Source organism: Crocuta crocuta, unplaced genomic scaffold, assembly GCF_008692635.1.
Source record: "Crocuta crocuta isolate KB4526 unplaced genomic scaffold, BGI_CrCroc_1.0 scaffold87, whole genome shotgun sequence".
Lineage (NCBI taxonomy): Eukaryota > Metazoa > Chordata > Mammalia > Carnivora > Hyaenidae > Crocuta > Crocuta crocuta.
In genome coordinates this window covers 6,582,561-6,642,597 of record NW_027532166.1, presented here as the reverse complement: position 1 = coordinate 6,642,597, position 60,037 = coordinate 6,582,561, and the positions used below count along the sequence as shown (strand labels likewise).

General features: G+C 38.3%; 1 long non-coding RNA gene across 2 annotated transcripts; it reads left to right on the top strand.

Annotated features, from left to right (window-relative positions):
- Positions 1-9,337: 9,337 nt before the first annotated feature.
- Positions 9,338-30,164, top strand: LOC144242009 (uncharacterized). 2 transcript variants are annotated; one of them, XR_013338264.1, is made up of 5 exons: positions 9,338-9,723; positions 11,185-11,233; positions 25,622-25,673; positions 28,839-28,893; positions 29,738-30,164. It is a non-coding gene; the product is annotated as an uncharacterized LOC144242009 (long non-coding RNA). The 2 variants fall into 2 exon arrangements; XR_013338265.1 differs by having other exon boundaries at positions 11,185-11,241.
- Positions 30,165-60,037: the final 29,873 nt, after the last annotated feature.

Here is a 60,037-nt window from a genome sequence, read left to right as displayed (position 1 = left end):
GGAGGGGGGGATGGGCATGGAGGAGGACACTTGTGGGGATGAGCACTGAGTGTTATGTGGAAACTAATTTGACAATAAACTATTTGTTAAAAAAAAAAAAAAAAGAAGTACTGCCTTTATCCTTTGACCCAATAATTTCAAGTTAAGGAATGTAGTCTGCAGAAATTTTCAAAAGATTTTTAAAAATTAATGTAGAAGTATTTGTCTTATTGCTAGATATAATAGAAATTTTAAAGTAACATAAATGCCAACTATATAATAAGTTTAAATACCTTCTAGTATATCTATATGGCATAATAATCTATAGAACTCTATACACAGTATGATTTCATTTGTGTTATGTGTTTGTGTGTGAGTAGACAACGAATGATTGAGGTGGAAATAATTAGAAATCCTAATAATTATTTCTGGTAGGAGTATTGTGATATTTCTGTTTTTCTTCTTTATATTTGTCTATACTTTCTTAATGTTCTGTAGAATGGATAGGGGTAATCATAAAAAATAATGACACCATAAGTCACCCGTTCATTTTCTTAAAATATCAATCAGAATACCCTAATCTCTGAATTACTCCAGAGAGTTTGATGCTAGGTTAACTTCTTTATTTTTCTCTTCTTTTCTTTTCTTTTTTCTTTTCTTTATTTCTCTTTTCTTTTTTTGAGAGAGAGAAGAAGGGAGAGAGGGAGAGAAAACATGAGCTGGGGAGAGACAGAGAGGGAGAAGGAGAGAAAGAATCTTAAGCAGGCTCCACACTGGGCATGGAGCTTGATTTCACGACTGTAAAATCACAACTTGAACCGAAATCAGGAGTCACACACTTAACCGACTGAGCACCCAGGTGCCGTTATTTCCTTTTTTCTTTGGTGTGTCCCACTAAGACGTGGCTTCAGTTTGGTTCTTCCTTCACCACTCCTGCCAACTGCTGTGCTGCCTGCCTCTGAAGACTGTGTCCCTCTGTGTGCCAAGTAGGGCAAAGGGTAGAGCTTTCTCTCTTCCACTGATACTGCTACTGTCTACTTTCTGTTTTTGTTAGGCATTTATAAGCCCGGGCTCTCTCTCTTTTTCTTTTCCTTTGTCAGGTCTTGCCCTAGCAAAACACTGGCTCTAACAACGTTGTTTTAATCACTACCATACAACTGCTAAGAGCCATTTTTCTTCCTGGATCCACATGCAAGTAGAAGTTGAAGGACAACATGGTTATTTAATTAAGAAAGAATTCTGTCAGAATTCTAAAGCTTGATCCTGATTATACTTTCTGTGTTTACCTTCTCTGCCTCCTTTATGCAAAGATTCTCAACAAAATACTAGTCCTATGAGGTTTTTGGCCCCTTCAATTCATATATATCAAGAGGTCAACAATATTTATACCCTTTGACTCAATATTCCATTTCTGGAAGTAGAGCTCCCCAAAAAGATCTAAAACTTGGGGTAGATGGAGGGAGTATGTTATAAGATATCTACTGAGCATAATTTATAATAGCAAAAATTAAAGTAACAAAAGGGACCTGCCATTGGGAAATACTTAAATAAGGCACATCCATGAAATAATTTTTTAATTACAGATGTTAAAATTAATGACTAAGTCTAGGTAGCAATAGGCAAATATTTAAATATAATTTTAACAACAAAAAAACAGTGCTTAAGTAACTTCTAAGCTAAGTAAAAGGGCACAAGAAAAATCTGGAAGAACGAGCAGAGGTTATAAAGAAAAGCATCATTTTTCCCCTCCAGTTAGTTACTTTCATTAGTTTGGAATATATGCAAGCTCTAGTAAAAAGGTGCTTAAAGTTCCAGTGTTGAAGGATCTTACGACCCACTTGTGCACTGAGGGGAAGTGTCCTTCCTTCTCCCTTAACCCACCCCAGCAGAATGGTGCCAGCCTTCTAGAAAAGACAAAGACTGTTCCATGACACAAACATGTCCAAGACCCTCTTTTTCCTCCCGCCCAAATAGCTCTACTTTGAACAAAGCAAACTCAAAACCAGAATTTACCACTGTCCCAACAATCTGTGACCCAGAGTCCCTCCCTGGATCTGCCTGCACTTTGGGTGGGCACTATCCTTTCCTACCCCCGTTGTCTGTACAATGTAGTTAGCAAGTCTTTAAGGGCCTGTATGTTCCAATCCAGCAGTCATGCAGGAAGGGATTTTCCACTGCCTCTTGGAATGGCAGGCAATGCCAGGGGCCACCTAGGAGAGGTCTGAGTAAGGCTATGCTTGCTCTGACCGTCGGTGGAGGGATCCCTTTTAGGCCTACTGCCAGACCTACTGCCTCCTCTGTTCACCACTCCTTAGCTTTGCTGTTCTATTGTGTTCCACCAGAAAGTTCTTAAAACCTCTCATTAAGGTGACTAAGCCTTTTTCTATTTCTCAAGGTACTTACAGGAAAAACAGTATGTCTAGTCCCTGTTGAGGCTTCCCCCTGGTGGATGGCTGAAGAAAGGCAGTTCGTTCGTCCTGATGGAACTCAGAACCTGCTGAGGCTCCTGCAATGCTGAGCTCCCTCTCATTCCCATGCTGCCAGTGTGTCCAGGAAATACAAAGACCCCCATGTAGGAGGTGTGCCCCTGAATATGCAAATCGTTATGCATCGTTACTGGGTTAATTTTCAATGCTGCACAAATTTCCCAGCCTTCCAGCAAGAGGAAAATTCCTCACTAACAAGACTGTCTTAAGCTCCTAGGGAGCCACAGAGAAACTTTGTTGAAGAGATTCACTCATGATTTTGCTTGCCTTTTTCCCAGGTAGCCTTCCTAGGGTCAAAAACTAAGATTTAGCTAAAATCCTGAGCTGTTGTGGGGTCTCAGGTCCTTTATATGCACATTTCATTTTGAACTTTAGAAAATCACATGTACATTTTTAAAAAATGAGTTGGAAGAAATATATGCAAAAGATCATTATCATTGTTAAAGTAGACTCTACTAGAGTAGAATCGTTGTTAGATGACTTATTTTCTGATTCCTTATTTTCTGAATTTTTATATTTACTTTTTCAACCTAAAGCATAGAGAGCAAGTAACACAAGAATGTCTCAAGATTCTCACCATTGTTCAAAATTCCCTACAAAACCAAAATATTTCTTCTATTTGATCTTTGGTTTGTTTTTTCCTAACTTCTATATTTCTCCATTCTGTTGAGGATACCTACTTGGGATCTTACCCATTGATCTATCCATCCCTTCCCTTTCCATTACTGCCTTGAAGCAACCAAGTAGGGAACCCAAGTGCTGCCTGAAAAAAAACGGACGGAAGATAAAAAAAGAAAGAAGCACTCAGTGGCAGCCACAGGCACTAATGGGAGAAGCTAGAGAAGGTGTCATTTTTTCACTCAAAATGACATTTAAGCTGTTTCATAAATATGAAATCAAACTTGAGGGTCCAGATGGGCTGCCACCCCCTCTGCCTTTTGCTGGAATGACATGTTATTTACCAGCCTCAGAAAGGGGGACTGAGGAATGAAACTTTCCGATGATGAGTCACTGAGGGAAATGATTGATGAGTGATGAATGAACCGGTGATTTTGTCATACAGAATCAGAAAAGAGCCTCAGTATGGTGGACAGGGATCCCCATGCATGCCACAGTCAGTTGGATGGAATGTAACAAGCAGCAAGGTGGTCACATTTCCCAGGTCTTGCACAGAGAACAAGTCACAGCTTATCACTAGGTACATAGAGGCATTTCCAAGAGAAGAGGGTCTCTCTCTTATTGTGGGTGCTCCTGATCCCACACAGCTGTTGTTTCGTGTCCTACATGCAACATAAGAAGAGCATCATGTGAAGCCAAATATAAAATCTGAGTATTGAAGACACAGGCATCCTCTAGGATCTTCAATTCATGAAGAGGAGTATTTATGACAGCACTCCCCACCAAAGGCACCCTGGAGCCCTATTCTGGAGGTGAGCATTACAGAGCCCTGTCTGCACTGCCAGAGCCCTGCACATTAGGAAGAAGTGAGAAAGCAGGAGGTTTAAGGAAGCCCCACCACCACTCCAGCAGCACCACACCCTGGAAATGACTCTACTGTTATGTGGCAAAGGTACAATATCCTCCCAAGTTTGGGGCAGGGAATGTGGTTCTCCATCCTTCTGGAGGACTCTCAAGAGTCCTGGCATCCATCTCTAATTCCTCCTTACCACACTGAGGAGTCTTAGTTGACTGAAAAACAAACAAAGAGACAGCCCTGGTGTACTTCATAGCTGTTGATAAGAAGAATCATGGAAATCTTTTCAAATCATAATTGAAAAATGAAAGTAGATTTTAATGATGGCAATAAGCTTGAGTTCTCTTCACCATTTGAAAGGCAAGAACTTGAGGTCATGCAGGGCATTTTCTTCAAGGAAAACGTGGTGGTGATTTGCAGGTAGTAGCTGTGACCTTGAGCCACATATTGCCCCGAGTGAGCAGAACAGACCTTTCACAACAGGAGGAATTCCAGCTTGTCTAGTCAAATTCCTTGGAGACATCAGCTATGTATATACCTAAGCATCCAGAGGAGAAGAGACTTGTTTTATTTCAGTAGACCAACAACATCAGAAAGCTGTTCTACCTACTTCTTTTAAGCATTCTTCTGCAAAAGAGAGTTCTCCAGAAAGACCTTCAGGTGAGCAAAATATCAGGGTAGGAAAAATTCCTCCTTCTCCCCAGATCAATACCACCACAATCCTTACCTGAACAGCATCTGTGTCTCCACCTAGCTCCAACTCTGGCTTGCCCCATCCCATATGCCACCCTTAAGGGATATGATTAAAGACAATATGCAAGCTTCACCCTTACCTGTGAGCTAATGTCTCTTTGTAAACAAGGAGGAGAGTACCTGCTGGATCATCTGAAGAAGGATTAAGAAAAACTGCAGTGGGAATCTATTCTACTAGAATAAAGAAATTGGTAGGAGAGAGAATAAGGTAAAGAAGGAGGAACAGGAATATCTGGACAGCCGTGACAGGTTCACTTTCCACCATTAAGATCTTCAGTAATCAGTGGTTTATTTACAGATACATGACTCTCTCTTGATCAAGTCTAATGAAGAAATAAATTTTCATGCTATATATATATATCATATATATATGAAGTATATATATATGATATATATATATGTGTGTGTGTATATATATATACTGACCTGCAAGTTTTGGTGTGTGTGTGAATGTGTGTATGTATGTGTGTGTATAAAGTTGACTCAAAAGATCTTTATTGTTTAGCTGGATCTGATTTTGGTTTATACAGCTTCCAATTTGTTCTAAATGAAAATCTCCCCTGAATGAGCCATTAGATTTTCAGTCTGCCAGGATTACTAATTCCAGACATGTTGTCTTATTTTACATTTTACCTTACATGCAGCTATTTATGATAGGGCCCCCATTAGGGCTATTTGAGAGAATCACTCAGGCATGTGTAGACTGAAGTATCAGTAGCTTCCATTACAAAGATGCACACCAATTCAGGGTGTATAGAACCCAAATGTAAAGCTGGTATAAAGAAAACATACCACTTAAAGAGAACTAGTCTCTTCTCTGCTATCTAGGATCCAAATCGTTTCATTGAGATCCTGAGCCATATGCTGGTACCTTCCACATTGGAAGAAATTCAAAGTCTTAGTAAAAGCTCTATCTCACTGGTAAATATTAAAACCTACATTCAATTTAATTCAAAAACAATACCTTAGTTAAATACTATATCCTTAACCCTGTGCTAGATATTGAATAGAGTTTTTAAAACATGGTGTTTTTTCTACATCTAGTGGTATATATCTTTGTGATAAAAAAAAAAAACAATAGCATAAGGCAGTAAATAACTGAGTTCTCAACTAGATCATATGATTGAAAAGTTTTGTTTTATTTTGTTTCATAATGATTGCATGACCCCCTCCATTGAGAAGGAGGGTAAGTGGACAGGTGTCAGGGCCAAAGCTGCTATCATAATATAAAAGAAGATTAGACACACTCCATAATGTAAGGATTAGCTTCAGTGGAAAAGACCTAAAATTAGGTATTAAGTACTTCCCCAGGTGAGTACCAAGCATCCACGGAAGATGCACTAACAGACAACAGGTAGGAGCTGAGACAAGAAAATGGCCTCAAAGAATCCCATGATTACTGATATATATGGGACCGTGGAACAAAATGCTGGAAGTTCTAGGATAAAGCAAAATGCAGAAGAAGAACCAATAGGGAGAGTTAGGAAATCTGAAAACTGAAGGCAGAATCTTAGCCAACGGCTGGTTTACAAGGTCTCTGGGGAAGATAGGAAAAGCTAAAGTTTCAACCATTAAAAAAAAAACTGGGCACGACAGATCTTCAAAACAGGGCATAAGATTTGAGAGAACAAGTGACCTAGTCACTAACATAGGGATCCAAAGACAGGAGGTGGTCTCAGGAACAAAAGAGCATAGGGTTAGAGCCAGGCATGCAGGAATAGTAACTGATATTTATATACTGCACTGTACAGATTCAAAGTATTTTCACTTATGGGATTATATTGTGTGGGTTCCCGGGTCATTCACTGAATAAATTCACTTAGCATGTGCCAGGACCCAAGGCATGGATGAAGCACGTAGAGCTAAAGACCTTAGAGATGAGGAAGACATGGCTCCAACACTTAGGGGAATACAGTCACGTGTGAAGTACTGATGGGTAAACAGGACAAAATGCAATAGTTCCTGAATCTCACAGAGTTCGACAGGCAAAGGGAAGCCATCCTATCCTCTATTCTTTTCCTTATTCTTTGAAACTAAATGTAAAGTTCACAAGTGACAGTACTTAGATCTAATGATAATGACTTAGCAACATTTCACATACCAAACAACGAGAATTTAAATTTCCATACAAGTGAACATGTAATTTCTGTCCCATGGGGCTGTACTTGGAGCAAAGGATCATTTTAAAATTCCATAGAATAGGCCCTGCCATGCAGAGCACACCACAACTTGGAAATGGATGGGCTCTAATGAGCTGCCATGTGATTTTGGTAATGTAGAACTCTGAGAAAAAACCTTGTACAAATGTTGGGTAATGAACTAAAGAAAAAAAAAAAAACATGAAACCTTAGTTCCAGTCAATGTGGTAAGATTAAGACAATGAATACATGGGGTTCAGGCCTGAGGGTACCCTAGGATCTAGGGAACTTTGAATAATTTGAACCCAGTTTCCCCTCCTCCCCTAGTCCTCCACCCAAATGTTCTGTTGCTAAGACAACAGGATGCTAGCAGGCATGTGCGGGTGTCAGCTCCCTGTATGCTGTTGCCTAGCAACGGGACTCAGCAGAGCCTGGGCTCTCGCTCTTTACACCTACCCTGCTCCATCCATTGCCTTGACTTGCTAGTTGCTTCCCCAACCCCCAAGGCAAAGAAACAAGAAGCAGGAGAGTACTAATGGCTCAGGATCTGATCTTTTCGTCAATACCAGGAGAATATCCAAGGCTGGCTTCACTCAGCTTAACCCCTACACCATGAAGTTATAAAGTGTAAACTGACAATTACAGCTGAATAAAACCAAAGGATAATTTGACATTCTTAGTATCTGAAATCCAGTTATGGAGTCCTAGTCTAATACCAAAGGGAAGTTGTGATAAAGGAAACACTGAACCACTGGGGCAAAATTAAAAAAAAAAAGGATCTTATACCTGGAATGAGACACCAAAAGTAAAAAATAAAAAAGGAAGAGAAGAAAGGAGAGAGAAATTTTAAAAAGGAAGAAATAAAGGGTGAAAAGAAAGAACAAGAAAGGGAGGAAAGGCTTTTAACTCACAATAAGTAATATCTCTTTGGAATATCACAGTGTATAAACTGGGGGTGGGGGCGTCTGTAAAATCATGTGGAGTGGGATCTGGTGCATAAAAGAATAACAATAGAGCTCACTAAGCTTCTTTTTAATACCAGGCATTACATTAAATGCATCACATAGATCCACTGCATCTTCACAATAACACTGCAGGATGGATATCAGGAAAATGACTTCACAGCAAGGACTACGAACAGTTCGGTGACTTGATCAAGGCCACACAGCTAGTAAAGGTGGCAAGCCTAGTAAAACTGCAGAGTATTTAAACCAAAATTAGTCTGACTCAAAATTCCACATGACTTTTCGACATATACTATAATAAATATCTGGGAAAATGTGTGTGAAGCTTGTGAAATTACACAAATTTGTTAAAGTGGGGACCTTTTAAAGGAGCTATAAATATGCTTTATCTAACTTTAAAGGGAATGACTTTTTCTTCAAAGCTTTAATGCAGTAATTTATGAAAAGAAAATAATCTTGGCAAGTGGGGAAAAAAAACCTGATTCCTTAACAAAGTGCTCAGGAGTAAGAGTTTAGAGTCCTTTTGAAGAAGCTGGAGAAAGGCAAAGTCCAGGGTTTACTCTCATTGCAAAGGACGTGCAAATTCTGAAAATGCTTATGGTTATGGAATTTTGGTAAACTTTGTGTACAGCAACCAGTATAGGCAGGAAGCCACTGCTCCCAGGAAAGTCAGGTACAAGCAAAAAAATAAATAAATAAAAGGTTCCAGTGAAACCTTAGTAACCTCTAACATGGGTCTCCTTCCTAGGAGCAACACAATGCCCTTGACTGGTGCACAAGGAACCCGTACTGACTGCAGGGATGGACACACACGTATTTAGTACTCTTTTCTGAGACCCTGAAACCTCCATGCAAACACAAGACATTTGTCATTCTGGTCCCATCAGTCTGATAGATGTGTCGAAGCTTGCCTGACCTAGGCTTAAGCCAGTAACCGTGCCAAATACATTTATTTCTTACTCTGAAGGGTGAGTTCAGGCATGTTCAGCAAATCCTTTTGTCATATTCATTAATTCTCATGGTAAAGGACCCCCTCTAAATATTAATAGGGAATATGCAGACCCTACCTGACTATTAATGTCAAGATCCTGGTTTCCTGAGTGCACAAAATTAGGTTACAGGTTAATAGCTCCATCCCTCCCCAAATGTAAAACATTATTACTATCATTTTATTGTATACAACAGCCATTCTCCAGAAATAGCTTGGCTTTTCTTAAGGATCAGGACCAAACATGAAATAAGCTTTCCTGCTTTCCTGCTTTTCTACACATATGGCTATATGAAGTAGCCATGTTGTAGAGCCCTGAAGTAATAGAATACACAGTATGTAATAAAGTAATGTCTATAATGTGTAACAACGCACTGTGCAAAGACTCTTAATTGTCCCACAGTATCCATTCTGCTTTTCCTTCACAGCCATGAAATTTTAACTCAGCACATGGCCACTCAGACTAAAGTCTGGCCAATAAGATAGAAGTACAATTGTCATGTGGCAGCTTATGAAACTGTAAGAAACAGCTATTACACAAAGTCTGCCCTTCTTCTCTTTTGTCCCTTTTTCTTCCTCACCTTCTAGAATGTGGAGGATGTCATCTGGTAGCATGAGAGACAGAGCCACAGTAGGGATGGCCAAGTAGGAGCTAAAAGGAGTGTAGGTCCCTGAGGACACGGCAAAACAAAAGCCACTATACCAACTCAGGACTCCATCCCACCACGTTTCATATAGGAGAGAAGTATACTTCTATCTTTTTAAAGCCCCTATTTGCTGGGTTTTATTGTTACTTACAGCCAAATTCAATCTTAAGTAATACACAGAGATTATAGCATAGCTCTTGTAGCCTAATTGCCTATCTAGGCAGGTAATAATTTGAATAACCTATAGCAGAGAAGAAATCCTGAATAGTAATGAGGATCTGAATTGTCCTGAGGTAAGAGCCTTTCATTCTTCATTGTTGATCTAAGGAACTCTTGTCATTTTCATTAAAGATATAATCTATCTTGTAATATGCAAAATAAGATGTTCTCTCTTCCCCACAAAATAAGATATTTTTCCACAGGCAAAATCCTGTCCTTTAAAGTTTCAATGCTGCTTCCTGAAGGAGAACCACCATCAAATCCTCCTGAGCACACACCCAAAATGCACACCCAAGAGTTCCTATGTCTCAAAACATTTCCAGGAAGTGATATCCAACAGGCCTGTCACCAGAGCCCTGTACCGATTACAAAGCACACTTCAGGGGTAATGAGGAAACTCATCCAACAAAATGGATAAATGTAAAATATGACTTAATATCTTATCAATGATTAAAGAAAACATGTACACTAAAAAGATGAATGATCCATATCAGCATATCAGTACTACTGTCCAATAGAATTTTAATTCCAACCACACATGTAATTTTATTTTATTTTATTTTTTTCTCATTAACGATTTTTTAATTGATTAAATATTGAAATGATAATATTTCACACATATTGGGTTAAATAAAAACATTATAAAATTAATTTCATCTATTTTTTACTTTCTATTTATTATTTTTAAAAANTTCTAGTAGGCTTCTGGTGGAGTCTGTCGGGTTTTCTATGTAGAGTATCATGTCGTCGGCGAAAAGTGATAGTTTGACTTCCTCTTTGCCAATTCTGATGCCTTTTATTTCCTTTTGTTGTCTGATGGCTGATGCTACGACTTCCAGTACTATGTTAAACAACAGTGGTGAGAGTGGACATCCCTGTTGCCACAGATGTAATTTTAAATTTTCTAGTAACTCCCCTGGAAAAAAGCAAAAGAAACAATTGAAAATAATTTTAACAATATCTTTTATTTAACTGAATGTCAGAAATATTATAAACATTACACAGTATAATCTAACTAAAAAAACAACATATTTTACTTTTTTAATGTTTATTTATTTTTGAGAGGGGGGGTAGGGACACAGAGAGAGGGAGACACAGAATCCAAAGCAGGTTCCAGGCTCTGAGCTGTCAGCACAGAGCCCAAAATAGGGCTCAAACTCACAGACCGCAAGACCATGACCTGAGCTGAAGTCGAATGCTTAACCCGCTGAGCCACCCAGATACCCCTATATTTTACTTTTTTTAAAAAAGAAAGCCTTCAAAACCCAGTGTATTTAACACTTGTAGCACAGTTCAACAAGTGTGCTAACACTTGCAGCACAGTTTGGGCTAGCCACATTTCAAATGCTCAGCAACCACTGTGGCTAGTGGCTACTCTATTGACAATACAGATCTAGAATAGAAATGGTTATGCTATTAGTACCATGTACAATAATTCCTTCACTTACCTACCACCAAGTTTTCCATTTGTGTTAACCTTTCCAAAGTGTTAGCTGCTGAATTTAACCCCATTCTTCTCATTCTGTCTTCCACAGAGGAGAGACACAATGACCCAAACCTTCCACATAATGACTCTCCACATCGGTAAGCAGGTAACTCCAAGGACATTTTCAATTTACCAAAGTACAAAGGTCCAATTCCTTTGGCCCTAGAAGGGGCAAATCCAAATCGCAGTCTCAGGGTTTCCTCTGCCAGCTCACTCACAATGACCTTCATTTGCCAGTAGAGTTCTAAAGCCAAGGTGACTAGGCAAGCTTTCCTTTAACTACAAAGCAGTACTGAGTAAAAATTCTGACTCACGTCTACTTGGATCTGTAAGAAGAATAATTTGAAGAAAAAGAAGAATAGCAGAAGGAAGAAGAGGGGGAGATAGAAGAAGAAAAGGGCAAAGAAAAAGAAGAAGTGGGAATAGGAAGGCAAAGAAATGTGCTGGCCCTCAAATGATTTGAGGGTTGACACTGGAACATAAATCCAAGAAAAATATCTGTTTCACCCACTTGCCTGGTTGGGAATTCAAGCATTGGTAATTTATTTCTTAGAGCTAAACCAAGAGTCCTTGCATACCCAGTTAAAATGCAAATAACCCTGGGAAGTAAAATACCAAACCTTCAGGTCTTACTACAATTTAATTCATCAAATATAAGCAATTTGGTCAACCAAGCAGGCCCTAGGGAGGCAGACACAAGTCGGTGAGTTGTGACATGCACGGTAGGAAAGATTCAGGAAATGGGAGCCAAGCCTTTTGGGCATTAGTGTTACAACCGGGGGGCACCTGACATAAAAGGCACTTTGAGCAGCAGAGGATGCTGACAGGACAGTGACTGCAACCCCTGACGGTTCCACAGTCCAGAGCCAGCCCTGCACACAACCTCCATTATGTCATCAATCCATAAAAATGCAATGGTTTCTCTTCTCCACTCTCTTGTCCTAACTCCTTTTGGAACTTCCTTCACTTTACCATGAATTTGCTACTTTAGGTTATCTGTGTTTACTTGTTGAAGATAGATACAAAGAATGCAGCATGTCGCTGTCAGTTCAACACTCATGTTTTATTAAGATCAGCTTCTCCTCTTTGGACCCAGTAAGCTTCTGGCCTTCCAGTTTACTGGACCCAACAATTAAATCATTGGGCTTTTTAAGATTCAACTTAACAGTAAGGCAGCTGAAAACCAGTGCTTGACAACACAGCCCAGAAATTTATGAATACCAGGAAAGATCCAACAGTTGAAAACAACAAAACAAAACAAAACAAAACAAAGAAGCACTTCATAGTTCAAGAGAGGTTATTCATTCAGGCATTCAACAACTGTAACTGAGTAGCTGCTATGTGCCTGGTACTGTGCTCAGAGAATAGCAGAAAGTGACACACAGAGTCACACATACCTGTGTTAGGTGCCATCACAGAGACGTCCTCAAGTGGAATGGGGAAACAGAGGAGGATGCTGGTTCATAAAAGTGCTTGTCCAAGGGCTTGGGCCCTTCCTTCTCACAGGTCCATCTCTCTCTCTCTCTCTCTCTCCCCGACACACACACCCTCTCTCCCTTTCTCTCTCCCCAAGCTGGCTTCTCAGCTAGAGGAACAACATTCACCAGCCATGAATACACAAACAATTGTGTGTCCCTGTTAGAAAGCAAAGAATGAAGGTGAGGGAAGTAGATGAAGAATAATAAGGAACAACTAGAATCAAAGTTCATTCTAAGTCCACTTTGCTAGTTATTATCTAAACAGTGAACATCCTGTAGGTAAAACCAGATCAATTCAGCTTTTTTGTGGGAGTCTTTGCCAAGAAAGTACTCTTTCTCTTCCTTAAGGCAAGTAAGATGGAATAAATGGGACTCCTCTTAAGTAAAGGCACCCCCACTCAGTGTCAGTACAAACTAAGTATCATCCTCAAGTGTCCCTGGAGCCTAAGGTTCTGGAAATGACCTCTGGACTAACAGGAAGGTAATAGGATGGACTTAAAAGTACCTATTGGAGGAACAGATCTTCTGTATGCTAGTCCTGTATCTAATCATTTTTAAAGTGAATTCTACCTTCATTTCCAATACATGTTCTTGACAGAAATAAGGAAAGGGGAGAAAAAGGTCCAATGCATTACAAAAATCACATTTGAGAATCCTAATATCCACTTCAAGGTGTATTCCTCTTTGGTAAACATGCAGTCTGTTTGCATTTAATTCTTCTACACAAGCCCTGCAAGAAAGTTAGCCAAATTGATAATCGATTCACATGATCTTTGCTCACTCACTTATTAAAACACACCAAACAGTTAATTCCCTTTTCTGTTGGGAGCTCTCACTGGTACCACACAGCCTGAATGTTAAACAGATGCTCAGGGCTCCAGGAATATAGCAAGCCATTAGGTGGTAACTATTTCAAGCCATTCAAAGCAAGTCTCTGAAATGAAAGGCCCACTGCACCTTCAATGAAACCTTCAGTGAATCTTTATTGATTTGATGACCCAGGGATGATAAAGAATATCTAAAGATCTCAGAAAGACCTGATTTAGTTGACCAATCCACATTCTCCCTCCTATTCCCTCTACTAGAATAAGGGGAGAGAGAAGAGTTTTTGAATATCCTTCACTCCTCCACCTGCAGCAGGATGCCACTAGACACACCGGTCAATACCCCTTACTAACAATCTTCCCAGTGCCTCGAGAACATTCCTCTATCAATATCTTACCCCTCCCCCCTCTCTCACATCATTTCACTTCCCTCCCCTTGACCCCACACTATCTTTTTCACTGAACAAGTTACCCTCCTCTTTATCCTGGTCCAGATGCCAATATCAAGGACTCTAAATAAATCATGGTGCTAGAAGAAAGCCAACAGATTATACAGGCAAATACTTTCTTTTTACAAACAAAAACTATTGGGCCTCAGCAGTTATTCTTTGACCAAGCTGTGACTATGAGCCAAGTTTCCCAACTCCTATGGTGATGCCCTCCTCCCTCTAGCCCTCTGACCTAGATGTAGTAATGAACATGTAACCCAAAGCTTTTCTGAAAATCTCGGTTGAGTCTTCCCACCTCAGAGTGTGGTACAAATGTTACTGTTAAATTTGTTCCTGACACTCCACTCATTCATACACTGGATAACCACTTACAGTGATCCTATCAGGTACAATGCACTGTGATAAATCTTTGAGAATACAAAAAATGACTTAAAACCTTCCAAGTATGGTGGAGAATATAGATAGATAATGAGATAGTGACATTACAATTAATAGGTAAAGTGGAGATATTTACAGGAAAATAAAAATGCATAGATAGAATAACTAAACAAAGAAACACCAAAGCACATAGTAAGTGCTCCATGGGTACAAGTTCATATCCTCTACACAGCAGTTAACAAATGCTAGCCTGTGAACCAAGTGCCTTTTCTGGGGAGTTTTCTTAATATACTGGAATGTAGTTCTAGAATCTATATTTTTAATTATTCCCTAGGATGTTCTAATAAGAACAGTAAGTTTTAGGACTCCACGCCTATTTTAATAAAGGAGAAGAAACAACTCTTAAGGAGTTTCACAGAGGAGATGATGTTCAAATTAAGTTTTTAAAGATAAGCAGGAGCCTCAGACAATTATTTCCAGGGATATAATTTAGAAAGGAATTATATTTTTTGTAGCTTCTCACATGGTAGAATTAGGACCAATGTATTAGAGTTAATATTTAATAAGAAATTTTTAGGGAGCTGTTTTAAAATGAATGGCCCATTCTGGGAGGCAAAGAGCAGCCCACCCCTGAAAGCATTCAAGCCCAGCTGGTTGACTAGAGCCCTTGGTTCTTATCCACTCAGGCAGATCTCCATCAAGTAGTGGGCCTGTTGTGTTAAATGCTCAATTCATATTGTTAATGAGTAAATCATATAATTAAGTACATGAACAAATTAACAAGTATCATTGCTTTTTTGGGGGGAGTAAAACCGGGGTCAGACTTTTTATATCTACTCTTATTATTTCTTATTAAGAAACTGACTTCAAAGACTGCAACATCATTCTCCACTGGTTTTTCACACGGGATATATTCAAAAATTGTTTACAAAACATTGGCTAAATCCCTATTAAATCCCATCTTGTTAGTTTTACCCTTTGCTTCTGGATTTTGAGACTTTTTTTTAGCTCCATTCTGACAGATCACAGATTGCAAATTTAGAGAACTAGAGCTCCAAGATGAACTAGAGCTCTGAAATCAGTGATGCTATAAGTGGGCAGAATTTCTACACATTTGTTAAAATCAAATTAGATCTACTGAATACACTAAAGGCTGTTTCCTTATCCTCTGGAGGAAAGCTTCAGGGAATGAAAAAGAAGCCCTTCATAGTACTTCCCTCAGTTTAATAACCAAGAACTGAGCATCTCCTCTGTGCCAAGAACTCAGATTCACAGAGAAAAGCAAGGCATGACTTGCCTCAAGGAAGCATCTTTCGCCATCTAGTAACTATTATCTATACCCTTAGCCAACAAAACACAAATCTTATCTTTTGAAGCTAAAGGAAGGGTACTTTCACTTTTAACTCCTCAGAGTTACTGTATGCCCCAAAAATGCACAGAATAAATTAAATAAAAACTAAGTATTGAATATTTTCCACACAAGAAAAGAGTATTTTTTCAGTGTTTGGTAGATTCCTCAGTCAGTGCAAAACTTATAAACCCAAATCAGAAAGAGGTAGATAAAATAGACACAACTGAGTGGCCCTTTCTACATGAGTCTTAATGGCAGTTGTGCAAGAGAGGATTGGGGATGAGGAGGAAGAGCATTAAGGGACTCAGGCCCTATATTCCTGACACAGATGCAGGTAGATGCAAGCACACCTGCCCTCCACTCAACCTCCCAACCCAAGGACAGCTACCTCATGGGCCACCAAACACCTGTGCCAACCAGTGGCTTGACATGCCTGGTATTTTTTTTGCAGGTGAAGAATCAAAAGACTCTGGTCGTTTTTTGTTTGCAGGTGTCTACCCTCTCCCTGAGCCCCAAAAATGTATAACCTATAATGAAACAATCTGTTTTTACACAAAATAGGGAAGACCAAGAAAAAGTTAAAAAGAGCTGCATTTTCTATTCAATGGGAAAGAGGAGAATAATTTCTTTATGAAACAAAATTAAATATTTTCCAAGCTTTTATTCTTTTCTCTTTAACCCCCTTAAGGTTCAAATCTAATTTTTTTTTAAAGAACCACCAAATTGATTCTCAGGGAATAATTGCCAAGGCGTGAAACTACTACCTGTATCCTGGAAACAGGCTGTACCATGGGTTGTTTCTTAATTTTCACCCTATTAGGGTAATTTCCTGCCACTGTGGGTTTTTATCCTGCAGCAGCCCCTGCACACTGGCATCCTGGCTCCTTCACAGCTGCATTGTCAAAGCAGAAGGTAAAGAGACCATTAGCATCTTTCTAGAAATAATCAGATGCACCAAATGCCACTGTCCTATTAGCCTGTCACAGGAGGGAAGGGAAGGAAAGAATATTGTAACCTGGGAAGGCTTGTCACCTCCAAGAACTTGGCTGGTGCAGTTATCTGACCTACAATGGAACAATTTATAAATCCACAGTCCTAAAAGAAAACAGACAATTCACAAACTAGAAAGCACAGTATGCAAAAATTGCTCACCCTTTCCAAGTAACAAAATGCAACTTTAAAAAATATATACAATGCCATTGTTTTTGCCTCTTAGCATTCCGTTAAATGATAAAATTAGATGTTGATGAGGGTCCAGTGAAACTGATATTTTTCTATAATGCCAGTGGCGTTGTAAATTTGAACAGCCTTTCTGGAAAACCAATTTAGCACTAAGAACCATAAAAATATTTATGCTCTTTGATTCAATAATTCCACTTACTGAAATCTATCCTTAAAAGTGTAGAAAAAGCTGTATACTCAAATATATTCATTGCACACCTATTTATAATAGCAGGGAAATTGGGAGGAAAATGTACATCTATAGATAAATAATTGAGTAAATCATAGTCCATTGACTGAAGAGACTAGTAAAAATAGTTCAAAGTAACGCCTAGCTGGTAGTAGGCACTCAATGCTAACTGTGTAGAAATGTATAAAAATCCTTACAAAATAAAATTAGATGAAAAATGTCTCACACAAATATGTATGTATGCTTATTACAACTGGACAATATGTCTATGGAAAAAGAAAGTCAATTTTCTAAATTTTCAGTAATGGGAATTTTTTGATACTTTCACACTATACTAAAAAATGCAAAAATAAAAGAATCAACATGTCTCCCTGGATGTCAGTAAGCTGGATATCCCATTAGACCATAGGTAAGAATGCGCTCCCACACCTCTCATTCACACTGGCTTCCGACAGTAAAAGGAGGAGGAGACCGGAGAACACACAACAAGAGGAAGAAAGAGCAAACAGGGCTTATGGACACATATAGAAGATGATCAGTGCAAAGGTGGACATGATGCAGAAGCAGTGAGTGGGTCTTCTCTGGGACCAACCAGAACCTTGTCCCAGACTTTCCCACTGCTTCAGTTCCAGTTTGGCAGCAGAGACCCCAGTGCAGATGCATAAACAGCTACATGTGATGTCCTGAGAGCCACAGAGTGAGTGCCCATAGGGCCCTTCTTTCAGCAGCATAGATATCGTTCTAGAAATAAAAGACCCAAGTTTGATGCCAAATGAAACAAGGAAAAGCTACTAGATTAGAAGTCTAAGAACCTGATTTGGATCCAGTTCTGCACAGCTTTAACTGTGAGGTTAAAGTAACTTCTGTCTGAATCTTAGTTTACTTATTGGTAAAATGAGCAGACCAATCTCTGCCCCCAGCTCCCTCACGAGGCTCTTATGAGGATCAGATAACTAGTGCAGTGGTATATGAGTGTTGTATGAACCATGGTCAGGGATGCCACTCATCAACAAAAGAGATCTTGGAGTTTGCCACTTTATGGCTCATTCTGGGGCTGAGCATGGTGGCAAATTCTTATACGATCAGAAATCAAAGAAACCTCCATGAATTCCCAACCTATGGATGAAAACCACATGCCTCCTCCAGGGCTCCTTTATTGGCCTATGATTGCTACACAGAAGAAAATTATATGAAACTGTAAGACTCACACACACACACAGAAACCCTGTATATAAATAGTTGCACGTACTGGCAATAGGTTGAAAAGTGCAAGGTCCCATTTTTTTCCTGCCCTCAAGTCCGGAAAACCATCAGTGTCACTACAAAAGCTATTCCTTCTAGCAATGGATCGGAGCCCAGGTGAAATAGCTCACTGTTAGTGGGCATGAGCAAGTTAAATAGTGAAACCCCAGAGGAACTACAAGGAAGAGAGTTATCTGTTATGTCTGAGACACAAGAGGTAACAAAGTGAGTGACTTCCATATAAAATGACCACTTTTCAAGTATCCCTTCCTACAAGAAGTGTGTTCTTCCTACCAAAGATCAAGGTGATTTATAGAACTCATCCTACCACCAGCTCCCAGTGTAGCGAGGGACACACAACATACACAGCAGCAGCAGCATTCCTCAGTAACAAGAGACACGCCTCTTGCAGAAAGTGCAGAGGGAGAGGAAATCTGTGTTTTCTCAAGTATTTATTTGTCCCCTAAGTACTGGAGACAAAACAGAGAAGCACTTGGACAAGGTCTCTGCACCATATACCTTATTATTCTAGCTCCCTCAGGTCTGACATTGTACAATCTGCATAGTAGCAAATTAAGAATATAGAAACATAGTTTATGAAGTTTTGCAGTTAGGGTATTATTTTGAGTAGTTATGACAGACTGAAAATTCTCCACAGTTAGAGTAAAATTACCCATACAAAGAACTATCCATTTAGAGACAGGATACAAATAACATGGAAAAAAAACACTTTTTTATCAACATAGGACACATTCTTATCAGCATCTACTACCCTCAAGTGCTAACAAGTGAGAATCCCCTTCATTTAAGGATCCACCCTCCCCTGTCCCAATCTGTGTATTTTTAGTGAAGCATCTCCAATCCCAGATATCAGAGTAGAGCACATGAACCAGGTTAAGCCAATCAGCACACCCCGCTCCTCTGGCCACAATTATTACTTCAGGGATGGACACTGGACCTACACCAAGCCAAGAAGGCCAAAAAGATTCAATTTTAGTTTTAAGGCGTTCTTTTTTCCTTTTTTCTTTTTAAATGTTTTATTTATTTCTGAGAGAGAGACAGTGTGAACAGGGGAAGGTCAGAGAGAAAGGGAGGCACAGAATCTGAAGCAGGCTCCCCGCTCTGAGCTGTCAGCACAGAGCCCGATGTGGGGCTCGAACCCACGAATCGTGAGATCATGACCTGAGCCGAAGTTGGACGCTTAACCAACTGAGCCACCCAGGTGCCCCAAGGTATTCTTTTAGAAACATTAGAGGAATATTCCTGTGCTTGCTTGCTCTCTCTTGCTCTCTCTCGCTCTCTCAGGAAATAAACGAGAGAGCTGCTATAGTGAATCTGAGAACAGGTGGAGGCTTATTACAAAGAAAGTGAGGCCAAAACAGAAAAAGAGAATATGAATCCTGGTGACATCATGTGGATGAAGCCACAACTTAAACCTTTCCCTGTAGCTGCTTACTTACATGACACAGATGAATTTAAATTAGGTATTCTGTCATTTGCAACGGACAGCATCCTAACTGAAATAATGGCCAAGTCTGAACCAAAGCACAAGAAGGAGATGATCTAGACAGAGTGTGGGCAGAAATATTTCACTTAAAACATGGTCAAGTATTTCTTCAGTTCCTTAAAGAAGATAAACTTGACTTAATACTAGAACCACCATGCATATCACTGGAATTATGCTTTGACCACTTGTCTGAAATGTATGAGGATTTGGGTGGGTTGCACAGAGGATAAAAACAAACAAACAAGAGTAGCTTAAAAAGCAATCAAGGAAGTCCCAAGGCCCCTTTCTGTACCAAATATCAATCCTGCTGACTGTGGGAAGGTTCCGGATATCCTAGAGTTAGAACACTGGAAGCCAGACTCGTAGATAAAAGAAGCAGTTATATGCTAAGGGGCTGAGACCAATGACTATTTGTCAATAAGTACAAAAGCATTTCATTATTTTTACAACTTGCATGGCCATTCTAGTGTATAATAGTGGGGAGAAACATCAGTCCAGTATGTCCCCACCTATTCCTGCCACACAGTTCTCCTTGATCCTCACTGGTGGCTGGATAAACGCAACACCACAGGTACAAAAGAAAAAAAGCACCAGCTGGATTATAGGGACCCTTATTTATACACCACTGCATGGCCATCTGTCTCACACCTGGCAAGGAAAAGGTGGGGAATAAGAGGAAGAGAAAGGGAAAGAGAAATTAGAAAAACTAGAGTCATTGATCGTCTTATTTTATCTTTTACACCAAGTCAGCCAGAATGTACCTCCTCCAGTTCCTAGCAGGCTGCAATGCCACGTAAGAATACACTTAGTGAGATGGCGATAATGTCACTGGAGGAGTTGTTTAAGCAGAAAAGGTTACGTTACCGGGAAGTTAGAGACAAGATGTGCTGTGAGTAAATTTCCATGTGGATAATCAGCACTCCCCAAATTAGCAGATGATTAAATTATGTTTACAGCATTTCAAAGATAATGTATTAATAATAAATTCAGATATTACAAAGGGTAAAATAAATTCAAGCCCTCAGTCTAAACCGTTGTTCTTTCTAAAATCTTGGAAAATTTAGACTGGCTTTTGTGCAATTATTTTTAATCTTAACAACACTTCCCAGGACAAGTGAAAGCATTAGCCAGTAAAATCCTTATGAGATTTTAAGTCCAATATGCGGGCTAAGAAGTTTTTCCAATTGCATTGATCATTTGAACTCTAGAGCTCCTGATCCTGAGGGCACGTTGTTTTGCTCCTCATTAACCATAAAAAAGTAAGGATGGTATTGCACTTATTTTAAAAGCTATTTTCTAAAGATTGACTTTGAAAAACATGGTCATTTTCCTCAATTTGAGTATGATTTCTTCTATTTGCATGTAATTTCATGAAATGATTATATTTAGACTGGTTCTGTTTTAGTCATAACCTTGTAAGGGGGTAAAGCAAGGTGGGAGGGAATCTGAAAATAGTAAACTTTCATGTTGAACTGGTCCCACCTGAATTTTGGAAGTGACATCATAAGCTCTTTGATGACCAATAAGGATCCATGCAGATTGGTATCAATCTGTATCGAACACCAAAACAGTTTTGTTTATAGAACATTTCTTAGTCTTTTTTTCTCTTACTGAAGGGCTTTTTTTTTTTTGACAGTTTGGAGAAATGTATTCTTGTCTATAAGAACAACTCTTCCCTTTCAGCTCCTATTTCCTATTAAATACAACTAACTATAAGGCAAGATAACAGATATTTTGAAATGAGTAAAACCCAGCTTCTTCCCTCAAATGGCTTACAACGTAGCCTTTCTTCCTCTTCATTTTTCACCCTCTCCCTCCCAAGCAAATTTACTAAAGTTGAGAATCCTCTCCTCCCTGTTCCTGTCTTCTCTTCTTAGAGAAACCTCCCGGTCCACAGCCTGATATATAAGATGCTCTGTTTTTACCCATCCATGCCAATTAGACAAATGACTCATGTGGGACTGAGAGGTGTTTCTCTCCTAGAAAATGGGAAATGGAGTTAGAAAAGACTAAGGCTGCTTGTCCTTGTTTGGAATGAGAATCCAGGTGAATCGGGGTGTTTAGGTATATCACACCGAAGCAGAAAAGGCAGCTCCACAGACATGGATGTACACAGAGATGTAATGACACAAAAGCATGAAGTTCACGAGTAATGAAGTAAAGGTACAGGACTGCCCTTCCAGTCCATGCTCCACTCCATTAGGAAGCTATGCTTCCTGTGGTAGGACCCTGTGGGGCAGATGCCCCAGGGCCCCTGGATCTTTCCAATACATTTCCCCTGATCAGCTTACACTTATTGAATGGGTTCCTGTTCCTTCAACCAAATGTTCCTTCTCTAACACATAACTAGTGAACTTAAGATCACAACAGAAAATAAATTCCAGCAAGGGATGGCAAAAAGGGCACTAACTCAAGAGTGTGTAGACATGTGATTTTTAGTTTAGATTTTTCTAGCAATGCTACAGTGATCAGATAACCCAGATTTTCTAGGCAAGTCATGATGTTTAAAAATCTCATTACATTGTTAAAAGAACATTATAAACACATGGAGGCAGGAGTGTGTTGATAAATGTTTAACATGTCTCAGCTCTCTGGCAAATAAAAATCATGACCTGATATGTAGCTTTTGCCAATTTCCATGGTATAAATACTTCTATCATGGTTGATTTCAAGCCACTGAACGATGAGAGTTAGAAAGAGATACCAACAATCAGCCCTTACGAATGAGTATAAGATGGCTGCCATACACCACTATGTAGGACACACATTTTGTTATTGGAGAGACTTGGGTTTCCGACATAGATTTGCCCTTTCATTATCTATGAAGTGGATTTACATTTAAGCCTCCATTATCTATAAAATTGTAATAAAAAATAATAACCTACCACACAGTAAGCTGTTGGAGGAGGATCAAATAAGATATACTGCAGGGATATAATGGACAACTTGGCAACTACTATTAATAATACTGTATTGCATATTTGAAAGTTGCTAAGAAAGTAGATCTTAAAATTTCTCATCACATGAAAGAAACATTGTAACCATGTGTAGTGATAGGTGTTAACTAGACATTGTGGTGAGCACTTCCCAATATATATAAATATCAAATCATTACATTGTACACCTGAAACTAATATAATGTTATATGTCAGCCATAATTCAATTTAAATTTTTTTAAATAAATAATAATAATGAATAATTTTTTATTTTATTTTTTTAATGTTTATTCATTTTTGAGAGAGAGTGTGAGCGGGGGGAGAAGCACAGAGAGATGGGGACACAGAATCTGAAGCAGGCTCCAGGCTCTGAGCTGTCAGCACAGAGCCCAATGTGGGGCTCAAACTCACAAACTATGAAATCATGACATGGGCCGAAGCCAGACACTTAACTGACTGAGCCACCCAGGCACCCAAATGAATAATTTTTTTAAAGCATATGTCTTATGCAAGACTGGAAATATAGGTAATCAATTAACAGTGATAATTACTGTTCTTGTTTTTGTCTTTGTTGTTATTATGACCATTACTGTCAGATTATGAGTATTAGTTGTAGATTGGATAATATAGTCCTTCTAATTATTACCAATTTCCTGAATGATCTTAAATAAATCTTTATGTAAGTCAATATCCTTATCTGTAAAATGAAGTTCTAAGTTAACTCTATTCTTGCCTTCAAATTCTAAAATTCTATAATAACATACAGTGAAACTAAGTATATGTGAAAAAAAGAGAGAGATTTGAGTTGAGGGTAAAGGGAATGGAAAGTGATGGGATTTGGTGCCCAATCCTTTTGGACTTGGTGCCCAAAAGGAGATGGCGTGATCAACCTCATGCTACCTTATTTCCTTACTTCCCATATTCCCAACACACACATACATGCACATGCGCACATGCACACATGACACACACACGCTTCTTAGGATATGTATATGCACACACAGAGGGAACAGACTGGTCAAACAGCAGATTTATCTGCTTGTTGGGGAGGGTTTGGGCACAGAAGTTGATTTTTAGTGAAGCCTTCAAAACAACCAGTTTACTTCAGATTACAATAGTAAAAGCATCTCTGCTCCTGATTAAGAGAAAGGGCTAAACTAAATCAAGGAGGAAGAATGGGAAATGGAGCCCCAAGAGAAGAAGGACTAACTTAAAAGGGATAGGAAAAGAATATAGAAAAAATTATTTTCTAAAAAGGAAAATCAGGTGCGCCTTGGTGTATCAGTCAGTTAAGTGTCTGACTCTTGATTTCAGTTCTGGTCATGATCTCACAGTTTGTAGGTTCGAGCCCCACACAGGGCTCTGCACTGACAGGATGAAGCCTGGAACCTACTTCAGATTCATTCATTCATTCATTCTTTCTTTCTTTCTTTCTCTCTCTTTTCTCAAAACTAAATAAATAAACTTAAAATTTTTAAAAAAAGGAAAACCAAAGAAGAGGTCAATTGGAAAAAAAAATGAGAAGAGGAACAAGATTGCAAGAGGAGAGACATACAGTCAACACAATGGACAAGAGAAAGAATTAGCCATGAGTGAATTTTTTACTGACTTTTTTTCTCACAGCATCAGGTATTTTCTAATCCCCAGAAGGGTAGTAGTAAGTTTATGGATGGACATGCAGCAACTCTGAGTATAGTTCTCTCTGTCTTCAGTATGGACTGAGAAGGTGCAAGGAGACACCCTTTTGTCATATAATTTACATTCAAAGAAACTTAAAAGGCAGGAAAGGCAAGCTGTTTGCTGCATCCCATTTACAATCCTGTAACACTGGAGCCAAGTACCCAGAATATTCTGGACAGATTAATCTTTGCCAAAGTCTATATAAAGATGAAAAAATGCAAAATTAAATTGATTCTGTCACTTAAAATAAAGAGTAATTACTTATGGAAGGAAGGAAACCAAATAAAGTAGCAAGGAAATTCTCTGATTTAGTGAAATTCATAGAAATGAAAAGATTTTCTATAAGATCTGTTATATGAGCTGTAATTTTCCAAGAGTGCAGACATGGTATTTGATTGGAACCTTCGATCAACTCTTGTTAAGGTTGTTGCTCCCTCTTATCATTGCTAGCACAGTATAAAATTTCCACATCCTGACATAGTCATATTGCACCATAAAGAAAACACAGTCAACCTGTTTGAAATTGGGCTCCAGATTTAGCACCAGATGATTTGAGCTTTGCCTAAACTTATCTTTGGGTCTGGAAAGTAATATTTGTTTACTGCTTAAAACACACCATTTGCGAATGAAATGATCATTCCTGAATCACAACGCTATAAAAATGTTCTCTCTGGGTAAAATCAAATGAAGAATTAAATTCTTTTGCAGTGAACCTGGGACTATCCTTACAGTCAATTTAACTACTTTGATGGAGTGAGAAGACACGCACTTAAATATAGTTAAAATTAAAGATACTTTTTTGCTAGAGTTATCCCTAAACACTGAAACTAGGTTTAGCTTTTACTTCCTACCTTAGACTATAGGGATCTGTAGGGTCTTCTGGCCTAAGCACACACCAGAACATGGATAAGTTATAGTCAATTGACAAAATTAGAATTAAATAAAAGTCAGAAAATTAGAGACAGCAAAAATGAAAAGGTAAAGGGCATCTCTTTCATGATAACTAATAAATCTGTTGGCTCAACACATTGAGGATGTGAGCTAAGCTTTCAGAAAGATGAAAATGAAGGAGGGTTTTTCCCTCTCCGCTCCAAATCAGATTACAACGTGCACACAAAAGGATCTGCAAATAGAAATAAGAAAATTCCATTAACGTGATAATGATATCCTGAATGACCTGAACAAACAAAGGATCTCTAGATGTAATTTGTCCATCATTTCCTTTTCCAGGTTTTGTGAATGCCTGACTTGAAAGATTTAGGAAAGACTGCTCCTAGGCCAGGTTTGTTCCATCTGTCAGAGAATCCCTACAGGACAAATTAATTTAACAAAATGTGATTTAAATCGTGATGTTAGATTGTTTCCACTTTCATTAATTAAAAATAATATATATTAAGAGTCAGCCTCAGAGATGCCTTATGCATGTTAGACTAGGTCTGAATTGAAGGGTACTCACTGGTCAAACATGTTTGACCTTCCTGGAGCCTGCTCTCTGCCTCCAATAAACCACTGGACCATGACAGGCCACTATTAAAATGCACATGTGATGTGAAGTTAGTAACAACTTTGTTTGAATGAGATTCTATACTCCGGTCTCATTCCTGCCCCTTGCACAGGACCACAATGGGCCAGAACTAGGTCTTGTGTGGATAGTTCCCTCAAATGGCTCAAAAGGACAGGATTCAGTTAGTAAATCCAAAGTCTACCAAGGATCAAGAGGCAAATGAGGGGAGCTATTTTTATCTTCAAGTCCAGGGGGGGCTAAGATGCAGGTAGATACAGGGGATGAGACCAGAGAGAAGAGCTAGCAGACAGTGAGATGGCAGAGGGGATAAGAGCAATGGTGAAATAAAGGGAGAAGACTCTAGAAGTCATAGAGACAGGCAGGAGATACTGGCTTTCCTATGTGCACCCTGTATGCCACAGGGCTGGGGGCCTGGTTTACACATAGATTTGAGGTGAAAAGTTTCCCAAGAAAAGTTAGAGAAAGTTCCAAAGCAAAAGGAGGAATTAATGCAGTAAAATAATGTGATGAGTACTTAACATGTGTTAAGTATCACTAGTTGATCGATGGCACTGCAGTGGAAAAGGTCTGTGTGCAGCATAGGCCAGGAAAAGGGGTCTGTTTGTGAGGCACCCTGGTCTTCTGAAGATAGATCTACCTGGCCAAGTCACAGAGCACTAAAGCAGAAATCATTCTTCTCCCAGAGCTCAATATAGAACAAGGGTTTTTAGAACATGGGCTCTCCAGACTCTGAGTTTGAACTCTGGCTCTGTCACTTAGCAGCTCTGTGACTTTGGACCAGTAACTTCAACCTTTCCTTTAGAAGTAAGACTAGCACCTACTTCAAAGGGTTGTTGCACAGATTAAATGAGTGAGTAAATGTACAGTGCTTAGGAAAATGCCCGGTACATAGTAAGCACTCTACATGAGCTATTATAATTGTTCACTAGCATAGTTGATACTATATTATGAAAGATAGAAAAGGATTAGCAAATAGACCCCTAGCCACTGGAGTTTATGTTTCTATAATGTAATGCCTAATAACCCGATCTGCTTTCTGTAGTGGAGGAGATACCTTTACTCAACTTATCTGCTTTTTCCTTAATAATATCATGTCAGTAAATTAGAATCTCCCAATTCAAAGTAAGGTTTAAATGTAAGTTATAATTTATAAGTAATTTTTTAAAAAATATTATATTATAAATTATTATCAATTGACTTGTTGAAACAATTTTGATATACATTTGACACTTCTTGCATTACAATAGTGTTGGAAAGGTTACTCTACATGTATTTATTCAACCCAGACAACCCTGAAGGACAAAGTATTACAGAGATACTTCCTAGCATCATTTGCTTTCATTCAGAAAAAAAGCTCAGTCTCTCTTTTAACCACAGGAGTTTTCTTACGAAGTGGTTCCTTAAACCAGTTTGTGACTCATCCTCCTGCCATATTCCTGAGGTGGATCATGGAACACAGCAACCAGCCATTTTCTCCAGCTCGAACTAAAATTGGGCTATTAGCTAAAGCCGTGACACTAGCAGACCCCAACCCCAGACAATCTGTGCTTTAACCAGCTCAGCAAGTCATTTTGATGCATGCTCAAATTTGAGAAACACTGGCCTAGAGAAGCTTGACCACAACCTGACAGTCTCCTTATTGAACTTGCCCAAGGTCACACAGTGATAACTGGGAGAACCCAGAACAAGGGCTCACATTCTTACCAGTAAATCATGTTGCTTTACCCTTCTTTGTGCCACTTTCAGAGGGGGTGGGAGAAGCTTTGGAAATTAAACTATGGAAAAAGTATCAAATTCCATTTTAAAAGCATTTACAGTAAAAATGGCAATTTTCTCAGTTTTCTACAACCTAGCATATTTTGACTCCCATATCAACTAATCAAATATTTCTTCAGAAGCATTTCCAATGCATAAAACCACCAGATACAATCTGCCTTCTCCTAAGAAAATTCAATACATGAAAATCTGCTTACAAAACAGAAAAATCAGAGTTTTAACTTTACAAAAGAATTTGCCACCTAATTTCTTTTCTTTAAAAAACTAGTTTCCTATACATTTATACAGTGGTTCATTTTACAAACTTTTAATATACATGCAAAATTTAGGAGGCATATCAACTAAGTGCTCAGTCTCTTATAGAATTGAATCATTCATTATCTTTCTCATTAATTCTCTGTAGTTATGTTCATCATTTTAAAAATAAGAACTCTACTTAAAATTTTGAGGACAGCTAGGAGTCACCCTAATCTCTTAGGGCAGTGGTCTCCAAGTCTGAGATACATTGCAGAGACCTGATTTCAATACAGACTTCTAGGCCCCAATCCCAAGAGTTCTAACTCCATAGGCCTGGGGTTGGGCCCAAGATTGGACATTTTAAACAAATTCCAGGAAATGCACTTTGAAGACCACTGCATAGAGAATTTCCAGAGGAGAGATGAATAAAAATTCCCTGCAATATTCTTCCTCAGTTTTCAAACTGTGCTATGTTCATAATTCAAGAAATAGTTATTTCCTCAAAAACATAGTTAATAAACCCTTATCACCACCCATGAGGAGACTAACTCAGACCTAAAATCAGAAAATGAAACAATAGTAAATCCTGACCACACACACTTGGTAAATACCCAGATTAAACTAGTTTTAAGAAGTATCATCAATAAAAGGGAAATAAACTGCCTTTCCTGCTTTGGGAGGAAATTTTAAAGAGGTTACCCTTGGCCACCTATGAGAGGTTTATGATACTGAGTCTCTAGCTATTAGCACCTTGATGAGGTGCTTCTCCATACAGTTATACAATTCAAGAAGAGACAATGAAAATCAATTAACCAAATAACACAATTAAAGATAGCATTTACTGAGCACTTACTATATTTCATATGTTATTATCTCATTTCATCTGCCTGATACTCCTGTCCAATAAAGAAGATGAAGTCTATTTTGCAGATGCAGCCAACATGACTGAGAGGAGTTGTGCCAGGTAACACAGTGGATAAATCACAGAGCTAGGGCTTGAAGACAGATTGTGAGATCCCAAAGCTTAGGATCTTCTTTTTACTCCATGGTGACTATCACATAAAATGAAGGTTTGATCCTCCCACTCATCAGAAAAAACATAGTCCCTGAGTACAGAGGCTCTGACATCTCCTTAACTTGGATATATTAGGCACAGAGCCTCCATGAGTTTTAATAGTGTACCTGTTTTCTATTGCTATATAACAAATTACCCCAGCAGTCTATAGCAATAGCCATTTAATTGTTTTCAACTCTGTACACCAAAAATCCAGGTGGGCTCCACTGGGTTCTGTGCTCAGGATACCACAAGATTGCAATCAAGATATTAACCAGGCTGGGTTCTTCTGCAGACATTCTGAGAATAAATCTTCCAACCTTCATCCATGTTGTTGGCAGAGTCCAGTTCCTTGCTAGTTGTCAGCTGTCACTTACAGCTTCTAAAGTTCATACCCCCTCCTTGTCATGTGGCTCCCTCCATCTTTAAGCCAGCAATGACTTCCTCTTCTGTTGCTAGCCAGAGAACACTTTTTGCTTTTAAAAGTTTCATCTGATAAATGTCCACCCAAATAACCTCCTGTGTTTAAATCAAGGAATTTAGGGACTTAATTATATCTTCAAAGTTCCTTCACAACAATATGTAGATTAGCATTTGACTGAATAAGCAGGGATTTGAAATCTCTGGGGGGAAGTGGGGTAAAGGGGACATCTTTAGAATTCTGCTTACCACAGAAGGTTAGAATTTTACTTGATTCCCAAAGGTCAATGATTCCTAAAGTGTACATGTTATCATAACCCCTCTGTCTACACAGGTAACTTGGAGACTATTGGCCTATCTCCAGAGAACCTGGGATTTGCTCTACACCCTTGCTGCATCATGTTAATTGATGAGTTTCGTCCCTAAGAAGAAATCCTACTGTGGGCAGGGTCCAGGATTCACTACCTCATGGACATTTATCCAAATTCTAACTTGAGAATCAGCCAAAAAGATAAATGTCCAGGTAGGGGTACCTGGGTGGCTCAGTCAGTTGAGTGGCCAATTTTGACTCAGGTCATTGTCTCAAAGTTCATGGGTTCAAGCCCTACCTCAGACTCCATGCTGACAGCTCAGAGCCTGAAGATTCCTTCGGATTGTATCTCCCTCTCTCTCTGCCCTTCCTCAGTTCTCTCTCTCCCTCCCTCTCTCTCTCTCCCTCCCTCTCTCTCTCTCTCAAATAAACATTATTTTTTTTTTAAAGACAAATGTTCAGGTTATTAAAGAAAATTATTTTCTCATAGATCGTGTCTTTGAATAATTATTTTAACATTTTGTTTTATGTACAGATGTAATCTTATTCTCCTACTAGACTAGATCCCTCAGGAAGAGAACTGTATCTTAAAAAATCTTTGTGTTCACAATAGTGCCTAGCAGAGTGCCTGATATTCAGAAGATACTCAGTATATGCTTGATGAATTCAATTATTTGCAATAAGGACCACTGCTTACTATTCATCAGGTGTTAACATTACATTTTATTTTCCTTTCCCTTCCCTTTGGATAAAAACTGGAGAAAGTGGCTTCCCTTCTTAAACGTAAAACCTATAGATGCAATCAGTATAATCATTCAAAGCATATGGTTAGTGTTTATGATTGTAAGGGTTTGACAGTGTTTCCTATACAGTAATTTTTAAGAATCTTTGGGGCTGCAAGTTTAAAGCTTTGTAAGGACAGCTCAGCTATTCATTTTAAATGTAGAAAAAATATAATTTGGTGATTTTCTTGTCAAGAAACTTAAAATGTTTAAATGTTTTCACTCATTGAGACTGTTACATAATTTGAGGGTCTCAAGTCCACAAGGAATCCCCTGGCTGACTAGAAAGAAACACTGGGATGAGGCATATCCCATGGAAGCCACAAATTTCTGCAAACAGAGAACTTAAACTTGAATACCCTACAATGAATCAAATTTTTTTTTGTCTCTCAAAGTTCTGCTCGTGCTGGTCTGGTCTGGTCTGGTCTGATGTCCTCCCACCCCCAAATTAACATGCTGAAATCTTAGCCCCCAAGTGATAGTGTTAGGAAGCAGGGACTTTGGGAAATTCTTGGGTCACAAGGGTGGAGTCCTCATGAATGACATCAGTGCCCTTATAAAAGAGAGATCCCCGACCCCTTCCACTACATAAGGACACAATGAGATACCCAGAAGAGGATCCTCACCACGCCATGATCTTGAATTTCCAATCTCCAGATAGTAAGAAATAAATTTCTGTTGTTTATAAGCTACCACATCTGTGGTATTTTGTCATAATAGCCCAAACAACCTACACAGAAAATGTATGTGGGTGCATTCGCTGCTCTGCTGTAGGTGGAAGGCAGCATGGTGCAGTGGCCTACAGAGCCAAGATAACAGACCTGTAATGCAAATCCCCATTCTGTGAGGCTTTGGCCATGGAACTGAACACTTTAGGACACTGGTTTCCTTATCTACAAAATGGGCACAGTAATAATTAACCTTTAAAATTATTATAAAGATTGGAGATCATGTAAATAAGCTATGTGACACAATAGTTCACTCCGTGGTAGCTACAATGATCATTGTAGGTACCTTTTACCAATTCATAAAAGACTCTCCCTTAAACGTAAGATTATATTTATTTGAGTTTCTCCTTTTTCTCAGTGCTAGATTTCATTTTCCTCCATATTCACTTAAAATTTCTCAAACTTCCAATTCCTAGGAAAAATACAGAACTAACTTCTAAGTCGTGCTGTGTGTGTGGCTTATTTGCGCAACACGTTTTCCACGTGTGCTGTGTGTTACGCTCCACTGGGACGGAGACAGCTAGAGGACATTTGTTGCAGGGTCTCTCTGCTTCATGTTGGTATTCAAGATGTATGAAAGAACAATAATGGTCATCAGGACTACTGCATACATATTCTACATAAAAGAAAAATCCAACTGGTGTTACAGAGCTCCTGGTCTTAGAATCTCTTTCTGCTTCAGCTGATATATAGTGTAAATCTAAAACTTATTTAAAAACCTGTCTGGGTAAGACAGCTTTTAATTAATCTTCTCTTAGTTTTTATACTATATGGTACCTGGAAGATGCAAGATCAATCACCACCGTATTGTAATGTCGAGTTGTGCGACAGAAAGATAAATGAGCTATCAAGCTTAGCATTTTGATAGCTAAGTTAATTGAACTAGCTCCAGAACATATTCTAGATTGGTAGATAAAGTTGTGAGCTGGGGCATTGAATGTTATAACTGTGAGTGTGGTACATTATTAAGAAATCAGGAATTTGCTAATTCCTCTCTGTCCTTTATGGAAATTTTAAATCCAGGAGATCAGAGAGGTGTAGCTGGGTGATGAGGTCATATTGCTAGTTCTGTCAGACCAATTAAGACAGCTTTATTAATTCAGACTTTTAATTGAGCACTGTGACAAGGTCTGGGCTGATCTGAAGTTTCCTCTGCAGTATGCATGAAGAAAAGCTTGGCCAAGAAAATTAAACTCAATTTATGTTTAAGGGGAGACCCTGTGTAGAGTTTATTTCCTTATGGGACCTACTAGGATTTTTTAAAATCATAAATTGTTTTCAAATTATGTTTTCTCAATTATAGGGATTTTGAACTGATTCTTTTCCTTGGAGGAGAGAATATCCCATCCATTTATACAATGATGTTTCAATCACCAAGAATAAGAATAAAATTTACTGCCTGGTTCCTCAAAACTACCAGTTGAAATTGTAATAAAACCTCAAACAAAAGTTTGACAGTTTCCCCTTCCTTAAAAGATAATGAAATCAAATTGCTATTAGGCAGAAACTCAACCTCTACCCAACTCCCACACTTACCCATCCCTAATCTAACCTAAATTAAAATACTTCTTTCAATTTCTTTTCACTCATTTGTTTCCTTTTTAACAAACATGCATTAAGCACCTCCTGCAAATATGCCAGGTCCTATGCACACATGAGTTATTAGCCAGTCACAATTTATGTCACTATTATATTACAGAGAAACATGCAGTTTGTTAAAAAAAAAAAAAAAAGTATGTGTGATACTTAATTTATATGTCAACTTGACTGGGCTACAGGGTGCCCAGACATTTGATTAAATATTCTGGGTGTGTCAATGAAGGTGACTACAGATGAGATTAACATTTGAAGTGGTAGATTGAGTAAAGCAGACTGACCCTTTACAATGTGGATGGGCCTCATCAAATCCACTGAGGACCCTGGAATAGAACAAAAAAGAAGAGTGAGGGAGAATTCATTCTGTGTGTCTGACTGACTAGGGACATCTATCTGTCTTCTGCCTTTTGACTCAGACTAGGACGAGAATTTATCTCATCAACCCTCCTGGGTTTCCAGCTTGCCAATTACAGGTCTTAAGATTTCTCAGCTTCCACTATCACATCAGCCAAGTCCTTATAATAAATACATATGGATTCTATAATGAATATATAAGTATACATTATATGTTATACTATATTTTGTGTGCATGTGTATACATTAGTTCTGTTTCTCTGGAAAACCCAGACTGCTACAGAGGACAGGTGAAAACTGGAACAACCATGCCCATTAGTTATACAATGGAAGTGACAGGACATCTTATAATTCACATAACACTAACTTCTTCATCCACTGACATCAACCTTCACCTTCAGAAATCAATCACTTCAAAAACCCACTTCTGATGTTCTACTCTAAGAACTTCTGACCCCAACTCATAAGCAATAAAACCATTACTTCCCTAACCTGTTGTCATTTCAAAGTTGCCTATGTGGTGTCCCCTTTACTGCAGTGGGTCAATAAACCTCATTTTTCCTAAATCAAAGTAGGTTTTTTTGTTCATGGTGGAGATCATTATTTTCACAAATGTATGAACTTAAAACTCAAAGTCACCTTAGAAACATTTAAATCTAACTCTCAAAATTTACTATCCTACATAAAGGTAAAATGATTCACTCAAAGTCCTCCGGCCAGTTACTGGCTTAGCCAAACAGAACCCAAATCTTGAGATTACAATAAAAAGAGTCTCCCTTGCTTTCATATCAAGTATACTTAGAAAAATGCTAAAAATATGCTCAGCTTTAAACAAATCTCTGATTCATTAAACAAATCTTTCTAGGTGCACTTTTACAAATAAAATTCAATTGTTTTTAAAAATCCTGCCATGTAAAGAATTAACACACACACACACACACACACACAATCCTAACAGGAGGTGGAAAGAACCTCTGCATTTAACATATACACATGTGTGTGCCAATATGTCGTAAACTTTCATGAAGAGTTTTATTCATATAATGTTCAGTTTTGGTTTCACTTATATTCAGTAAATGAAAGCTTCAACTCTAGTTGTATAATCTAAAAATCTAAGAAACCTAATGGACAGTCATCTTTTCAGAAGGGAGAAGAGAATAATGGTTAACAATAAGACTTCAACATGAGCTACACCCAACTTCAAATCCCCAGCTCTGCTACCTGAAAGAGAATTCTTAAAACTCTCTGTCACCATAATCTCTTAATAAGGGTAGAATGACAACAAAGAAAAGTAGATGGCCTCTTGGGTTTGGAAAAGTTTCTCAGGATCATCTTTCCAGGTTTGAGGACAGGGAATATATGGGCAGATATTGCCAGAAGTAAAACCATAGTGACCATATTTAGAGACAATATTTACAATGGATATATTTTAAACATAATATGATTTCATTTAAAGTAAATAGTTAATGAAAGATAACTCTGCATTATTCAGAAACACCTATCTAAAAGAATATTTTTATTCCTAAAAGCTAACCCTCAGAAATCAAAATCCTGACTCTAGCAAAAAAGATAAGACAGTTGAACAAATAGGAATTACTATCTTGACTCCTTCTACTACATCTTGTCAGGAAACAACCACACAGGCAAGCAGCTCTTGCCTCCTTAGAACAGCCTTACAGAAGACGGACCAATCAGGGCCTGCTCTGAGGTGGGGAACAAGAGCTGGTGGGGTGGAGCAGGGGAAGTGGGGTGCTGACTATGACTGGTCTGAACCTGGGTGTAAGCACAGGCTGCGAGGATTACCCATATACATCTCCACACTACAGACTACTCCAAAGACCAAACAATCAGCCTCTGACTTTCTCAGGAAATGTAGAGCCAGAATAGTCAAACAATGGCCCCCAAATAGTCATAGATATCACGTAGGCCATAAACTACTTCTGTCAAGAAAAAAATTCCCAGACATTAAAAGTATCCTGGAGGAGGGCACTTGTGGGGATGAGCACTGTGTGTTATATGGAAACCAACTTGACAATAAACTGTAAAAAAAAAATAAAATAAAATGCAAAATATATATATATACATAATATATTATTATATGAAAAAAAAGTATCCTGTCTTCAGAAGAATGGAAGAGACCGATAATTGGTACCACTTCCAAAAGTGTTCACAGTATTCAGAGGCTTGTGGTTTTTTTTTTTTAATTTTTTTAACCTTTATTCATTTTTGACACAGAGAGTGTGAGTGGGGGAGGTGCAGAGAGAGAGGGAGATGCAGAATCCGAAGCAGGCTCTGGGCTCTGTGCTGACAGCACAAAGCCCAACACGGGGTTCAAATCCATGAACCATGAGATCATCACCTGAGCCGAAGTTGGACACTCAACCAAGTGAGCCACCCAGGTGCCCCTTGTTTTCTATTTTTACTTTGAGTGCTGGGGTGAACTAGTTGTAGAATTCATATAGCATTAGCCATTTCCTAACTCTGGGACTTTCAGTACTTTATAGAATCTCTCTGAGCCTCAATGTCCTAATCCCTATATTAGGACATAAAAAAATAAATAATAAATAAAACATGCTTAACATAGGTCCAGCACATAATAAGTAGTTAACAAATTGTTAATTATTATTACTTATTTTATCCTTCCAAAAGGCATTTGTTTTATGAAAACCATAACCCCATCTTATAGATTATATATTGTTGCTAAGAATGATTTAAACCAGGTGTTTTAATCACAATTACAAATTTAACTTAAAGCATGAAAAAGAAGAGATGAAGAAATGAAAAAAGTAGTATTTCCCCTTTTTTTTTAACGTTACAGAGTACAAACCGTTAAACATCCTTTGCACTTTAATTATTTGTATGTAATTGGATATTGTTAATTTAATCACAAATGACTCTTACTTATTCATTAAGGTTGTTTGTTATCCTGCCTGACTTTATTAGTGATTAATTTCAACTACATGGGGGGGAAACGCAAGTTCACCTTAGAAGTATGTCAAGATCATCCTAAGTTCCTGCTTTCTGCATATCTACTTCTCCACGACAGCGTTCCCTGTTCTTTTAGAGGACAGTGGGCCAAACCCAACAACTGCCGAGTCTGGAGTCTTTGACATCTTGTCCCCCACTCCTCACACCCTGGGGCCCAGTCAGGACTTCCACCTCTACTCCTTACTACCTTAATGAGATTCAATAACTATAGATGTTCACAGTTCAGTCTGGCCTGCCTGCTTTTACGCACAAAGTGGATCCTCAATGTAGACCTTTTACTCTCCATTTATTCAGAGCCAGACCCTCCCACCACTGATGATTGGACTCATCAGTAACTCTGTGAGGCTAGGCCTCCTTCCGCTCCAGGTACCCCCAAGGGAGAAAATGTTTAAATTCCCTTTGCCCAGACAGTTGAGGAAAATGCCATTCAAATGCCTAATCAAAAGCACAATAAGCACCAAGGCACATTATAATTTTCATGCTGTTGTAGAAAAAAGTTGTATTAGTTTGACAAGATTAGTTCTTTTAAGAGTCATTTTGATTTTCCCCCACTACTCTATAATCCCTCTCAGACTTTGAAAATTAATCCTCCTATTATTCCTGTATTTCTAGATATGAACATTATGTTGCCTGGTTTATGGCATCTGGTATCATGGGCCCCTCGGCAGGCCTCATAGAGTTTTCAGAAGGTTTTGTTTCAGTTAATTCCTTAAGCATCCCAGGATTCAAGTCATTGTATCTTGTAATTTATTTTATTAATCCTAAGTGTATCTTAAAAAAAGGATAGAAATTAATGAAAATAAATTAGCATTTTTGATTACAAAAGATACCTTCAAGGGCATTCTCATTTCTTGAAAGTGATCTTGCATTGTGTAGTAATACAGGAGCAGAGAAACAGAATGCCCTAGATTCCCTCACAAACAGCTGGTGTCTCTTTTCAGATGGGGCCACATCAACCACGGATTGTAGAGGCTTTGAGTTAATGATGCTGTTTCAGATGTTAGAAATTGGTGCTGACCCTTAAGCAAGAACTGACAAGCATCCATACAATTAGTCAAACCAGAGCTGAGTTCCAAACCCCTCCTCTCCAACTTTAGTGCTCCCCTCTCCCCCTTAGTCCAAAGCATATCCACTTCTCCCCTGGGCCATTACAATAGACCCCCAGGTATTCTCTGCTTCAACTCTTAGCCCTTACTATAAACCACACCACCACACAAGTCAGATCATGTTACTACTCTGCTTAAAATCTTTTGAGGGCTTCTCAATACAATGAGGGAAAAAATACAAGTTCTTTACATAGAACGTGCAGCTATGTATAAGGATCTGGCCCCTGCCAACTCCAACCTCCCTGATACAGATGTATTCCTAAAACTTGGTGCACTATGCAAAATCATGCAAAAACAACCATGGGGCTTATGGGGGAAGTTTGGATGGAGAAGAGCACTAAAAAACATCATCAGTGGCACATTAAGAAAAGGTAGGAACAAGTAAAAATAGTGGCAGTTTTACACTTTTTAAATGGTTAAGAAATATATGGATATTACAATAAATATGACACTTGACCTGGGAAAGACTTGAAATTTGCTTGTGAAAGTGGGTGCCAGAAGAGTTGCAGCTTGTGAACTATTGCTAAGAGATAGCAGGAGAGTTATCTGAAATCTGAAGGAAAAGTTGTATAACACCAGATGGGTGGATGGGTGTGACTCACACACATGCAGTGAACTGAGGCAGCTGGTACTTGCTGAGGTATAAGCATGTGTCCATTTAGGATATTCCTACACTGGCTAAGCAGGGCATGGTGTTTTACATTCACTAGTATCCCTTGCAGACAAAAATCTCACATAAGCAAATGCAAAACCCGTATTATGCTCAAGTTGTACTCTCTCGGTCGTATTGGAACAAATCTGCATGGTGAAAGCCAGCATCCCACCAGAGCCCACTAACCCGCCCAGCACACCATCCGTGCTGTCCTGTGTTGAGCATCTCTATCAGGCCAAAGTCTTCCCCTTCACATTTGCTATTCACTCTGCTTGGATTGCTGTCCCCAAGTTCTTCACACAGTTGGCTTCTTCTCGTCCTTCAAACCTCAGTGTTAATGCCATCTCTTCAGAGAGCCCTATGTGGAGATTATCCTCCCTAAGGTAGACCTCCACCCTCATTACTATTTCAGAACCCTTTTTTCATTTCTTCAGAACTCCTATTATGAGACATAAATAATTAATTTCTTTGATTTTATTTGTTATTATCCCTCTTCCACTAGAAAGTAAGATCCATGAAGTCAGGAGCCACGTCTCTTGACACTTTTAAATTTCCAGGTCTTTGTTGGTATTGTATAAATACAAAATGTAGGCACTCAATATATATCTCTTGAATGAATAAAAGAATGAAAGAATCATTACATCTAGGCAAATACCAAATATATCCGGCAGGCTCTCAAAGAATGGCCTTATTAATGCTGTTATGATACTTACTCTGTTAAATCCCCTACAATTTAGCTCTTGTTCAGATTTAATGCTCTCATTAAAAAGAGCTTGAAGGGAAACAGCACAAAATTAAATTTAAAAAAACAGAATATATGAGACAGTCTTCAAAGAAAACATTATTAGAGTCACACAACACAAAAATAACAACAGCAGAAAAATTAGACTGTCAAAAACAGATGACTCACTCACGCTCTTTAAAAGACTGGACTCTAATCCCAATGATGGTAACAGAAAGGCTCATATTTGGCAAATGATGAAACAGAGATTAAGGATTTTGTGAGGTCCTTATTATATCTCTGTGCCTAGTTTTGATAACCAACTTTTAAGAGGAATCTGGAGTAACTTCGAAGGATCTACAAAGAATCACATTAATAAGATTAAATAGGATTAAATATGAAGACAAACTAAAAGCTACTTAGAGTCTTCACTTTCCACTTTCTGCATCTCAGAAAAGACATTGTGACTAAAATGTCTGAATGTCCCTTAATACCCATTCTTTCCTTCTTCTGAGGCAACAGAACCTTAAAGTTTTAGCTGGGCATGTGACAAGGGAAAGGCTCTGTTCTTCAGCCTCCTTTATAGCTAGCTATGTGTGACGTGTGACCATGGAGCTAAATTCTGGCTAATGGGATATAAGTAGCTAATTCCAGCTAATGGCACGGCAACTTTCATAAACACTCCTTAAGAGAAAGCTGTGTCTTACCCAGTGCCTCTTCTTCATTCATTCTTTTATCTTTGAATACAGATGTAACAGCTGGAGCTCAGGTGCCATATTGGATCATGGGATGACCTTGAGAATATAGGTCATAGTCCGTAAAGCAATGTCAGAAACAGCCTGGGTCTCGACAGACTTTCTGAAACAAGGCCGCCATTGCACCCATGAACTGTCTCATTTTAACATGAGAAGGAAAAGATATATCTAGTTTAAGTAAATTTTATTTTAGATTTTAGTTTTAACTACCAAGTCAAAGAGGTAAATGTGCTTCCAGTTTTTGTTCTACTTACCAAATCTTAACGGGTGCTTTTAGGAAAGAAAGTTAGGGTACTTAGGCATTGCCGTGGGGTGGGAATAAGAAGCTGAATTGCTCTACTTCATAAAGTGTTAGGAAGCAGCGGATTTATAAGGAACACCTGAGGGACAATGGTGGGGCCTTGAAGAGAAGGAATGCGAGAAGTTCCTGTAATTGAACGCGAGAGCTAATGAGAAATTCCCTATGATAACATATTTCCACAACATTTACTCTAAAGTTGTCCTCCTCTACCATCAATAATTACCAGTCATTTTCCCCAAACCTTCAGCAAAAGTTGCCTGTGCTTAATAACCTTGTATTACTGGTGTTTGGGTAGCCGGAGGAAGAAAAAGGTAGGCTGGGGAGGCAAGGGTGACAACTTCAGCTGCTGAGAGCTAAGGTTACTGCCAGCAAAAATTTCAAAGCATCCTCAGGGCACAACAACTTAGAAGAGAATAAATGTTCCCTGCCTCATGAGCACACACACCACACACGCATATACATTTCTGTCAACAGCTTGATGGACCTCTGCATAGGATGGAATTATGGCCTCAGTGTTATCGGGAAGGGGTCACCAAGGTCCTGGATGGCTTAGGAACATCCAGGCTAAAGACCTGCATAATAACATCAAATGTCCTCTTCCTAGTCTTCATGATACTTCTCATTTATCCTCCATAATTATATTCCAATATCACTTTTATTGAGAAATCTTCCCTAATCATCCCAGATAGGATTAATCAGCACTTTGTCCACAGTAAAGGCTTCCTGGGACATTTCTCTCCTGTTTTCATCTTTCCCATAGTGAGCCATATGAGACCAGGATATCTTATATTTGTCTTATCTCGAGAATTAAATTGAATCAAGGGTTTTGCAATGAAACAACAGACATGGTAGAAACCTTAAAGGTAATGTTCATAAATCTTTATTTCGCATATAATACACTAAGACTGGATAGACTAACTGAATTTCATAGAGTCACACAGCTAGAACAGGCAGGGAACAAAGACGAGAACTCAGGTCTCTAGATCCCAAATTGCCCAGCTGCCATCACATTGTGTTCACTGACACTAGGGCATGACACCTCAGGAAAACCTAGGAAAACACACAGACATTTAAGCTCTTTTCCAAGTCAGCTATTATTCTGCTGTATGCGGAGTGAAGCTCCTTCTATTGGCTTCAACTTTCAGGATAGGAGAGTACGAGACTTGTGTTTCTTGTTTGCAAGGTTCCTTGTAAGTAAGTGCTGAATATGAATAATAAACAGACAGATTTAGCAATGTACAGGTAAATGCATAGATTCACCAGCCCTCCTAGGGCTCAAAAGTTACAGAAAAAGTACACTTTTAACTAAATCTGGGCTTGACCAAAAAAAAAAAAAAGGAAAACAAACAAACAAAACAAATTGAGGTTATTTAAAAAAAAAGGAGAATCTGAATACATAATCAAGCAGTGTGGCACACATTCAAGTTATTTTCAGCCTCATGTGCAGAAGCACGCTAGAGTTGTTCTCCTAGCTCTTTGTATTCACCACAACATCTTATTTGAGCTTCTCTACTTGTTTTTTCCCTTTCCAGAATCCACTCAATCATTTACTGGTTTGTTGGTGCTCCAGCATGCTTCTTCTGTGCTTACTATCTCTCCCTCTTCTCAAAGATAAACACCTTACAACTGGGAAACGGATGCCTCCAATTATTATTAAAACCTGAAGTTTATGCCTGCCTTTGAAGTTTTCTAGAATGCATTTTGGTGAATAATATTCTCAATGCAGCACCATTTGACAAGAAAACATCACTTTAGTGCGAAATTCCTGCAGTCGCTCATTACAGTCTCATCCTACGCATGGTCGTTATGAGAAGTGGAAGAACTAGACTCTGAAATTGGAGTCTCTTTCACAAACCACACTTCTCTGAGCTGATGTTTTAGGGAAATGGAGAATGTAATTTTACAAAATCTGAACAAAATTTTAAACTCTAAAGAAAGATCAAAGTTGAGGACAGAAGGGAGTGACATCAACAAGACAGTAAGATTAGAGTTTTCCACCATCATCCCCGGATAGAATATATATTTTAATAACCACCCACAGACAAAAGTATCTTTGTGAGAGTCCAGGAGTCCAGCAGAGAAGTTTTAGGACATCAATGGAGCAAAGTTCTGAGAATAGACACATTGAAGAGGGTAAGAACAGCAGCATCGCTGTATCCATATCACTCCCCACCAAAGGTGACACAGTTCAGTGCCAAGGGAGACCCCCCTCAGGCTGTAATTTCTCCCAAAGGGAAAAGTGAGAGCATAGTGAGTGACCAATCCACTTCCCAGGCATGCAGGATGCTGCCAACATATCTAGTTCTTTCTCCCCTAACCAAGAATACAGAAGTGATCTCTTCAACTGAAGGGTTAGGAGAGGCTGGGAGCATAGCAACCAAGGTTCAGAAATCATCAAAGTGCTGTGGGTCTTATTAACTGCTTCACAGACTCCATCAGGAAGTTTTCTCATGAGCCACTTGAGATGCCTTGTCTGCAGATCCCTCAAACTGGCCCATGGGCATACTCAATGCTCAGCACACTCCACCCACCCATGGCTAACTCCCCATGTATCCCCATGTAGTGCAAAGATTTGCAGACAGCTCATGAGCACATACAGAAAGCCTGGCCAACTTTGTGAGACTATAAGAAAATATACAAACCTGAGCAATTAAGGTCACTGCCTTGGAAAAAAACACACAGGAGGCTCTAAGCACCCAACATGGTTTTGCAGAATCAAGAGAAGTCATACAATCTTAAGAATTCCTCCCTCAAGAGGAAGTAAGTGTGGAGTGGCTGCATCCATAGAATAGGCTTAAGAAAGCATTAGCGGGGCACCTGGGTGGCTCAGTCGGTTAAGTGTCCGACTTCGGCTCAGGTCATGATCTTGCAACTCGAGGGTTCAAGCTCTGCATTGGGCTCTGTGCTGACAGCCAGCTCAGAGCCTGGAGTCCGCTTCAGATTCTGTGTCTCCTTCTCTCTCTGCCCCTCCCCTGTTCATGTTGTCTTGCGCTCTCTCTCAGAAATAAATAAAACATCATAAAAATTTTTTAAAAAATAAGAAAGCATTAGAATCCCTGCCCAGATTTCCTGGTGAGTCAGTCAGTCAAGACTGGAGGAAGTAACTGTTAAAAAAAAAAAAAGAAAGAAAAAGAAAAAGAAAAGAACAGGAAAAGTCAAACATGATAACACCAAAGGAACAAAGTAATTTTCTAGTAACCAACCCTAAACAAATGGAGATCTATAAATTGGCTGAAAAGGAATTCAAAATAATTGCCTTAAGGAAGCTCAGAGAGCTACCAAAGAACACAAACAATACAATGACACAAGGAAAATAATACATGAGAAAAAAACATAAAAGTTCAAAAAGCAACAGAAATCATTCACAAAAACACAGAAATTGTGAAGTTGAATAATACAATGAATGAAATGAGAAATACAATAGTGCACCAACATTAGACTTGACCAAGCAGAAGAAACTATTTACTTGAAGATACATTATTTGAAATTATTCACAAGAGAAAAAAAGAAAAAAGAAATAAAAAGAGTGACACATACATAACAGATATATACAAAACAGTCCATATAACAGCAAAAGAATACACATTCTCCCCAGTACACACAGAACATTCACCAGGATAGATTACAAAACAAGCCTAATTTAAGCCCAAATTTAAGAAGACTAAAGTATCAAGCATCTTTTCTAACCACAATTGTACAAAACTAGAAATCAACAACAGGAGGAGAGTTGGACAGTTCTCAAATATGTGGATATTAAACAACATGCTACTGAACATTTGATGAGTCTAAGAGGAAACATAAAAGGAAATTTAAAATACCTCAAGACAAATGAAAACATAACACAGCATACCAAAGCTTAAGAGACAGAGCAAAAGCATTTCTAAGAAGGAAGTCTGTAAGTGACAAATGCTTACATCAAAAAACAAAAAGATATTAAATAAAAAACTTCTTTCCTTTCCTTTACACCTCAAGGAACGAACGAACAAACAAACAAAAGAAAGAAAGAACTACACCCAAAATTATTACAAAGAAGGAAATAATAAAGATCAGAGCAGAAATAAATGAACTCAAGACTAAAAAGCAATAGAAAAGATGAACAAAACAAAGAGTTGGCTTTTTGAAAAGATAAAATTGACAAAATTTCAACTAAGCTAAAAAAAAAGAGAGAAGTCAAAAAAGTAAAATAAAAAATGAAAGAGGAGACATAACAACAGATACACACAAATACAAAAGACTGTAAGACACTACTATGAACAATTATATGCCAACAAATTGAATAACTAGAAAAAATGGATAAAATCCTAGAAACATGCAACCTAGTGAGACTAAGTCATGAAGAAATAAAAAATCCAAACAGACCAATAATCAGTAAGAAAACTGAATCAGTGACAAAAACTTCCCAACCAAGAAAAGCCTACTGGGTTTACCAGTGAATTCTATCATTTCATAAATAGATACCAATTTTTCTCAAACTCTTCCAAAAAATCAAGGAGGAAATATTTCCAAACTCACTTGACAAGGCCAGCATTACTCTTATACGAATGCCATACCAGGGCTCTAGAAGAAGAAAAAAATTACAGGTCAATATCTTTGATGAATACTGATGCAAAAATCTTGAACAAAATATTAGTAAACTGAATTCAATAGTGCATTAAGATCATGTGCTGATTGGGGCACTTGGGTGGCTCAGTTGGTTGTGTCCAACTTTTGGTCTCAAATCAGGTCATGATGTCATGGTTTCTCATCTCACATGTCAGGCTCTGTGCTGATAGTACGGAGCCTGCTTGGGTCCTCTGTCTGTCTGTCTGTCTGTCTGTCTCTTTCTCTCTCTGTCCCTCCACCCCTTTAAATAAATAAATAAATAAACATTATTTTTAAAAGATATAAAATCATGTGCTGATGAAGTGCAATTTATATCTGGGATGCAAAGAAGTTTTGACATTCACAAATCAATCAATGTCATATACCACATTAACAAAATAAAGGATAAAAATCGTATGATCACCTCAATAAATGCAGAAAAAGCATTTGACAAAACTCACTATGCTTTCATGATAAAAATTCTCAACAAAGTAGGTTTAAAAATATTTCCCTCAACACAATAAAGCCCATACATGACACACCTCCAGATAATATCATATGCAATAGTGAAAAGCTAAGTGCTTTTCTTCTAAGATCAGGAACAAGACAGGATGCCTGCTCTTACCACTTCTATTCAACATAGTACTGGAAGTTCAGGCCAAAGTAATTAGACAAGAAAAGGAAATAAAAGGCATCCAGATTGGAAAAAAAGAAGTAAACTGTTCTCTGCTTGCAGATGACATAATGTTACAAATAGAAAATCCTAAAGACTCCACCAAACACCTGTTAGAACTAATAAGCAATTTTAATAAAGTTTCAAGACATAAAAATCAACAATTAAAACTCAGTTGCATTTCTATACTCTAACAAATAACTATCCAAAAAGGAAATTAAGAAAATAATTCCATTTACAGTAGCAGCAAAAAAATACTTAGAAGTAAATGTAACCAAATGAGTGGAAGATTTGCCTACTGAAAACTGTAAGACATTGATAAAAGAAATTGAAGAAGACACAAATCTCATTTTTGTGGATTAGAAGAATTAATACTGCTAAAATGTCCATACTAGCCAAAGCAATCAACAGAATCAGTGCAATCTGTATCAAAATTCCAATGGCATTTTCCCAGATAAAGAGAAACAATCCTAAAATTCATATGGAAGCACAAAAACCCCAAATAGCTAAAGCAATCTTGAATAAGAACAAAGCTGGAGGCATCACACTTCCTGATTTCAAATTATATGACAATTATATTACAGCAATATGGTACTGTTATGAAAGCAGACACATGATCAATAGAACATAGAGTCCAGAAATAAATCCATGCATACATGGTCAATTATCTTTGACAAAGGCACCAAGAATACACAATGAGGAAAGGCTAGTCTCTTTGATAAATGGCGCTGGGAAAACTGTATATCCACATGCAAAATAATGAAACTTGGCCTTCTCTTCCATCATACACAAAGTCAACTCAAAATAGATTGAGGGTTTAAATATAAAAACTGAAATTATAAAACTCTTAGAAGAAAACAGAGCAGTAAAGTACTCTGACACTGATTTTGCAATGAATTTTGGATTTGACACCAAAAGCACAGACAACAAAACCAAAAACAAACAAGTGGGCCCACATCATATTAAAAGTTTCTGCACAGTGGAGGAAACAGTCAACAAAATAAAAAGGCAACCTATAGAATGGGAAAAAATATTTCCAAACCATAAGGATAAGGGATCAGTATCCAAAATATATAAAGAACTCATACAACTTTTTAAAAAATATTTTTATTTATTTCTAGGAGAGAGAGAGACAGAGACAGAGTGAGCAGTGGAGGGTCAGAGAGAGAGGGAGATACAGACTCTGAAATAGGCTCCAGGCTCCGAGCTGGCAGTCAGCACAGAGCCCGACGCGGGGCTCAAACCCACGAACCGCGAGATCATGACCTAAGTGAAAGTCGGACGCTTAACCGACTAAGCCACCCAGGCGCCCCTCATACAACTTAATAGTAAGAAAACCAAATACCCTGATTAAAAGAAGGGCAAAGGACATGAATAAACATTTTCCCAAAGGCATACAAAAGACCAACAGATAAATGAAAAGATGCTCAACATTCATCATCATCAAGGAAATGCTAATTCAAACCTTAATGGGATATCACCTCAAACCTCTTTGGATTGCTATTATGAAAAAGTCAAAAGATTATAAACGTTGACGAGGATGTGGAGAAAAGGAACTCTTATGCACTGTTGGTGGGAATGTAAATTGGTATGAGCATATGGAAAATAATATGGAAGCTACTCAAAAAACTAAAAATAGAAGTAAAACATGTGTCAGCAGTTCCTCTTCTGGGAATATATCTGAAGGAAACAAAAATACTATGTCAAAGAGATATCTACACTCCTGTGTACATGCAGCATTATTCACAGCAGCCAAGGTATGCAAACAATCTTGTCAGTGGATAAATGGATTTTAAAAATTGTAATACACACACACACACAATGGATTCTTAGTAAGCCTTATAGGAAATCTTGTCATTAGTGACAACATAAATGAACCTGGAAGACATTATGCTAAGAGAAATAAGTAAGACAAAGACAAATACTACGTCATCTCACTGTTATGTGAAATTTAAGAGTCAACTTCATGGTAACAGAATAGAATGGTTATTATCAGTGGGCTGGGGAATGGGGATGGAGAAAATGGGGAGATTTGGGTAAAGGATACAAAGTTTAAGCTATAAGATAAATAAGTCCTGGAGATCTAAGGTACAACATAGTGACTATATAATACACTATATACCTGAAATTTACTAAGAGTATATCTAAGTTGTTCTCAACACACACACACACACACACACACACACACACATAGCTATGTGGTGGATATGTTAACTAGCTTGGTTGTGATAATCATTTCAATATCAAAATATCATATTGAGGACTTATATATAATTTTTATTTGTCAATGATGTCACAATAAAGCTGGGGGAGAAAAGTTGAGCATAGAAAGATTTAAGAAGTAGCAGCTACTCTAACATTTTCCAACTGACCATGTTTCCTTTGAGTTTTGAATTTACCCAAGGAGTATTTCTATTAGACACATTATGCAATGCTCTAAGTGCAACTATCAAAGTGAGCATAAAAAGATTAAATAGTAAGAGCCTTAAAAAGCTACTTCTGGAAGAAAAATATATACAGAAAGCAATATGGCACGCATAACTCCAATCATTGATGAAATCCTTCTGTAGGTTAAATTTAAGCTAGAAATCTGTTAGTCAAAAAAAAAAAAGAGAGAAATGATTTCTTACCTCAATACTATAGCTCTCTGTGGCAAAATACAAAAAGCCACATAAAAAGAAAAAAGAAAATTGCAACATCACACACATAAAGACATTTCTGAAGAAATAATTATGTAATTGAGGCCATCCATTTTGTAGTCTTTAGATGCAAGAAAAAACATGGTGCAAAGAAATTCCATGCAAATAAAAAGAATTAACTGGGGCTATAAAAAGTTGGAAAAGATACTACACAAAATATGAACTTGAAGCGATAATAATAAAAATATCTGTGTTCTATGCAATTAACATCAAGTCTCTTGAGTGACCACTCAAGTGGTCAGATAATTACTGAATAAAAACAGGAAAAATACAGAATAAAGGGATTAATAAATCAGAAACAGATATAAAGTATATTAAGCCCATGACAAATAATTCTTAGCACAGTGGAGCAAGGGGTCACCCATTTCCTTGGTTTGCAAGCTTTGGAAAATTTATATCGTCCTCTGACATGTACATGTAATTGTACTCTGCCTCATGTGCATATTAGTCAAGATAGGCTATTATGCCTAAATCTCTCAACAAGGGTTGATTTCTTATTCACACTATTTGTCCATCACAAAGTAGCTACAGTACTTGCTACTCCCAATCTCAGGCTGATAGAGTAACTTCCAAGTGGAACTTTGTTGGTAGTCATGTTAGACAGGAAAAGAATATGGCAGGCCTCCCACTGCCTCATAAAGCTTCTGCTCAGAAGTAACATGCATCACTCACTGTGATGGCCCAGGCAAGTCAAATGGCTCTGTTTGAGTTCAAAAGGGTATGAATATATAATCCTCCTCAGGCACGGTCCCTGATTATGAGCCATACAATCTACTACAGTATGCTGAGGATAACTGCATATAGTAAATTGTAAATCTCTTACTCTATAATGCCAAAGTGCTTCTGAAATAAAACTATCTTCGCAAAATCTCAAAGAGCTCTGGGCATTATTATAAGTAGCTATCTGGACAGAATAGACCCTATTGGTGGTTATCGTGAGTATTTTGGTGTTCATAGTTAACAGCTTCCCTTATATACGAATGTCTTAAATTTTAACTCTGTCTGGGTATATTCATAATTTTTAAAGGACCTTCAGTTTGTCTGTTAAGGTCCTTAATGGAGAGGTGTAATAATCAAATTAATTGGGGTTTTTGTATACATCTATTCCCAAAACTAACATATATAAAGTTGAATGAAATAAGGTTGTAAATATGCATGTATAAATTTTACATATCTTTCATTTCTCAGCAAGGAGCCAGATCTTCAAATACGACTCAGTAACAAAACCTTTAATAAAAACCAAGAATTCCTTAACCCCAATAGTTAATTTTAAACTAGAAACCATAGATACGGCGGCAGAAACAGCAGTCAAGAATTTACTAATTATTTTTCTATGATGTGAGCTTTAATTCGCTTGGTAAGTATAATGAAATTTACGTCACTTAAGCAGTTAAAACTCTAATTGAAAATACTCAGGTATATGTATCCCATCCTCCCACTACAAATGATACCATGTGTTGTGAATCTGTTTACCTACTACTGAGAGGAGGCAATAGCCCTCACACAAGGATTTCTAGTAAATGGCTTCAAGTTATAGTTCTCAAAAACAACATTTATCACGTCATTTCAGCACACTAAAGCCTGGAGGCAAGAGAAAGAACGAAAAGTTTTCTTAATGTTCCGTTCATTCTTGTGGTTCTTTTTTTTTTAATTCACCTATTCCAGTACTCAGCCAAATCCCTTCTCCTCAGCCACTTTTTCCCCCCTCAGTAATTGATTTTTATAATAACTGATCCTTATTGTAATAAGGACATCTAGGAACAATTCTGATAAATTCTAAGTGGCAATAACAGATATTTCCTTCCCATAAGTGTTGACTAAAGAAAGGATATCTAAAAGAGTTGGCCGATTGCCCAACTCTTAAAGGAAAAGGTAAGCTGTGTTTGTGACCTGAGGATGTTCCCAGTGGCAATGTCAAATCTAGGTGTGGAAGTAGGAGAAAGAAGAGTCAGGATGGTTCTTTGCAAGCCTTTCCTCTTTCTCAACCACCTCCTTTCCTTCGTTTATCATTTGGTCAGTTCCAATTACATTTGTTCTTTGCTTCCGAACCCCTACTGTCCTTGACCTTTGACCTTGATCTTGGCCCTAATCAGTTTAATTACCTGTTCTCTTGTTTCAGGCCTTCAGCATTCCTTGAAGTCCTCATCAGAAAGGTCACCATTATGAATGGGAATAAGCACATAAGCCTACAATTAGAGGTAAGAAAGACTAGCTGATGAAATGTCTGCTTAAGAGAAGTTAAGACATAAGTTCGTAAGAGCCAAAGTAATAGTCTGGAATGTGTATAAAAGTGTTATAATTGCCGAAAATTGAACTGCCCCTCCACACCCTCCGTTCAAACTGCTTCCTGATAGGTCCTGAGAGTCACCATTTGACTTGCTTAAATCCTTCTTACACGTAAAAGCTTAACTGAAATGACAGTCCCTGATTGAGGCCTCCCTCTTCCCCTGTATCTGCCACTAGGCAATGTTACTAGTTTCTTCTTCCACAAACTCCAATATTTAGTTCGTAAACTTACCATGGCATTTCACATGTTAAGTTATTTAGCTTTGTGCATCTATATATCATCCCTGCAAGAAAGCAATCTTCCAAGGGCAAGATTAACTCTTATTTATCTGTACATCTATGATGCCAATAGAACATTGGACACATGGTAAGTGCTAAAGAGATGGTGCTCATTGAAATGAAGTTTAGTTGAGGGTCAGTGTTGTGGGTAGCAGAGACTGCCTACAGAGAGGTTTTATGGGACACAGTGGGAAGAGCATGAGCTTTGGCTTCAGAGTAACTCAAGGTCAAATCCCAACTGTGCCACATATTAGCTATGAAACCTTAGACAATGTTAACTTCTCAAAAAGTATTTCTGCCCCCGTGAAATGAAAATATTCATCCCTACCTTGCTAGATTAGTGTAAATTAACTACCAGAATGCACAGCATACACTATGAGTTGAAGTGATGATGGTAGTTATTCCACCTAGATGCCCTCAGATGCCTATTATTTGTTCTGTGTGCCCATCCCCCAGCTTCTGAGTACTTCAGTTCTATAGCTGGCTCCCACGATTTCTCTCTGAGGACCACCTTTTGATTACTGGAGCAGCTCTGGCCCAAGAACAGAGAATGCAAAGATTTCAAATCCTGAGGTAGGTATGGCCAATAACTGACTGGTGTAGAAATGTAAGAGCCCGGCTCCCTTGCCTGTGAGTAAGACAAACTCTGAGGCAAAACTTGTGCTTCCAAGCTCCCCAAGGGACCAAGCTATGGTGAGAACATCACCTGAAATCGTACCTTGCTTGGATTCTTCCCCATTTCCTGTCAGGCTCCCCCTACTCTCCTGGTCTTTTCCTGGAACCACTGACTTACATTTTTTTTTTTTAATTTTTAAATGTTTTTGTTTATTTCTGAGAGAGAGAGAGAGAGAGGGAGAGAGAGACAGTGTGAGCGGTGGAGGGTCAGTGAGAGAGGGAGATACAGAATCTGAAGCAGACTCCAGGCTCTGAGCTGGCAGTCAGCACAGAGCCTGATGCGGGGCTCGAACCCACGAACCGCGAGATCATGACCTGAGCCAAAGTGGGACACAACCAACTGAGCCACCCAGGTGCCCCCTTTTTTAAAAAAAATTTTAATGTTTTTTTTATTTTTTTTATTTCTGAGAGAGAGAGAGACCACTGACTTAATTACTTGACATGAATCCTTATCTCAGGGAACCTGAGCTAGGATTTGAGTGTTCCAAAAATAGTAGTTATTGTTATAACTCAGAGGAGTTTCTCTTCTTAAGGAGAAATATAAAACTTTGCCACCCTAAAAATATCTCCCTGTTGTCACCTTCTACCTACTTTCCCTACCTTTCCCTGGGTACATTTTAGCTCCTAAACATGTTCATACCAGGGAAAAGGAGAACCACAGCAGAAGTTATTTTTTTTCTTTTGATAAAACATATGTGCATTCATGTTCTTAACTGGGTAGCTGCCTCTTTATAGTTGGTTTGCTCAACACTCAGCATCTTGAGGGTGATTAACAAATGTGAAAAATAAAACAAAATTCTGTTCAGCAATGTCTCACAGGGATGAGAAGGATGCCTTCCATAAAAATCTTGTCCAGAAGATCCAAGATAACAGATGAGTCTATTCTGGGACTGCCAGATTCTGTCACATCTTGAGGACATTTTCCCCAGGGAAATGGGGGATTCTGAGAGGTAAATTCATTTCATAATGTGCTGTTTTGCTGAGACCACTTTTTAGTCGTATGCCACAGGATTTTAAAAGACTACTACTGAACTCTTTGAAGAAGTTTCCTTTTACCAAAGCAGGCCTAGGCAATGTTATCCCTTAACAATGAAATTATATCTCTCAAGTTCAAATTCAGGCTATGCTACTTACTAGCTGAGTGACTTTGAGTAAATCCATCCTCCTAAACCTCAGTTTCCTTATCAGCAAATTTGGAATAGTAACAGTCTTTATCTTATAAGGTTGTTGTAAGGATTCAGTGAATTATAGTAGGAAAGCATGTAGCTCAGCGCCTGATCCAAAACTAAATGCACTCCAAAAGTTAAACATTGTGTTGTTGTTGTTTTCCTTGTTGTTATTGTTGTCTTAACACTTACTTTCCTCTATTTTTCCAAATTAACAAAGAAAACAAAGCTAATTTGCTGAACCTGGTATATCTCTCATCGATAAAGAAGGCTTAAATGTTGAATAGTCATTATTGAGGGTGAGGGACTACGAAGTAAGAGACAGAATTGACTCATTCTCTTTGGACTGGCATACAAAACTAGTAACCACTTGTGAAATTCACACAAAGCTATTTCATCTCAATATGAACAAAACTGCCAAATATTCATCAATTGCCCACTATTGAATGAAGTCAGTGGCAGGTTCCCTATCACTGGAGATGTTAAAGCAGGTACTGAATGACCACCTACTGGGAACAGTATATATATTAATTGAGCCTCTTTGGGCTTTAATTGATTGCAGTTTTGTTGCAATTACAAAGAGCTTAATCCTAGAGAAAATGCACCATACTAAAGGCCATGGATAGGAAAGCAGGCAGGACCCCAATGCCATTATGTATATATATATTTCACCCACTGCTGCATGTCTGCTTCTCTCTTCTCTCTGGCCACAGAAAGGCCTTCTCTACTCCTCAGTTTCCATGGCAGAATGGAAATTTCTTTTAACTTTCCTCTACCTCTGCAGTTCTATCAATCCAGAGTAAGACATTATCTGCCAATGGATTCAAATATGTCATTAATATGAAAAATCAGTCTGCAACATTAAAAAATTTGAAAATCATCACTTATCTCTTCAAATGAACAATAAGGAACTTATCCATATGAAGACATCTACCACATTTCATTGACTATAACACGCCATTAATTATAAAACACATCATTGTTTTATGTACTACTCAGGAAGGAAAAAAGATGCCAAATGTAATTGTAAGATGTTAATAGCTATAAAAAGTATCCCAATTTCAAAGATGTTAAATTGTGAAGATTTGTGCATCTTAGACTTAATGAGATATGAAAAATTAGTTTGATCACTCTGTATGCTCTGACATGGGCTCTCTGTTGTCCTTCATTTAACAAACAAGGTTTGAGTCAGGCAAACATTTAATGAGCATGTGATAGGTGCTGTGATAGGCAGGGGGATGTAGTATCTTAGGAACTCCTCTCTGTCTACTAGGAATTTAAAGGGTGGAAGAGAGAGCCATAGAAACAAAGAATTGCAATAGAAATGTTCGCAGTCTAATAATACGCATTCCTTAGGGTTCTGAAATGCGACAAGATCCTCCTTCCTAGCTTAGGGCCTTCTGCATGCTATTCCTCCTGCCAGGAATGCTTCCCCTCCTTTATCTGTCTAACTGCTATTCATCCTTTGATCTAATATCCTTCACTTCCATTGGGACACACCCAGGAGTCCTGTAACTAGCTTATAATGACAGTCCTTTTCCTTCAAAGCCTTTATCCCCACTGTAACTGAAATTAATGTTGGCCTCCCACAAGCTATAATCTCAATAAGGGTAGAACTTTGACTCATTCATTATTGTGGCTCCAGTTTTAGAATGGGAAATGTAGGTTGAATGAATGAATACTTCAAAACTTGAAAATTAAATGCTTTTATCTTTGTTTTTGGCTTCTTTTCTATTTAGCTGGAGAAAGTCTCTGCTCATTTTCCATGAATACATGAATGTATATATTAACAACATGCAAAAGCAATTTTGGAAAAGTCCCCATGAAAATTCAGGCCAGTAGATACTAAAAGGGTTCAGATATAGGCAATATTTCATCTGGTAAAAGGACTCAGAAAAGGTTTCATAGAAAAGCAGCATTTGACCTAGGCTTTCAGAAATCTCAACAGGTGAGTGTTGGAGGAAGGCTTTCCAGGAATAGGTAATAGAATAATTAAGAGCCAGAACTGGGAAAGATAAAGGCATCTTTGAAGAAAAATTATTAGTCAAGTTTGCAAGTTAGAAAGATGGATTAATGACAGACTGAGATAAGAAGTGGATTTAACTTCAAAAGCTATTGAAGTTTAAGCTTCAGACCCTTCACTTGCCTGGCCCCTTTTAAGGCTGGTGAGGTTCTACTCCAGAGACACAAGGAGGAAGCAACAGTCTTAGCCGCCCATGTAGGTCTGGAACACTATCCCAGCCCAGAGGTCACCTTCTTATGGTGTCCTGGGATTTCACTTCCAACAGTACTTGCACATCTGCCTGGGGTTCAACAAAAATTGCCAATGGGGGACCTTAACAAGCATCTAGACACCATCTTTGATTCTAAGAAGAAGGGTCTAAAAGAGATGCTACTCTTTGACATCCAGAAAAAAGACACTGGCTAAAGGATGGGCATTGAGTATCTGCCGGGCAAGACCAGCCACTGCAGCAGCAGCTCTGAAAGACATGGCAGGAGGGATGAAAGAAATGGGCTTCTCCAAGGCTTACCCTAGGGTAAGAAGCAACTTCTGAGAAAGATCCTGCAAAGGAAGTTACAGATGCAGTATTCCCAAGATGAAGTTCTGAAACAGAAAACTCTTTTCCAAGCCATCAAAAACAAATGTCTATCAACCAGGCTGGAAGAAAATTGAATTTTCTCTATTGAAAATAACAAAACGCTATTGTATGAAGAGATGATCAAAGAGCATACAACCAAACATACAGAGAAAGAGTAGTACAACCAAACATACAGAGAAAGAGTAGTACAGTGGTGTGGTAGTAGGCAATTAACAACAATAAACCATTTCCTTCAGTTTTGTGAGAACTGTGTAATGGCTGGACTTTTTTTTTATGCTTATTTTTAAGAGAGAGAGTGTGTGCGCAAGCAGGGAAAGGGCAGAGAGAGAGAGGGAGACAGAGCTCCCTCAGAGCTCTCCCTCAGAGAGAGGGAGACAGAGCTCTCCCTCAGAGCCCTCCCTGAGCTGTCAGCACAGAGGCCCATGCGGGGCTCGAACCCACAAGCTAGGAGATCATGACCTGAGACAAAGTTGGATACTTAACCAGAGCCATCCAAGAGCCCCTCGATTTCTTTTCTTATTTAGGATGAGTAAGTTGTCACTTTTCTACCTAACTTTGAATTTGTTATTTTATCTTTTTCTTAAAGAGGGCTTCAAAAGTGATCTCAGCTTCAGAGCCCCCCAAACCTGTATGTGAACCTAGATGACAATCTTGTCTGCCAGTCTCAAGGGCTCAGATTGTACTTGGTCAGAAATAGAGGCTCAGAAAATATGTTAATTAATCAGTATTACTCCTAATTTTTATGAGAATGAACACATATCTTCATATATCAGTGTTGCAATTTTATCTTCCATGGACAGTGCTGATAATTACTTGGAATTAAATGCCTTGTTTTTTTTTTTAAGTTTCCTTCTACTTTGCAATTTTGCTGGAGGAATTTATCTGCTGATTTTCCATTCTGAAACAGAAAGACTTGTCTGTAAAGTATAACTATTTTGCTCAGATCGAAGTTCCTCCCTAGCATCATGATGTTATTAATACATCACATCCATTTTATCCATATCACTTTTCCTGGGTTTGGCTACAGGCACAGATTAATAGTTGTCTTTGCATTATGCAGTGGAACTTAATTTCTATTTGAATGTTTAACACCATTGTAATGATTTTATTGCAATTAAGAATGATAAATGTTTCCCTTCCAGTCTCGAAATCAATATTCACAAAGTGGAGAAGATAGGCAGGAATGCAGCAATGAGCAGAACTGGGGGGCTTTGAAGGAACTGAGGGAAGATAAAAGAAAGCTGAAAGGTACTAGTACTAATTAAGCACCTACTATGTGCTGGATATTCTGGTAAATATTTTATAAAGCAGAAAAACTAGTACCAAAGCCATGGCAAAAACAACAAACATTTACTGCACGTTTACTCTGAGGTAAGCATTTTCCACACATTCCCTCAGGTGGTCTTCCTATATATAAAGAAAACAGTATTGCTATTCCTTTTTATGGGTGAGGACTCTGAGGCTCAAAGAGGTCAAGTAACTTGCCCATAATCACAGAACACTGAATGGAAGGCTCGGGACTTGAATTCCAGTCTATCCAATTCCAAACCTCCATAAATTTAATGCCCATTGTATTCCTTTTCTTTCAGTGCATAACAATTGCCACAAATGGACTTGTATTTATTATGTCACAGTTCTATAGGTCAGAAACCTGTGTGGGCTCAACCGCGTCATCTGCTTAGATTCTCACAAGCTGGAATCAGTCACCTGCACTGGGCTCTTATTTGGAAACTCTGGGGAAGAATGTACTTTGGAGCTGATTCCGGTAGTTAGCAGAATTCAGTTCCTTGAGGTTATAAGACAAACATCCCCATTTCTTTGCTGGCCTCCACCAAGGGAGGTCTGTTCTCAGCTTCTGAAGTCATCCCTCATTCCTTGAGAAATCCACAGGAACTTCCATTTCCAAACTAGCAATGTTGCAGTGAATCCTTCTCACACTTGGAACCTCTCTGACTTCTGCTACCAGCTGATAAAACCTCTGTTTTTAAGTGACTCATGATTATACTGGACCTACATGGAAAATCTTCCTGTAACTCAGAGTTAACTGATTAATAAACTAAATTACATCTGCAATATGCCTTTGGTATATAATGTAACATATTCATAGGTGTGATAACTGAACATATTTATAGTCCTGAAGAACAGAACAGAAAATCTTTAGGGGAATCTTGAAATTCTCTCTTTCAGACCTATATCATCCTCTACATCATATACACACTCTATCATTCAGTCCTAAGCACAACCTTGTCAAGAAGATATTAATATTTACTGTAGAACAATAAGAAACCAGGACCCAAAGCCAGAGTGATGAGTGGGGAAGAGATGATAAAAAAGCTAAATCTACTTTTCACATGATGATAGTCTTGTGCATATTGTAGCACTTTCTAGTTGCCTCCTCTTCCTCATCCCTCACTGGGTCATGCTCCAGCCTCACTGACGGTGCCAAGGTACGCCATGTACTCTTCTGCAGGACTTTGTAGATAAACATAGTTCCCTCTACCTAGAACACCACTCTGTTTCTGGCTGGCTAACTCTTACCTGCAAGTCTCATTTAAACTTGCCTTCCTTTGAGAACCACTCCCTACCCCAAGACTGGAATAGGTCTCTCCTATACTAAGCATCTTGTACTTAATTCACTATATCATTTATCAGCTTGTATTATAACTACTATCTGCTTATCTATTCCCACCCATCAATGTTATATCTAGCTTTGTTGCTGGTCAAGGCATCTTTTGCATGGCTTTATAGGATTTGTTTGTGGCTTAGGATTTTTGAATAACGTAACTCTCTTTGGTTAAAAAATAAATGAAAAGTCAGCATTCACAATAAAAGTACTAAAGGAGTACAAAATGGTAGCAAAATGGTACAAAAGTGTCTTACCCCTAAGACACTTTAAAAATTCTCAATGTCATGACCTTCATAGTAAGCACAGTCCCACAGCTAGTTACACCTACTTTTTCCTTCTCTCCTAACTTTTTAATACACACTTGACTAAATAACATATCTGTAGAGAAACCACATTAGGAGTACCAAGGATCCATATATCATTTGTCTTTGGACTTCATGGCCCGAGTTTATTCATAAACTAAAAATGGAATTGAACAAGAGAAATAATGAGAACCTATTTGCAAATGTGTGTCATCTTAATTAAAGCAAAATGCTGGAGAAAAAAAATATTCAAATGGGAAAATGTATTTAAATCCTAATTAAAAGGGTTGATTTCTTTTTAAAGTAATCAGATTTCAAAAAGGTTATTGTAAGTTTGAGAGACAAAAACTAAGAAGAAAGAAAAGAAGATTTGAGAGATTCAGGGAAAGGAAAGAATAGATATCTAGAAGTAAAAAGATTGAAATAATAAATTCTTCACAATTAAGCACTGAACTTTACAGCCACAGCAACAAGAAAATTATTCTGGCACCATCTGGACACATTTTTACAAAAAATGAAAAAGATATAAAAGAATTAGAAAATCATTAGGAAGCAGACATCAATGTTTAAATCCCAAGACCCAGAAAAGGAAAAAGGCTTAGATGTAAGTTGTTTAGAGACAAGAGAGAAAAAGAAAATCAGGTTGCTGAAAATGTTTCTTCTCTTTGATGGCCACTTCGAAATTGCCTCCGGTCAAGGTTCTTAAAAATCCTCACATCTCCAATACAGTAGCCTGACTACATTGGCTAGGCAACTTTTGGAAGTCAGACCAAAATTTCATGTGAGATAACATGGACCAAAGTAGCACAGAAAGAAATAAAAATTTAACAATTCTCTTATTAATTTGATCTCTAAAAGCAGCTCAATTTTAAACTTACGGTTTAAAATAAATTCTTCACCTAGATTTTTCCAATTTATCACCAAAGTACCAATGAAGACACAGAAAAGGCAAAAAGCATAGAACACCAGAAAACCATGCTATTGGTTGCACTGTAACAAGGATCTGGGATATTTTGTCACTATATTCAAGCATGACAGAGTAAGACTGTAACAAAGAGGGAGGTATTAAGTATCTCCTTGTCTCAGTTTAATTTCCTTGGTTGCAACAAAGCCTTGTTAATGTAATTCAAAAGAAATTGATTTGAAGTAATCTTGAGGTTCACAGAATCATGGGAACCTGAAAATGGACAAGGACCGAGATAGTGTCAAATGATAAATAAGATACATGCAGGAACTGCCATAAGCCTGGAGGAAGGACAAATTGAGAATTCCAGACATTTTCATTCACTTTCTCCTCCTCCTGCTCCAGGAGGGGAAAACCTCGTTGACTAATTTGGAAGTTGTGCCTCTATTGAGGCTAAGGAAAAATGGCACCCCTGACTACAATCCCATCAGATGATGTTCCACTAAAAAACAGAATAAAACCCCAAACTCCTTCCCACAGCCTACAGGATATAAATGATCCAGTCCCCTCTGCTTCTGCATCCTCACCTCCCTCTGCTCTTCCCCTTCCCATGTTCCAAACACATGCTCTTCTCCCAATCTCTGCCTCAAAACTCTTGCACTTACTGTTCCCTCTGCCCAGAGAGCTCTTCTCCTAGGACAACCCCTAGTTCATCCCATGCCCAACTCCCACTCAAGTCTCAGCTCCAATGACACCTTCTAAGGAGATCTTCCTTAACCACCCATATCCACCTTTACCACTTCCAGACATTCTCAACCACATTTTCCTGCTTCATTTTTATGGCTATCAGCAATATCTAATATTCTTTGCAGACTTTATTACTGTCTGTCTTGTCTCCCTTCACCTTTCTACAGTGAAGGTAAAGATCACAACTGAGGGTAAAGGCCTTATGCACTCCCAATTATATCTATATCCCCTACCTAGTATTCAGACATAGTATGAAATCAGCAAATATTTAAATGAATGTATGAACCAATGTTGTAGCACTTACTACATTTCTCACGTAATTAATGATGGATGTTTCTCATGATTAACTGTGAGATCTTCCAGGATATGGAGTGAGTCTTCCTCATCTCTGCCCTAGTGTCCAGTTCATGGTAAGGTCCTCAACAAATGTTTATTGACGTGAATTCTATTTAGCTGTGGGCTCTTTCTTTATGAACTGCTAGGCAGGCAGGCTGTACCTAGAGAAAGCTATTTTCAAAAATGATTCCAAATCAGATTTCCTAAGATGATAATAGCTAGAATAAAAAGTCCTTCCCAGGAAAGCTCTGAAAACACTGCAAACATTCTCAAACATTTATAACCCTGAAATTTCTTTTGCCCAGCATCTTTCTCCAACAGCATGAAATAAATGTGGCTTCAAAGTATGTCCAAACTGTCAACAGACAAGCTAGGGACTCAGAGCAAGGGCCTCCTCCTAGACACTCCATCTTGATGAAGGACAAGACAATGAGAGGCACCACCAAAACAAAAAAAAAAAAAAAAAA